The sequence below is a fragment of the Oncorhynchus mykiss genome, chromosome 2, assembly GCF_057628025.1.
Source record: "Oncorhynchus mykiss isolate SJ-2025 chromosome 2, ASM5762802v1, whole genome shotgun sequence".
Lineage (NCBI taxonomy): Eukaryota > Metazoa > Chordata > Actinopteri > Salmoniformes > Salmonidae > Oncorhynchus > Oncorhynchus mykiss.
In genome coordinates, this window is record NC_143023.1 from 99,002,687 (window position 1) to 99,073,353 (window position 70,667).

Here is a 70,667-nt window from a genome sequence, read left to right on the forward strand (position 1 = left end):
GTTTAATTAAGCAAGTCTGCTATATCAGCTATGTGTTTTAAAAAGGCAGTAAATTAGGCTGAATGAACTGTTTCGCTGCCAGACGAGACTCCGCTGATAGCCAGGTGTAGCAGTGTTGAAAAAGAAAGCTCTGCTGTCAGGACATGATTATGTAGGACCTAACCATTTTTGGGCACAGTGTGTCACTGTTATAGTGCAATTAATGTATTGTTTATTGTTGTGTTGTGTATTGGCTTTGCTGGCACACATATTTTCTTGTAAGTAGATGGAGCATTGGTAAGGTCTCAAAGGACATCACATAAGACAGGAGAATTACACCAGATATGACAGCCCCCCGAAACATAGCCTATTGCAGCATATATACTGGAGACTGAGATGGGGGTGGGGGGGGGGGGGAGATCAGGGGACACTGAGGCCATGTCCAAAGTTTCCATCGGACAGGGTCAACCAGGTAGGATATAACCCCACCCACTTTGACAAAGCACAGCCACCACACCACCAAAAGGATATCAACAGATCACTAACTTACTACCCTGAGACAAGGCCAAGTATAGCCCACAAAGATCTTCCCCACCGCACGAGCCCGAGAGGGTGCAAAAACCGGACAGGAAGATCATGTCAGTGACTCAACCTACTCAGGTCAAAGTATAGCGAGAAAAAAAAAACTGACACGACGGGATGCACCCCTTCTAGGAACGGCATGGGAAAGCTCGAGCAAGCCAGTGACTCAAGCCCCCGTAATAGTTATTATTTCTCACCTTTTATTAGCGGCGAAAGTTTCAAGGTGGCGACTTAAATAAAACAAATCTGAGGAAAACCCGCCGTTTTATCAACACGTTGTCACACACCAAAAAACTCTTGACCATTCCTCCCTTCCGGGATGGCTACAAGGCCCTCCCCCACCCTCCCTTTGGCAAATCAGATCACGCCTCCATTCTTCCCCTTCTGAAACTCAAACAGAAAGTACCAGTGGTAAGGACTGTTCAACACCGGTCTGACCAATCAGAATCTATGTTTCAAGATTGTTTTGATCACGCGGACTGCGATATGTTCTAGGTTGCCTCTGAGAATAGCATCGATGTATACACTGACATAGTGACAGAGTTCATCAGGAAGTGTATAAGGGGATGTTGTTCCCACTTTGACAATTAAAACCTACCACAACCAAAACATTTGGATTAAATGGCAGCATTTGTGCAAAACTGAAAGCGAGAACCACCACGTTTAACCACGGCAAGGTGACTGGGAATATGGTTGAATACAAACAGTCCAGTTATGTCCTCCATAAGACAATCAAACAGGCAAAATGATCAGTACAGAGACAAAGTGGAGTCGCAATTCAACGGCTCAGACACGAGACGTTTGTGGCAGGGACTCCAAACAATTACAGATTGAAGAAAAATCCAGCCATGTTGCGGACACCGACGTCTTGATCCCAGACAAGCTAAACACCGTCAAGGAAAACACAGTGCCTCCGACACATGCCACTGCTCCTGAGGACTGGGAGCTGTCGTTCTCCGTGACCAACACGAGTAAGACATTTAACATTTAAGCTTGTTAACCCTCGCAAGGCTTCTCGCCCAGACGGCATCCATAGCCGCGTCCTCAGAGGATGACCCAGCTGGCTTGTGTGTTTACAGATTTATTAAACCAATCCCTATCCCCAGTATGCTGCTTCAAGATGTCCACCATTGTTCCTGTACCCAAGAAAGCGAAGATGATATAACTATGGCCCGTACTATCGGCCCACAGCGCTCACTTCTGTCATCATGAAGTGCTTTGAGAGGCTAGTTAAGGTTCATATCACCTCCACCTTACCCAACACTCTAGACGCACTCTAGTTTGCATACCGCCCCAATAGATCCACAGACGATGCAATCTCCATCGCACTGCACACTGCCCTATCCCATCTGGACAAGAGGAATACCTACGTAAGAATGCTGTAGCTCAGCTGACTGCAGCTCAGCCTTCAACACCATAGTACCCTCTAAGCTCATCATTATGCTGGAGACCCTGGGTCTGAACCCCGCCCTGTGCAACTGGGTCCTGGACTTCCTGACAGGCCGCCCCCCTCCTGTAGTCCCTGTTCACCCATGACTGCATGGCAACGCACGCCTCCAACTCAATCATCAAGTTTGCAGATGACACAACAGTGTTAGGCCTGATAACTAACAATGACTAGACAGCCTACAGGGAGGAGGTGAGAGCCCTGGCAGAGTGGTGTCAGGAAAATAACCTCTCCTTACAACATCAACAAAACGAAGGAGCTGATCATGAACTTCAGGAGAAAGCAGAGGGAGTGCGCCTCCATCCACAACGACGGGGCCACAGTGGAGAAGGTGAAAAGCTTCAAGTTCCTCAGCGTACACATCAATGACAATCTGAAATGGTCCACCCACACAGATAGTGTGTTGAAGAAGGCGCAACACAAATCAAGAGCATCCTGTCAGGCTGTATCACCACCACCTGGTACGTCAACTAAACCGTCCGCAACCGCAGGGCTCTCAAGAGGGTGGTGCGGTCAGCTCAACGCATCACCGGGGGCACACTGTCTGCCCTCCAGGACATCTACAGCACCAGGTGCCAAGAAGATCATCAAGGACCTCAGTCACCCGAGCCACGGCCTGTTCACCCTGCTATCATCCAGAAGGCAAGGTCAGTACAGGTACATCAAAGCTGGGACCGAGAGGCTGAAAAACAACTTCTATCTCAAGGCCATCAGACTGTTAAACAGTCACCACTAGCCGGACAGTACACTGCCCTGAACTTTAGACACTGTCACTAGCTGGCTACCACGCGGTTACTGAACCCTGCACCTTAGAGGCTGCTGCCCTATGTACATAGTCATGGAACACTGGTCACTTTAATGATGGAACACTGGTCACTTTAATAATAAAACACTGGTCACTTTAATAATGGAACACTGGTCACTTTAATAATAAAACACTGGTCACTTTAACAATGGAACACTGGTCCCTTTAATAATAAAACACTGGTCACTTTAATAATGGAACACTGGTCACTTTAATAATAAAACACTGGTCACTTTAATAATGGAACACTGGTCACTTTAATAATGGAACACTGGTCACTTTAATAATGGAACACTGGTCACTTTAATAATAAAACACTGGTCACTTTAATAATGGAACACTGGTCACTTTAATAATAAAACACTGGTCACTTTAATAATGGAACACTGGTCACTTTAATAATAAAACACTGGTCACTTTAATAATAAAACACTGGTCACTTTAATAATAAAACACTGGTCACTTTAATAATGGAACACTGGTCACTTTATTAATGGAACACTGGTCACTTTAATAATGGAACACTGGTCACTTTAATAATGGAACACTGGTCACTTTAATAATGGAACACTGGTCACTTTATTAATGGAACACTGGTCACTTTAATAATGGAACACTGGTCACTTTAATAATGGAACACTGGTCACTTTAATAATGGAACACTGGTCACTTTATTAATGGAACACTGGTCACTTTAATAATGGAACACTGGTCACTTTAATGATGGAACACTGGTCAGTTTAATAATGGAACACTGGTCACTTTAATAATGGAACACTGGTCACTTTAATAATGGAACACTGGTAACTTTAATAATGGAACGCTGGTCACTTTAATGATGGAACACTGGTCACTTTAATAAGGTTTAGATGCTGTTTTACCCACTTTATATGTACATACTGTATTATAGTCAAGGCCAATCCTATTTAACAATTGCTGTACATATACTATTCTATAAATGTATTATTCAGATATACTACATATTCTATCCACAAACTGTCCATCATGTCTATACATACCATCACATACAGTATATACAGTACCAGTCAAAAGTTTGGACACCTACTCATTCAAGTGTTTTTGTTTATTTTGTCAATTTTATACATTGTAAAATAATAGTGAAGACATAAACAAAGCCAATTCCTCCTATGAAATAAATAACACATATATCAAATCATGTAGTGATGAAAAAAAAGTGTTAAACAAATCTAAATATATTTTATTCTTGATTCTTCAAAGCAGCCACCCTTTGCCTTGATGAAAGCTTTGCACACCCATTGGCATTCTCTCAACCAGCTTCACCTGGAATGCTTTTCCAACAGTCTTGAAGGAGTTACCACATACAGCACTTGTTGGTTGCTTTTCCTTCACTCTGCTGTTCAACTCAACCTAAACCATCTCAATTGGGTTGATGTTGGGTGATTGTGGAGGCCAGGTCATCTGATGCAGCAATCCATCACTCTCCTTCTTGGTCATATAGCCCTTACACAGCTTGGAGGTGTGTTGGGTCATTGTCCTGTTGAAAAACAAATGATAGTCCCACTAAGTGCAAACCAAGTGGGATGGCATATTGCTGCAGAATGCTGTGATAGCCATGCTGGTTGTGTGCCTTGAATTCTAAATAAATCACTGACCATGTCACCACCAAAGCACCCCCACACCATCACCAAAAATCTCAAATTTGGACTCATCAGACCAAAGGACAGATTTCCACCGGTCTAATGTCCATTGCTCATGTTTCTTGGCCCAAGCAAGTCTCTTCTTCTTATTGGTGTCCTTTAGTAGTGGTTTCTTTGCAGAAATTCGACCATGAGGCCTGATTCACACAGTCTCCTCTGAACAGTTGATGTTGAGATGTGTCTGTTACTTGAACTCTGTGAAGCTTTTATTTGGGCTACAATTTCTGAAGCTGGTAACTCTAATGAACGTATCCTCTGCAGCAGAGGTAACTCTGGGTCTTGCTTTCCTGTGGCGGTCCTCATGAGAGCCAGTTTCATCACAGCGCTTGATGGTTTTTGCGATGGACTGTCATTTCTCTTTGCTTATTTGAGCTGTTCTTGCCATAATAGGGTATTTTACCAAATAAGGTTATCTTCTGTATACCACCCCTACCTTGTCACAACACAACTGATGGCCTCAAACGCATTAAGAAGGAAAGATATTCCACAAATTAACTTTTAACCAGGCACACCTGTTAATTGAAATGCATTCCAGGTGACTACCTCATGAAGCTGGTTGAGAGAATGCCAAGAGTGTGTAAAGCTGTCATCAAGGCAAAGGGTAGCTACTTTTACGAATCTCAAATATATATTTTGATTTGTTTAACAGTTTTTTTTTGGTTACTACATGATCCCATATGTGTTATTTCATAGTTTTGATGTTTTCACTAATATTCTAATGAGTAAACCCTTTAATTAGTAGGTGTGTCCTAACTTTTGACTGGTACTGTATATATTTATTCTCCTCATCCTATTATTTATATATTTCTTAATTCCATTCTTTTACTTTTTAGATTTGTGTGTATTGTTAGATATATTGTTAGATATTACTGCTCTGTTGGAGCTAGGAACACAAGCATTTCGCTACACCCGCAATAACATCTGATAAATACGTGTATGTGACCAATACAATTTGATTTGAACAATAAGGAGGCGTTCGTCTTGTGACCGTAGTGTACGTGTAGGTATGTACGGGCAGGGCCAAATCGGAGAGATGGGTAGGAGCAAGTCCATGTAACGCTTTGTAGGTTAGCAATAAAACCTTAAAATGAGCCTTGATACCATTTAGTTCTAGTGATGTACCAGGGATATGGGTTAGGGATGGCGTGGGTGTTAGGTATGTGGGATGTGACTGTACTTTATCTTCAGAGGAACCCTGATAACGGCAGCTTGCTGTCCAAACTGTATTGCACTGCGATAGTGTGCAGATACAACTGCGTCCCAAATGGAACCCTATACCCTACATAGTGCACTAGTACTTTAGACCAGAGTCCTATAGAACCCTATACCCTACATAGTGCACTAGTACTTTAGACCAGAGTCCTATAGAACCCTATTCCCTATATAGTGCACTACTTTAGAACAGAGCCCTATAGAACCCTATTCCCTATATAGTGCACTACTTTAGAACAAAGCCTTATAGAACCCTATTCCCTATATAGTGCACTACTTTAGACCAGAGCCCTATATAGTGCACTACTTTAGACCAGGGCCCTATAGAACCCTATTCCCTATATATAGTGCACTACTTTAGACCAGAGCCCTATAGAACCCTATTCCCTATATATAGTGCACTACTTTAGACCAGAGCCCTATAGAACCCTATTCCCTATATATAGTGCACTACTTTAGACCAGAGCCCTATAGAACCCTATTCCCTATATAGTGCACTACTTTAGACCAGAGCCCTATAGAACCCTATTCCCTATATAGTGCACTACTTTTGACCAGAGCCCTATAGAACCCTATTCCCTATATATAGTGCACTACTTTAGACCAGAGCCCTATAGAACCCTATTCCCTATATAGTGCACTACTTTAGACCAGAGCCCTATAGAACCCTATTCCCTATATAGTGCACTACTTTTGGCCAGAGCCCTATAGAACCCTATTCCCTATATAGTGCACTACTTTTGACCAGGGCCCTATAGAACCCTATTCCCTATATAGTGCACTACTTTAGACCAGAGCCCTATAGAACCCCATTCCCTATATAGTGCACTACCTTTTGACCGGGGCCCTATAGAACCCTATTCCCTATATAGTGCACTACTTTAGACCAGAGCCCTATAGAACCCTATTCCCTATATAGTGCACTACTTTTGACCAGGGCTCTATACAGGGAATAGGGTGCCGTTTTGGATGTGTCCTAACTATTTTTCTTCCTTTTTCTTTCTATGTGTTTTATCTCCACCCACACAGAGCTGTCATCCAGCCCCATTCATCCACCCACAGCCCACAGCAACCAATCAGGCTTCAGGAGCTAAACATACCATTTCATCAATAATGTACATTGGCTCAGTGACAGATTTATTATTGACTGTGTCAAGCAATAGTTGCATTCAGAGTTCCCGTGTGTATGTGCGTGTGATAGCTCTTGTTTGTTAGTCCTTCAACATCCATTGTCGAGGCCTTTAAACACGGCATAACACAGTGGCAGGGTTTGGTGGGTAACTGTCTAAATGTAAGCTGTTACAGTCACTAGTTAACCGGTACAAAATTGTGATCCGTAATGTAGCTTTTGGATTACCCAAAATCAGTAACGTAATCTGAATAGTTTCAGTGACTTTTAGATTACTTTTCTCCTTAAGAGACATTAGAAGAAGCCATTAAATTTGTTTTATTTTTTTAAAGATCCATCCAAACACATTTGGTGTGACGTCATAGTTTCCCTCCAGCTTGCGGGGCAGACCGCCTCAGGTGGAACAAACTCAAATGTTTACCTTTTTTTATTTTTTTATTTTTTCCACGTTGAATTGAATGTCATTGAGGAAAACAGGAAGGTGTCATAATGTACGTTTTTAGAAAACATCCTTTCTGAATTTAAAAGTAAGAAGTACTCTTGTTTTGCAACAACAACAACAACAACAACAAAAGTATCTGCAATCTGATTACTTTGTGTTAGCTAGCAATGTAATTGATTACAGTTCATATTTTTTTAAAAGTTAGTCCTAAATATTTCAAAAAAACTAAAAGCATTGTATTTGGGACAAATCATTCACTAAACCCTAAACCTGAACTAAATCTTGTAATGAATAATGTGGAAATTGAGCCAGTTGAGGAGACTAAACCTGCTTGGAGTCATGGTCAAAACATATTGATACAACAGTAGCTACGATGAGGGGAGAAGTCTGTCCATAATAAAGTGATGCTCTACCTTCTTAACAACACTATCAACAAGGCAGGTCCTACAGGCCCTAGTTTCTACCTTCTTAACAACACTATCAACAAGGCAGGTCCTACAGGCCCTAGTTTCTACCTTCTTAACACTATCAACAAGGCAGGTCCTACAGGCCCTAGTTTCTACCTTCTTAACAACACTATCAACAAGGCAGGTCCTACAGGCTCTAGTTTCTACCTTCTTAACAACACTATCAACAAGGCAGGTCCTACAGGCTCTAGTTTCTACCTTCTTAACAGCACTATCAACAAGGCAGGTCCTACAGGCCCTAGTTTCTACCTTCTTAACAGCACTATCAACAAGGCAGGTCCTACAGGCCCTAGTTTCTACCTTCTTAACAGCACTATCAACAAGGCAGGTCCTACAGGCCCTAGTTTCTACCTTCTTAACAACACTATCAACAAGGCAGATCCTACAGGTCCTAATTTCTACCTTCTTAACAGCACTATCAACAAGGCAGGTCCTACAGGCCCTAGTTTCTACCTTCTTAACAGCACTATCAACAAGGCAGGTCCTACAGGCCCTAGTTTCTACCTTCTTAACAGCACTATCAACAAGGCAGGTCCTACAGGCCCTAGTTTCTACCTTCTTAACAGCACTATCAACAAGGCAGGTCCTACAGGCCCTAGTTGTGTCGCACTTTTATTTACAAAGCCATTTTGGGTTTACTACCTATTTAATTGGGCATTTTTATTGTTCAGAAATGTGGTGGGTACTCTCTTCGTTCACAGGACTTTATCCTGCTAACTGTTCCAAATGTCCGAACTGAATTTGGTAAGGGCTTTTATGTACTCTGCGCCATCGTCTTGGAACGCCTTACAAAATACTTTTAAACTGGAAGAACCCGATTAGTATTTTTAAATCACTGATGAATGATCTTGAGACTGATTCCCTGACTTGTCAATGTTTTTAATTTGCTGTTTTTGATTTTGTTATACTCTTGTGAATTCTATGTTTTTTTTTACTAGATTACTATTTCATGTTGTTTGTCTGTCATTTTGTAATGACTTGGTGCTGCACATCTTGGCCAGGACGCTCTTGAAAAATAGATTTTAAATCTCAATGAGCCCTTCCTGGTTAAATAAAGGTTAAATATATATATTTTTTAAATACTAGGTAGAGGGCCAGCACTTAACTAGAATGTGCCCTAGCCAGACTATACCAATTTAACTACAATATGCCCTAGTGTCACGCCCTGACCATAGAGAGACTTTTTTTTCTCTATTTTGGTTAGGCCAGGGTGTGACTAGGGTGAGCATTCTATGTTCACTTTCTATGTTTTGTATTTCTTTGTTGTTTGGCCCTGGTGTGGTCCTCAATCAGAGGTAGCTGTCTATCGTTGTCTCTGATTGAGAACCACACTTAGGCAGCTTTTTCCCACATGGGTTTTGTGGGTTGTTTTCTGTTTTCTGTCTGCACCAGACAGAACTGTTTCGGTTTCATTTATTCTCTTGTTGTTTTTGTTCATCAGTGTTCAGTTTAAATAAATAAGATGAACATGTACCACGCTGCGCTTTGGTCCACTCCTTCCAACAGCCGTTACACCTAGCCAGACTACCAATTTAGCTAGAATATGCCCTAGCCAGACTACCAATTTAGCTAGAATATGCCCTAGCCAGACTACCAATTTAGCTAGAATATGCCCTAGCCAGACCATACCAATTTAGCTAGAATATGCCCTAGCCAGACCATACCAATTTAGCTAGAATATGCCCTAGCCAGACCATACCAATTTAACTACAATATGCCCTAGCCAGACTATACCAATTTAACTGCAATATGCCCTAGCCAGACTATACCAATTTAACTAGAATATGCCCTAGCCAGACTATACCAACAACATCAATTTATTGAAAGACAAAGATATAATTAGGCTACTTTTTCAGAGATGAGTTGTCTTTCCAGAACTGTAGATGAGCACTGAGACTGGCGGTCTTTGAGGGCTCTGAGAATACTCTAAGAGGACAGGTAAGTACACTTCTCCTCCAACAGACACACTCTCCAGTTATTACAAAGCTAATACACAAATAGTCCTGCCGAAACCCGTCCAAGTCAATGTTTCAACACTTCACAGCCACAAGTACTGAGCATTCAGCAGTTCTCACTATGTAACATACCCAGAGGGCAGCTTTCAGCTCGTGAAAAATGAATGATGTTTCACACAATGTCTGATACTGTATCTGATTAGGCTGCTGTGAGTCTCTGTTCTCTGTTGCTCAGGCTGGGGAGGTGAAGCACTAGCCTGGCTAAACCAGACTAAATGGTGTGCCCCTTAATGGTCTGCTAGCAATGGTATGGTTCAATGTGGTCGCAATGGTCTGGAAGCGATGCTCTGATCACAGTACTCTGTTCACAATACTCTGGTCACAATGGTCTGATCACAATACTCTGGTCACAGTGGTCTGGAAGCGATGCTCTGATCACAGTACTCTGTTCACAATACTCTGGTCACAATGGTCTGATCACAGTACTCTGTTCACAATACTCTGGTCACAATGGTCTGATCACAGTACTCTGTTCACAATACTCTGGTCACAATGGTCTGATCACAGTACTCTGTTCACAATACTCTGGTCACAATGGTCTGGTCACAATACTCTGGTCACAGTGGTCTGGAAGCAATACTCTGGTCACAGTACTCTGGTCTCAGTGGTCTGGAAGCAATACTCTGGTCACAGTACTCTGGTCTCAGTGGTCTGGAAGCAATACTCTGGTCACAATACTCTGGTCACAATGGTCTGGTCACAATACTCTGGTCACAGTACTCTGGTCTCAGTGGTCTGGAAGCAATACTCTGGTCACAATACTCTGGTCATAATGGTCAGTCATTAGATCAGCTTGATACAGGCTTCAACAGTAGTGAGATCAGCTTGATACAGACAACAACAGTAGTTAGATCAGCTTGATACAGGCTTCAACAGTAGTTAGATCAGCTTGATACAGACAACAACAGTAGTTAGATCAGCTTGATACAGACAACAACAGTAGTTAGATCAGCTTGATACAGGCTTCAACAGTAGTTAGATCAGCTTGATACAGGCTTCAACAGTAGTTAGATCAGCTTGATATAGGCTTCAACAGTAGTTAGATCAGCTTGATATCTGCTTCAACAGTAGTTAGATCAGCTTGATCAAGTTTGTTTGAGTGCTTCTTAAAGCCTCCCGATGGGCAGCTGCGATCATGAGAAGATCTGGAAGCTCATATCTAGATGGTCAGCGGAGGTGGTGGCCGGAGGTGGTGGCCGGAGCTGGTGGTCGGCGCTGGTGGTCGGCGCTGGTGGTCGGAGGTGGTGGCCGGAGGTGGTGGTCGGCGCTGGTGGTCGGCGCTGGTGGTCGGAGGTGGTGGCCGGAGGTGGTGGTCGGAGGTGGTGGCCGGCGCTGGTGGTCGGCGCTGGTGGTCGGAGGTGGTGGTCGGAGGTGGTGGTCGGCGCTGCTGGTCGGAGGTGGTGGTCAGGTCAGCATGTCCAAGGGCAGGTAGCTCCACGTCATCAGGGTGTCTCCGCCTTCTGCAGCTCCTCTGTATCTCTGTGATGAAGTTTGAGCTCACCACGGAGTACAACCCCCCCCCCACTCCTTTATTTCAGAATTATCCTCCTGAGCAATGAAAAAGCTGTCCCACTGCCACCTCTGCATGCATAGCCTCCACTTGGGTCACCGTCAGTGAAAAACAACCCCTAAATCAGTAGGTATAATTCAAATGAAAACACACAGCGGTTAGCTAGCATTAGCTAGCTTGTTGACAACACTGATTTTCATCAATTTACAGGCAGGAATCCAATTCATGATGTCAAGACTTCATCTGCACTCATTTTGTTTTTGAAAAATAAAAAGTTTGTACAAATATTTACAAAAAACGATTAAATATGTACAGAATTTAAATGAGCTCTCTGACTAGGCTACCACTAGGCTCCATGGCCAGCAATGGTATGTTTCAATCTGGTAGCAATGGCCAGGTAACTGCTGCTATTTAATTATTTGTTACTTTTATTTTAATTTTTTACTTATCTATTTTGTTTACTTAACACTTATTTTTCTTAAAACTACATTGTTGGTTAAGGGCTTGTAAGTAAGCATTTCACTGTAAGGTCCTACACCTGTTGTATTCGGCGCATGTGACAAATAAGATTTGTTTTGATTTGATTTGGAGTGGTCTGTTTCAGTGTGGTTTAACCAGGCCACAGTGAATTGCCTAGCATGGTCCCAGATCGGTTTGTGTTATCATTCCAACTCATTGTCACTCATTGTCATGCCAAACATCATCAAATAATTATGTTTGGAGTGACAATGAGATACCCAGGCTATATGAACCCCCACCGAACATCAATCAAATCTCTGTCTTTCTGTGCTGATAATTCCCTCCCATTTAGAAAATGAATTCATAATAAACGAATAACAAATAACCACAATCTTTTAAATAGACCTCTTTATATTCAGGCGGAGGCTGAGGAGGGAAGGCAGAAAGTAAATGGCATTTTAATTATAGCTGAATGAAAGAAGCTGTTGTCTCCACAAAGGAACTGGGATTAAGAATGAACTGTTTTGCTTTGATCACAGGCAGACGCTAAACATACCGGAGGAAAGTCTTTGGAACCTGCTAGAAACAGACAACCTCCAAATTATTATTTTTTCAAACATCAATGTCAGTGTTTAATTAGTTACCGTGGCTTCACTTTGCAGATAGTGCCTTTTAGAAGTGAAATGTGTTTGCATATATATATATATATATATATATATATATATATATATATATATATATATATATACTTGATTTAGAAATTGCTAGATGTTCTGAGTGCAAACATAGATGATAAGTCATCTAGACTGAGACAGAATTGTTCCCTCCATCCAGGACATGCTGCCGTGCAAATTAAGTGTTATTCTGCATGTGCTATTACAGGGGGGGGGGGGGGGGGAATCAGCCTTTCTGCAAGGGATGGAATCACGGCCAAAGTCTCTTGTTGACTAAACATTCCCAAGTGGCCTAGCTATCCACATATCTGATCGTACACTGATTATAATCATAAGGCTCTCAAAATTGCATTCAGTCTCTGTTGTTCAGTCAGTTATGCTTCTGTCTGGTTGAAATAATCATTATTATTGAACTAATCTCCAATGATTAATAATATTCAGACATTATTCAGGATGAAATGATTCTCTGTCAAAATAATTCATATTGTTAATAACTGTGATCACTACCGAACCGTTGGGTGTTCTTGGGCTCTTGAGGTTTCAGGGGAAATATAATGATTAATCTCCAATGCAGAGATGAGACTACAATGGAAATAATTAACTTTGTCCGTGGCTCTGTACACTGTGTCTGGTCCGATGGGAACACAGTCCAACTGCCTTGGGATTTGAGACACACTATACACTCTGGTAGCCTGGTCCCAGATCTGTGGCGGCCTGGTCCCAGATCTGTGGCGGCCTGGTCCCAAATCTGTGGTGGCTTGGTCCCAGATCTGTGGTGGCCTGGTCCCAGATCTGTGGTGGCCTGGTCCCAGATCTGTGGTGGCCTGGTCCCAAATCTGTGGTGGCCTGGTCCCAGATCTGTGGTGGCTTGGTCCCAGATCTGTGGTGGCCTGGTCCCAGATCTGTGGTGGCCTGGTCCCTGATCTGTGGTGGCCTGATCCCTGATCTGTGGTGGCCTGGTCCCTGATCTGTGGTGGCCTGATCCCTGATCTGTGGTGGCCTGATCCCTGATCTGTGGTAGGCTGATCCCTGATCCGTGGCGGCCTGGTCCCAGATCCGTGGCGGCCTGGTCCCAGATCCGTGGCGGCCTGGTCCCAGATCCGTGGCGGCCTGGTCCCAGATCCGTGGCGGCCTGGTCCCAGATCCGTGGCGGCCTGGTGCCAGATCCGTGGCGGCCTGGTCCCAAATCTGTGGCGGCTTGGTCCCAAATCTGTGGCGGCTTGGTCCCAGATCTGTGGTGGCCTGGTCCCAAATCTGTGGTGGCCTGGTCCCTGATCTGTGGTGGCCTGATCCCTGATCTGTGGTAGGCTGATCCCTGATCCGTGGCGGCCTGGTCCCAGATCCGTGGCGGCCTGGTCCCAGATCCGTGGCGGCCTGGTCCCAGATCCGTGGCGGCCTGGTCCCAGATCCGTGGCGGCCTGGTCCCAGATCCGTGGCGGCCTGGTGCCAGATCCGTGGCGGCCTGGTCCCAAATCTGTGGCGGCTTGGTCCCAAATCTGTGGCGGCTTGGTCCCAGATCTGTGGTGGCCTGGTCCCAAATCTGTGGTGGCCTGGTCCCAGATCTGTGGTGGCCTGATCCCTGATCTGTGGTGGCCTGATCCCTGATCTGTGGCAGGCTGATCCCTGATCCGTGGCGGCCTGGTCCCTGATCCGTGGCGGCCTGGTCCCAGATCCGTGGCGGCCTGGTCCCAGATCCGTGGCGGCCTGGTCCCAGATCCGTGGCGGCCTGCACTCATGTTTGACTATAATAACGTGGTTACAGAGAACACAAATTATTTGAATTGCCTCTAATAAACCACATCCTTACAAATGTCTTACTCATTATTGAACTAATCTCCAATGATTAATAATAATCAGACATTATTCAAGATGAAATGATTCTCTGTCAAAATAATTCATATTGTTAATAACTGTGATCACTACCGAACCGTTGGGTGTTCTTGGGCTCTTGAGGTTTCAGGGGAAATATAAGGATTAATCTCCAATGCAGAGATGAGACTACAATGGAAATAATTAACTTTGTCCGTGGCTCTGTGTCTGGTCCGATGGGAACACAGTCCAACTGCCTTGAGATTTGAGACACACTAGACCCTCTGGTAGCCTGGTCCCAGATCTGTGGTGGCCTGGTCCCAGATCTGTGGTAGCCTGGTCCCAGATCTGTGGTGGCCTGGTCCCAGATCTGTGGTAGCCTGGTCCCAGATCTGTGGTGGCCTGGTCCCAGACTTGATAGATCTGTCCAATAGCTCTGTCTCCAAGACCCAGGTTGCATCCCAAATGGCACCCTATTCCCAATATAGTGTACTACTTCCCACAGGGCCCTGGTTAAAAGTAGTGCACTATATAGGGAATAGGGTTCTATAGGGCTCTGGTCTAAAGTAGTGCACTATATAGGGAATAGGGTTCTATAGGGCTCTGAACTAAAGTAGTACACTATATAGGGAATAGGGTTCTATAGGACTCTGGTCAAAAGTAGTGCCCTACACGGACTTAATCCTAGACACATGGAACGTAGGGTGAATACGGAGAGTACCGGTAACAAAAGACAAACAGCAGTGGAACTAAGGACTCTAGAGATGGGGAAAGGACCAATGAAACAGGGGGAAAGTTTGCAGGACTCCACCTGAAGGGGCAGGTCTCGTGTGGATAGCCATACCCACTGCCCAATGCGATAGCGAGGACCTGGAGTCCGGCGGCGATCCGCTTGTCGACAATACCTGGAGTTAGTCTTGAGAAGCGCTGCCCGGGCTCTTCTCCAGGTACGCCGACAGCAGCGGACGAACATCTGGGCCGAGGGTACGTTGACTTCCTGCTCTTGTTCTGGGAAGAGCGGAGGCTGATACCCCATGGAGCACTCGAAAGGAGAGAGTCCCATGGCCGAAAAGGGAAGAGTGTTTCGGGCATACTCCACCCAAAACAGTTGTCGTCTCCAGGTAGTGGGATTGGTCGAGACCAGGCATCTTAAGATTGTTCTTAAGACAAAATGAGGGAAAAAAATCCAGAAAATCACATTGTAGGATTTTTAATGAATTTATTTGCAAATGATGGTGGAAAATAAGTATTTGGCCCCACTGTATTTCCTCTGAGAGTCCGTGAAGGAAGGGATCGAATAGGGACTCCGGATTCCAGGCGGCCAACATGTCAAAAACCAACGTCTTAGTCTGACACACTTACGTCTTAGTCTTGACTCAAGTAATTTTCTGGCCGCCTCTCTCCCAGATACCGGGGAATCGAGCATCTTCCTCATCTCAGCCATGAGATCTTCTAGATGATGACAAATGGCGGATTGTTGCTCCCAAACTGCCGGAGACTTTAGCGTAATAATATACGCTATCTTCAATACGGTCCGAAGGGAACGAAGACGGCTGTAGCTCAAAAATAAGGACGAACATCTGGGCCGAGGGTACGTTGACTTCCTGCTCTTGTTCTGGGAAGAGCGGAGGCTGATACCCCATGGAGCACTCGAAAGGGGAGAGTCCCATGGCCGAAAAGGGAAGAGTGTTTCGGGCATACTCCACCCAAAACAGTTGTCGTCTCCAGGTAGCGGGATTGGTCGAGACCAGGCATCTTAAGATTGTTCGGAGGAAGGCCAGGTTTCGACAGGAAGCCGGGTGACAGGTAAGCCTGGAGGAATGAGCCCATTTCAGGACCCGGGACCGGACTGAATTAGGGACGAACAACCGGTTAGCCGGGTCCCCTCCAGGGGCAGGCTAGGAACGTTGTGCCTTGTGGACAAGGGTCTCAATACCTCAGCCCACAGCAGCTGCAAGGCATGAGGTAGGGAGGATGGTCTCGGAGTCAGAGGATGTGGCAGCGAGACTGTACAGGCGAGAGAGGGCGTCAGGTTTAACATTCTTGGATCCTGGCCGATAGGACATGGTGAAGTCGAACCTGGTGAATAACAGAGCCCACCGAGGCCTGTCTGGAGTTAAGGCGCTTGGCTGTGCTGAGATATTCAAAATTATTGTGTTCGGTCCAAACCAAAAATTGATGTTCTACTCCCTCCAGCAAGTGTCTCCACTCCTCCAGTGTCCCCACTCCTCCAGTGTCTCCACACCTCCAGTGTCTCCACACCTCCAGTGTCTCCACTCCTCCAGTGTCTCCACTCCTCCAGTGTCTCCACTCCTCCAGTGCCATCTTGACCGCCAGGAGTTATCGGTTGTCGTAGTTTCTTTCCTTTGGAGATGATGAGCAGCAGCGGATGAATGAGTGTGCCCAAGACCAGACCTCCTCTCACACCTGCATTCCCGTAGACGCCCATCAATCCTAAGAGTGGGCGATAAGGGAATCGAGGCCCAGCGGTAACTCCCGAGCTGCTAGCTCGTCTTTTACAGTGGGACAAAAATGTATTTAGTCAGCCACCAATTGGGCAAGTTCTCCCACTTAAAAAAATACGAGAGAGGCCTGTAATTTTCATCATAGGTACACTTTAACTATGACAGACAAAATGAGGGAAAAAAATCCAGAAAATCACATTGTAGGATTTTTAATGAATTTATTTGCAAATTATGGTGGAAAATAAGTATTTGGCCCCACTGTATTTCCTCTGAGAGTCCGTGAAGGAAGGGATCGAATAGGGACTCCGGATTCCAGGCGGCCAACATGTCAAAAACCAACGTCTTAGTCTGACACACTTACGTCTTAGTCTTGACTCAAGTAATTTTCTGGCCGCCTCTCTCCCAGATACCGGGGAATCGAGCACCTTCCTCATCTCAGCCATGAGATCTTCTAGATGATGACAAATGGCGGATTGTTGCTCCCAAACTGCCGGAGACTTTAGCGTAATAATATACGCTATCTTCGATATGGTCCGAAGGGAACGAAGACGGCTGTAGCTCAAAAAATAAGGGAGCATTGAGAACGAAATCCCGGCAGGTTCCAGGATCCCCAGAATATCGCTCTGGAGGATGTAAGCGGGGTTCTCGGGGAGCCGAGGTAGGCTGTACAAACCCACCACTGATAGTAGACAGGTTACTGGGTGGTTGAGAGGTCTCAGAGGTGGCAGGCTGCCTATGAGCCAACTCACTGATTCGCTCCATGATAACCCTTGAACCCTTGGTCGTAGCGTTCCGTCAGGGAACGAAACCCTTCCAAAAGGTCCAGCGTGCCTCCCTGCAGGGAGACAACGTGGCGGAGCTGGTCCCAGTCTGCTGGGTCTGTCATGGCCAGTTCCTACTATAAGGGCACAAGGCGAGACCCAGGTGCATCAATCCTAAGAGTGGGCGATAAGGGAATCGAGACCCAGGTGCAGACATGGGTCTGTCATGGCCAGTTCCTACTATAAGGGCACAAGGCGAGACCCAGGTGCATCAATCCTAAGATAAGGGAATCGAGACCCAGGTGCAGACACGGGTCTGTCATGGCCAGTTCCTACTATAAGGGCACAAGGCGAGACCCAGGTGCATCAATCCTAAGATAAGGGAATCGAGACCCAGGTGCAGACACGGGTCTGTCATGGCCAGTTCCTACTATAAGGGCACAAGGCGAGACCCAGGTGCATCAATCCTAAGATAAGGGAATCGAGACCCAGGTGCAGACATGGGTCTGTCATGGCCAGTTCCTACTATAAGGGCACAAGGCGAGACCCAGGTGCATCAATCCTAAGATAAGGGAATCGAGACCCAGGTGCAGACACGGGTCTGTCATGGCCAGTTCCTACTATAAGGGCACAAGGCGAGACCCAGGTGCAGACACGGGAGGCAGACGGTTTGCGTCTTTGATATTTATTCATAATCCAAAAGGAGTAAGCAAGAGAATGGTCGTGGACAGGCAAAAGGTCAAATCCAGTTCAGAGTCCAGGAGGTGGCAGGCAGACTCGAGGTCAGGGCAGGCAGGTACAGAGTCCAGAAAACAGGCAAGGGTCAAAACCGGGAGGAGGACCGGGAGGATGACAGGGAGGACTAGAAAAAGAGAATAGAAAAGGACAGGTGAAACAAATCAGGGTGTGACACACACACACACACACACACATACACACACACGCATACACACACAACACAAACACACACACACACACACACACGCATACACACACACACACACACACACACGCATACACACACACAGCAGAGAGAGCATGGTCTGTTGATCCCAGCAAGGCTCCTCTCAGTTAGAGGTCAGAATAGTAAAACGTTTAAAGGAAAAGGATCATTAATGCGATTTTCATCTTGCTGGTCTGGGGCTGGTCTGGGGCTGGTTTGGGACTGGTCTGGGGCTGGTCTGGGACTGGTCTGGGGCTGGTCTGGGGCTGGTCTGGGGCTGGTTCATCTGCCAATGCATACAGTACACAGTGGTGACAGATACTGTGGCATCATTTTGGACTAGAAACTCCTACAAAATACAACATACAAACACTAATTGCACAGAGATAATACGCGGTATATAATGGTATCAGCTTGCATGTGTGCCTGTGCCTGTGTGTGGGTGTTCCCTGACAGGAAGTGTATCGTATGTCATCCCAAAATGGATTTCCTCCTCTTCAGCCTGGTAGTGTAAACATGACCTTTCTCCATAGAATCGAACAGCAAGGATGTCTTCAACATGTCATCACCGCCTCCCTAAAGCCCTCTTTCTCCCCCATCTTGCTCTCTCTCTATTGCTCTTTCTTTCTTTCTCTCTCTCTGTATCGCTCTCTCTCTCTCTCTGTATCGCTCTTTCTCTGTCTCTCTCTCTCTTTCTCTGTTTGTCACTCTCTCTCTCTCTCTGTCTCTCTCTTTCTCTATGTTTCTCTCTCTCTCTATCTCTGTTTTGCTCTTTCTCTGTCTCTCTCTCTGTATCGCTCTCTCTCTCTCTCTCTCTCTCTCTCTCTCTCTCTGTCTCCCTGTCTCTGTCTCTCTTTCCCGATCTCTCTCGCTCTTTCTCTGTCTCTCTCTCTCTGTCTCTCTCTCTCTCTCTTTCTCTGTGTTTCTCTCTCTCTGTATCTCTCTCTCTGTCTCTCTCTCTGTGTTTCTCTCTCGCCTGGCCTCTCTCTCTCTGTCTCTCTCTCTCTCTTTCTCTGTGTTTCTCTCTCTCTGTATCTCTCTCTCTGTCTCTCTCTCTCTCTCTTTCTCTGTGTTTCTCTCTCGCCTGGCCTCTCTCTCTCTGTATTAGGATCTGTGTTCTTCTGGGACACACCAGAACTAAGGAGATAATAAAGGCGATGGTTGTCTCTGTAAAGCCCTAAATAGCACTGAATCTCTCTAGATTACCCCCCACTGCATACATCTACAGTTACAGAGCTTCCTAAAAGTATTCACACCCCTTGACGTCTTACACCTTTTGTTATGTTACAAAGTTGAATTAAAATGGATTTCATTGTCCTTTTTTGTTCAATGATCCACACACACAATACTCTGTAATGTCAGAGTAATATTATTATTATTTTTTAATCTGATAAAAAAATGTAAAAACTCAAGAAGTCATAAAAAATAATACACCCCCCTCCTCAAATGTACAAAATAAATTAAATAAATTAAACACCCAAAATGTTTACGACCCTGTGTTTATAAACATCAACGTCTACTTTGCTTTTGTGGCACAGTTGATGCCACGCAGGGCTACGAGCCAGAAGGTCGAGGGTTCGCCGACCGTCACAGAGGAGTTCAATCTACCTTCCTGTTTCGTTACTTCACGATCAGAGACGTCTGCAGATAATCAGCAGCTAGGAGGAAATCAGATTGTCAACATTTTTGATGCGATATTTATAATTATATAGAATGCAACACATTTTCCACCAACAGGTTTCTGTGTTAATGCACCACACAAACAATAAACAAAACATACCGACCTTGTTTACGTTTTCAACACAATAATACATTGACTATGACAATCTTGACAATCAGAAAACACATCCTCCCTACCTTGTAGGCTTACCCAGTATAGAAGGCTTGGCTTGACAATCCAGACAAACACATCCTCCCTACCTTGTAGGCTTACCCAGTATAGAAGGCTTGGCTTGACAATCCAGACAAACACATCCCTCCCTACCTTGTAGGCCTGGCTTGATCATCTCTGAATGTCATTAACCATTTTGGTGTTTTATAACAGATGACTCTTTCCATTCATCAAATTGCCTCTGCACAGTTTGGATTGATTGATCACTTTTTCTCATTTAACCAGGCAAGTCAGTTTGGAACAAATTCTTATTTACAACGACGGCCTACACAGGACAAACCCGGACGATGCTGGGCCAATTGTGTGCCGCCCTATAAGACTCCCAATCCACACTGTTTGTGATACAGCCTGGAATTGAACCAGGGTGTCTGTAGTGACACCTCAAGCACTGAGATGCAGTGCCTAAGACTACTACACCACTCGGGAGCCCATATATACACAAACAATTTTAAAAGTGACAAGGATTGCACAATAAAGTCAAGGATTTATTTCCATTGTGGCTCCTTAATTTGCTGCTGCATATAATTTGCACATCTCCATCTGGCTTTCAGGGTCACCTTGTATTTTTTAACATAGATTAGCTATGAAAAGCCAACTGACATTTACTCCTGAGGTGCTGACTTGCTGCATCCTCGACAACTACTGTGATTATTGTTATTTGACCATGCTGGTCATTTATGAACATTTGACCATCTTGGCCATGTTCTGTTATAATCTCCACCCGGCACAGCCAGAAGAGGACTGGCCACCCCTCACAGCCTGGTTCCTCTCTAGGTTTCTTCCTAGGTTTTGGCCTTTCTAGGGAGTTTTTCCTAGCCACCGTGCTTCTACACCTGCATTGCTTGCTGTTTGGGGTTTTAGGCTGGGTCTTGGGCACTGGTCTTGGGCACTGCATCGCTAGCTGTGCCACCAGAGACTCTGAGGCCGCGCGCAGTGCACGCTACGCTAACCAAGGTAGCACGGTGTTTCCTCTGACACATTGGTGCGGCTGGCTTCTGGGTTAGATGCGCACTGTGTTAAGAAGCAGTGCGGCTTGGTTGGGTTGTGTTTCGGAGGACGCATGGCTTTCGACCTTCATCTCTCCCGAGCCCGTATGGGAGTTGTAGCAATGAGACAAGATAGTAATTACTAACAATTGGATACCATGAAATTGGGGAGAAAACGGGGTAGAATTTATATTTAAAAAAAACTGCCAATAACAAATTACAAAAACACTTTTGCTTGTGTTTCGATGTGTGGCATATGCAAAACTTTACAGCCTCTTTTTTTATTGTTTTTTTAGGCTACTTTCCTAAAACAATATTTGTGGTTCAGCTGTCAGAGATTTGAGCACAAAATGCATCAGGGCATTGTATGCTTTTTATTTCACCTTTATCTAACCAGGTAAGCTAGTTGAGAACAGGTTCTCATTTACAAAAGCAAAGCAGTGCGACACAAACAACAACACAGAGTTACACATGGAATAAACAAACATGCAGTCAATAATACAATAGAAAATGTCTATATACAGTGTGTGCAAATGAGGTAAGATAAGGGAGGTAAGGCAATAAATAGGCCATAGTGGTGAAGTAATTACAATATAGCAATTAAACACTGGAATGATAGATGTGCAGAAGATGAATGTGCAAGTAGAGATACTGGGGTGCAAAGGAGCAAGATAATAAAATAAATAACAGTATGGGGATGAGGTAGTTGGTTGGGCTATTTACAGATGGGCTATGTACAGGTGCAGTGATCTGTGAACATTGACATTCATATCATAGGGCTGCAGTAGCTAAAGCTAATTGCCACACCATACCAAACCTTTCTAAACATTATTAGGGTAATAGAAAAAATAAGTCAAGCCGTTGTTTATGGGTAAAATATGAGCGTAAGAACTAATGTAAACCAGGGTGGAAAAATGCACTACCCCTCCCCAAAGCAACCCAACCCTATTTTGGACCCCACCCCTACCCTGGCATCAATCACTACCCTGGCATCAATCACCACCCTGACATCAATCACCACCCTGGCATCCATCATTACCCTGGGATCCATCATTACCCTGGGATCCATCATTACCCTGGCATCAATCACTACCCTGGCATCAATCATTACCCTGGGATCCATCATTACCCTGGCATTCATCATTACCCTGGGATCCATCATTACCCTGGCATCAATCACTACCCTGGCATCCATCATTACCCTGGCATTCATCATTACCCTGGGATCCATCATTACCCTGGCATCAGTCATTACCCTGGGATCCATCATTACCCTGGCATCAGTCATTACCCTGGCATCAATCATTACCCTGGCATCCATCATTACCCTGGCATCAATCATTACCCTGGCATCAATCACTACCCTGGCATCAATCACTACCCTGGCATCAATCACTACCCTGGCATTAATCATTACCCTGGCATCAATCATTACCCTGGTATCCATCATTACCCTGGCATCAATCACTACCCTGGCATCAATCACTACCCTGGCATTAATCATTACCCTGGTATCCATCATTACCCTGGCATCAATCATTACGCGCACATGCGTATTACCTCCCCTAGATCTGGCACTCCCGTAGGTTCTTTCCCCAGTCCGTATTGTTTCTGTGTTCATGAGAAAACGCCATGTTTGTTGTTTTATTACACGTGCCACCTGCTTCTCGACTCTCAGCGTCTTCGTTACACAGGGTGTGTGTGTGTTAAGCTTTCCTGAATAAGTGGGCCTGCTCGGGAGCATATGGCCACATTATTACAGGACGAATGATGATCTGAATGACGAATGATGATCTGAATGACGAATGATGATCTGTAACAGACAACGCTTTCATCAACAGAAGTGAAAATACAGCCAGACTGGCCTGCTACTGTGACTTCCTAGACCTTATAAACCGTTGCCAGTAGGACCCACAACTGATCCAAATCTAATGGAACATTCAAATCACAGGGCTTCAGCACCGTTATTCAAATCACATTTTCACAGCAGGCTAGAACGTTATAATCACTTGAAAACAATAATGCAATTATTCATTACAATGTGGTGTTGTAGGCTAGCTTAGGGTAGGATTCTAGTATTGTATGTTAGTCTAGGGTAGGATTCTAGTATTGTATGTTAGTCTAGGGTAGGATACTAGTATTGTATGTTAGTCTAGGGTAGGATTCTAGTATTGTATGTTAGTCTAGGGTAGGATTCTAGTATTGTATGTTAGTCTAGGGTAGGATACTAGTATTGTATGTTAGTCTAGGGTAGGATTCTAGTATTGTATGTTAGTCTAGGTCAGGATACTAGTATTGTATGTTAGTCTAGGTCAGGATACTAGTATTGTATGTTAGTCTAGGGTAGGATACTAGTATTGTATGTTAGTCTAGGGTAGGATTCTAGTATTGTATGTTAGTCTAGGTCAGGATACTAGTATTGTATGTTAGTCTAGGTCAGGATACTAGTATTGTATGTTAGTCTAGGGTAGGATTCTAGTATTGTATGTTAGTCTAGGGTAGGATTCTAGTATTGTATGTTAGTCTAGGTCAGGATACTAGTATTGTATGTTAGTCTAGGTCAGGATACTAGTATTGTATGTTAGTCTAGGTCAGGATACTAGTATTGTATGTTAGTCTAGGTAGTTAATTTTATTGTGGTATTGTAGACTAGTCTGGGTATAATAATTGTATTGTGGTGTTGTAGGCTAGTCTGGGTAGGATACCTATATTGGGATGTTGTAGACTAGTCTGGGTAGGGATCATTGTATTGTGGTGTTGTAGGCTAGTCTGGGTAGGATCATTGTATTGTGGTGTTGTAGGCTAGTCTGGGTAGGATCATTGTATTGTGGTGTTGTAGGCTAGTCTGGGTAGGATCATTGTATTGTGGTGTTGTAGGCTAGTCTGGGTAGGATCATTGTATTATCCCGAGTGGTTCAGCGGTCTAACACGCTGCCCAAACCGGACGCGTTGCGAGCATTGCGAAATGTACACCTACATGTTATTCAGTCATTGCACGTCACGCCAGGCGCTAAAATAGAAGTTGCTTCTATTTGTGATGCAGAATGCGATGCAAGTCCTGCCTCTTCCATTTCCTCATTGGCTTTTAGAAGCATATACCCACGTGCCATCTCCTCATTGGTTATAACCACGTGGGTGATTGAAAGCTGTACAGACTAGACAAGACCACTTTTTCTGAGTCAGACGAAATCACGTATCAACGTCATTGTCATGGAAACATCCAAGTAAATGCAAAAGTTTAAAAAAGCTCAAACAAAATAAAGTGCAACTAGTGTCCCTGTCATTCCAGGTTCAACGTTTGACGTGACTGAGTTAGCTGAGCTACCTAGCTAGCAAGTTACAAGATTGTTATCCAGCAACCAAAACAGACATATTGCTATTTTGCATAGCAACTAAATCCAGGCTGGTCTACACACCACCAGAGATGGTAGATTGTGAAGCTGTGGAGACCGGTGTCGTCATACCTGGTCAGTGGCACAGAGAGTCAACACTGGAAACCACCATTCCCAAGAGGCCATTCGACAAGTTCTTTGACTACTTCAGCTCATATGCTGGAGCTGTTAGCCGGCAGCATGGCCATTACCACAGACCGCATGTGAAGAAGGCCACATGTCATGGAACAACATCATAGGCCATTGAACAACATCAAAGGCCATGGAATTTCACTCTGCTATCTAGACTCTAGATGGATAGATCATTAGAACGATGATTATTAGAAAAGAAAACCCAAATATAATACATAACGTTTAATTTATTAATGAATAGATAACTAAATATATTCAGGACAATTTGGTTCATGTTTTTAGAATTTGGTTAAAAGAGAACACAAAGCTTGTTTGTTTCATCTAGATGATCAATTTACTCACCAGTTATATTCTCCAGTAAATGTTTAACCAAGAATGGACTGGATTTCCATCTTTGCCCTTTCTCTAATTGGCAACCCTTGAAAGGTTTTCCCCACATACTGTCCAAATATGGTACTTGTGTCAGTTTTGGGTTCTCTTCAATATGTTTAACACCTGGGAGTTCACCTCCCCTTTTTCCCTGATCGACTGCAGCCGTCTTGGGTGCTCTCCTTGAGGTGCTGGTGGTAGGTGATGTCTCTTCTGGCTCTGTGATGTGTCTGTCCTCATTGACTTTCATGAAGATTAAAATACATTGATGATACCTGATACGTTTGGGAAAGTACACTTCTAATACATTGACTAATAACGGATTAGCTAGTTTAAACAGGATTTATTTTGGTAACTTAACACTATTTTTCCTAACATTACACTGCATCTTTCCCTAGTATATCACAAAGGGCTGACAGAGCAGGTTCCCCGGCACCCCCAAGTGATATGAGCTCAAGACAGTTACAAAGAGTCATAGCTATTTAAAAACAAATACTCATCTGAGTGAGCTAGCTAGCTGACATGCTAAATATGTTTAGATATGAATTGTTAACTAACTAGCTAGCTGACATGCTGAATATGTTTAGATATGATTTGTTAGCTAACTAGCTAGCTGACATGCTAAATATGTTTAGATATTAATTGTTAACTAACTAGCTAGCTGACATGCTAAATATGTTTAGATATGAATTATCAACTAAATAACAAGCTGACATGCTAAATATGTTTAGATATGAATTGTTAGCTAACTAGCTAGCTAACGTAACAATACATCATGATTTGAATGTAGCCATGTACTGTGAAAAGTCAATACCTTGGAAGTAGTCTGTAACTTGGACCTCTTTGGTGTGTGTTGATTTTCTTCGCCATTGTTAAAACTAACTAATACATACATATTGATACGTGTGTATATAGAGCTAGCTAGTTAAACTTAAATGGTGATCATGGTAGATGTTTCATATTTTAATTTTTTTTTGTATACAATCAGTTGCGTGAAATATAATTTAATTTTATGTCGTGCGATGTAATGCAATGTAGTTGCAAGCAAATCTTTTTTGGGGGGGTGGGGGGTGTGACACACGCATCAACTGAGATGTAACTTTGCTGCAAACAACAGAAATTGCATCCAGATTGCGTCGTGTGACAATTTATGTTTGATGTGAAAATGTGGTCGAAGGCGCCGTATGGATGGTGTGACGCAATTGCGGAGCCTCTGGAGGCACGCAGAGACCATATTTTGCAAAACTAGAGATTGTACAATATTTGCCCATTTATTATTTTTAAATCCTTCAAGCTCTGGCAGGTTGGTTGTTGATCATTGCTAGACAGCCATGTTCAGGTCTTGCAATAGATTTTTAAGCAGATTTAAGTCAAAACTGTAACTAGGCCTCTCAAGAACATTCAATGTTGTCTTGGGAAGCAACTCCAGTATATATTTGTCCTTGTGTTTTAGGTTATTGTCCTTCTGAAAGGTGAATGTCTCCCAGTGTCTGTTGGAAAGCATTCCTCTAGGATTATGCTTGTGCTTAGCTCTATTACGTTTCTGCCGATGACAAGCATACCCATAACATGAGACAGTCACCACCATGCTTGAAAATATGGAGAGTGGTACTCAGTGATGTGTTGGATTTGCCCCAAACATAACGCTTTGTATTCAGGACAAAAAGTTAATTTCTTTGCCACATTTCTTTCAGTATTACTTTAGTGCCTTATTAAAAACAGGATGCATGTTTTGGAATAGTTTTATTCTGTATAGGCTTCCTTCTTTTCACTCTGTCATTTTGGTTAGTATTGTGGAGTAACTAACATGTTGTTGATCCATCCTCAGTTTCCTCCTGTCACAGCCATAAAACTCTGTAACTGTAACTGTGAACTCCCTGAGCGGTTTCCTTCCCCCCCCCGGCAACTGAGTTAGGGAGGACGTTTGTATCGTGGTAGTGACTGGGTGTATTGATACACCATCCAAAGTGTAAATAATAAAGTTACTATGCTCAAAGGGATATTCGATGTCAGCTACCAATAATTATGTGCCCTTCTTTGAGATGCATTGGAAAACCTCCCTGGTCGTTGTGGTGGAAAATGTGCTTGAAATTGACTTCTCGACTGAGGGACCTTACAGATAATTGCATGTGTGTGGTACAGACATGAGGTAGTCATTCAAAGAGGATGTTAACCACTATTATTGCACACAGTGCGTCCATGACACTTGTTATGTGACTTGTTAAGCACATTTGTACTCCTGTACTTATGTAGGCTTGCCATAACAAAGGGGTTGAATACTTAATGACCCAAGACATTTCAGCTTTTAATTTTTAATTAATTTGTAACAAAAATATATCTATTTTTTTAATTATGTGATATTGTGTCTAGATCAGTGACACACAATCTCAATTCTATCCATTTTAATCCCACTTTGTAACACAACAATGTGTAGAAAAAGTCAAGGTGTGTGAATACTTTCTGAAGGTACTGTATTCAATATCCAGTGCCTACATGATTTGTATGTGACTACTTCAGGTTTTGAACAAAAAAACGTGTATTTTCTAGTGCCACAATTTGAACAATTTGAACTGAGTTGTCAGTACGAATACCAGTAGTGGCTGGATATATCTTGCTGTAGCTAGTTTATCTGAGGTAATCCACAGAGAAATTAAGGGATGACATATGTAAATATAGGGAAAGATGGATGGATCAGATATGAGAATGGTTGTGAATTGTGAGTTTAGTGTGAAGAGTCCCCTTCCTGTTATCTGTGTTGTCCATACTAATGGAGCCTGGACATACCAGTATATTGCAGTTAGTTAGTTTGTCTGAGGTAATCCACAGAGATATAAATGGAAATGGGGGAACAACAAAAAGAGTGGGTGATCAAATAGATCATATGTAAATGAGGACATCGAATGGATGGATGTGGATCCCAGAGTTTAGTCAGGTGTGAAGAGACTGATGCCTCAGGGACACATTACACTGTCACAGTCATATCTTGCTGGGAAACATGAGCATTTAGTGACTCATTGTTAACAGCTCTGAGGACAAAGAGAGAGAGAGAGAGATGGAGGGAGGGGTTGAGAGAGAGGTAGAGAGGTACAGCAATAGAGGGAGAGGGGTGAAGATAATGAGAGAGAGAGGGAGTGAGAATAAGAGTGTGAATAAAACCCGAAAGAGAGAGGAAGAGACAGAGAGAGAAAGGGGGAGAGAGAGAGAGTGAGAGAAAGGAGGGAGAGAGCATTCACAGTCAGCCCACTGACACCCCTATCAGATCACAGCAAAATCACAGTCTACTTGAACAGAGCAATATTAAATAATGAGGCATCAAAGCCAAAGGAACTGAACAATATTAAGAAATGCTATAGATGGAAGGAAAGTAGTGTGGACACCTATCAAAAAACAATTAGGCAACAACAAATTCAATCCCTTTCAGACAACTTCCTGGACAAAACGTTCCACTGTAAACAGGGACGTCACTAGAGATTCATGAACAGGGGGGCTAAGCCTCTTTTAGGGGGGTCTGGGTCATACTCCCCCAGGATTTGTTTTAAAGCCCCCAAAACGTCATGTATTTTTAGAGTAACAACGAGTGTAAAATCGATCAAAATAAGGTTATTTCTGGTTAAGGTTGGCTAAAAGTATACCTGTCTCATAGTTTGTGTTGGACACGGATCTAATATGACTTACTTAAATTCTATCCAAATAAAGAACTTAAAGTCCACTCTGTCCCCATCCATCCAACACCAACAAAAGGCATACATATGGCTGTACTATCTAGCCAAAGTACCTTTGGGGTGTTATTTTGAGAGAGAGAGAGAAAAATGTAAAAGACATGCAGGTCATATTATACCATTAGAAAATAATATTTATTTAAATGTTACCCTTTTGTTAATTGTTGCTCAAAATTAACCCAATAATTCAGACATATGGAACATCTTAAACAGTCTCATTTGCAATGGGGCAAAACTAAATTTAACTAATGAGCTAAATAAAATAAAACAATTTAAAAAATAATACTAATTAGGAATAAAATCTGATTTTAAAAAAAGTAAGATCCCAAACAAATATTACAACAAATTTACAGAACTTCTCCTCCTGCTTCTCTCTTTTGATGCTTATTTTGTGGTTGGACACATCAAAGTGTACCTCCTATTTTTAAAGGTGGCAAAGCGGTCGATAACACTATTGGGACTTAGTGGCCCAAGCACTTCACCCTCAATGGACATGGCTGCAAGACTTGCAAGACTTTTCTGACCCATTGTCTTACGCAACCAGGAGTGCAGCCGGCGCAGTAAAGGACCTTTCACAGGAGCAGCTGCTCACTGGAAATGTGAGGGCGACCGGAATGATTTCCTTCAGAGAAGGAAACATATCATCAGCCAGGAGGTTATACACAGCAAGGAGGAGTCCTCTTTGGGAGGACGTCCAGCCTCTCTTTTCCGGGCAAGAACGTTTCTGGCCACCAACATCTCTTCTGTTTTCACATCAATACCGTAGTGCTTGGCAAACTCAGTTAAGCATGAAGTATCTAGGAAGTTTTGAGTTGGGGCTGCATGCCTGTATGCCTTCGAGCAGACCTGCATCTACAGTCGAGAATCACTGGTCAAGCTCACAAACCATCCTGTCCAAGCAGGGAAGCAACAACTCTGTTTGCATTGTTTGGGAGTATGACAAAATCTCCCATTTTATTTTGTCTGTGCTTTCTTGCGGCATCAGCCTCCTGGAATATTGTGAATTTCCCAGAGTGCTTTGGTTCTGTCATAAAGTTCTGTGGTAAATGCATCTTTGAGTTTTCCTATCAGTGTGTCACATACAGCTTGTTTGCTGAAACGAGCTTCTGCCAGGTCTACCGTCTCTTTCTGGAGGAACTTGTGTCGTCCCTCAGTTAGAGAAAGAAGGGACAAAATAATACAATTTTATGTTTTTAACAAAAAACTCTACATGGAAAGCAGAAAGCTGTGTTTTTCTGGACAAAGTACTCTATAATACTCTATACTCTACTCTCACTTATTGTATTTCTCAAACCAGCAGTGCTGAAATGCCATTTTCTGTGTACCAGAACTTTTGTGTTGGTAGCTATTCAGCTTCACTTGTCTGGGCCCAGCGTCCTTGGCACCTAAATCGCTCACATTTCTGGAAGGAGATGGCAGTGGCTAGATTACTTTCTCCCTCTGGATCTGTTTGTTGTCTCTCTCTCTCTCTCTGGATCTGTTTGTTGTCCCTCTCTCTCTCTCTGGATCTGTTTGTTGTCCCTCTCTCTCTCTCTTGATCTGTTTGTTGTCTCTCTCTCTCTCTCTGGATCTGTTTGTTGTCCCTCTCTCTCTCTCTCAGGATCTGTTTGTTGTCCCTCTCTCTCTGGATCTGTTTGTTGTCCCTCTCTCTCTGGATCTGGATCTGTTTGTTGTCTCTCTATCTCTGGATCTGTTTGTTGTCCCTCTCTCTCTCTGGATGTGTTTGTTGTCTCTCTCTCTCTGGATCTGTTTGTTGTCCCTCTCTCTCTCTCAGGATCTGTTTGTTGTCTCTCTCTATCTGGATCTGTTTGTTGTCTCTCTCTCTCTGGATCTGTTTGTTGTCCCTCTCTCTCTCTGGATATGTTTGTTGTCCCCCTTTCTCTCTGGATCTGTTTGTTGTCCCCCTCTCTCTCTGGATCTGTTTGTTGTCCCCCTCTCTCTCTGGATATGTTTGTTGTCCCTCTCTCTCTCTGGATCTGTTTGTTGTCCCTCTCTCTCTCTGGATCTGTTTGTTGTCCCTTTCTCTCTCTGGATCTGTTTGTTGTCCCTCTCTCTCTCTGGATCTGTTTGTTGTCCCTCTCTCTCTCTGGATCTGTTTATTGTCCCTCTCTCTCTCTGGATCTGTTTGTTGTCCCTCTCTCTCTGGATCTGTTTGTTGTCTCTCTCTCTAGATCTGTTTGTTGTCTCTCTCTCTGGATCTGTTTGTTATCTCTCTCTCTCTGGATCTGTTTGTTGTCGCTCTCTGGATCTGTTTGTTGTCCCTCCCTCTCTGGACCTATTTGTTGTCTCTCTCTGGATCTGTTTGTTGTCCCTCCCTCTCTGGATCTGTTTGTTGTCCCTCTCTCTCTGGATCGGGATCTGTTTGTTGTCCCTCCCTCTCTGGATCTGTTTGTTGTCTCTCTCTCTCTCTGGATCTGTTTGTTGTCCCTCTCTCTCTGGATCTGTTTGTTGTCCCTCTCTCTCTGGATCGGGATCTGTTTGTTGTCCCTCTCTCTGGATCTGTTTGTTGTCCCTCCCTCTCTGGATCTGTTTGTTGTCTCTCTCTCTCTCTGGATCTGTTTGTTGTCCCTCTCTCTCTGGATCTGTTTGTTGTCCCTCTCTCTCTGGATCTGTATATTGTCCCTCTCTCTCTGGATCGGGATCTGTTTGTTGTCCCTCTCTCTGGATCTGTTTGTTGTCCCTCCCTCTCTGGATCTGTTTGTTGTCTCTCTCTCTCTCTGGATCTGTTTGTTGTCCCTCCCTCTCTGGATCTGTTTGTTGTCCCTCCCCCTCTGGATCTGTTTGTTGTCTCTCGCTCTCTCTGGATCTGTTTGTTGTCCCTCCCTCTCTGGATCTGTTTGTTGTCCCTCTCTATCTGGATCTGTTTGTTCTCCCTCTCTCTCTGGATCTGTTTGTTGTCCCTCTCTCTCTAGATCTGTTTGTTGTCCCTCTCTCTCTGGATCTGTTTGTTGTCCCTCTCTATCTGGATCTGTTTGTTGTCCCTCTCTCTCTGGATCTGTTTGTTGTCCCTCTCCCTGGCTGGATCTGTTTGTTGTCCCTCTCTCTCTGGATCTGTTTGTTGTCCCTCCCTCCCTGGATCTGTTTGTTGTCTCTCTCTCTCTCTCTCTGGATCTGTTTGTTGTCCCTCCCTCCCTGGATCTGTTTGTTCTCCCTCCCTGTCTGGATCTGTTTGTTGTCCCTCCCTGTCTGGATCTGTTTGTTGTCTCTCTCTCTCTGGATCTGTTTGTTGTCCCTCCCTCTCTGGATCTGTTTGTTGTCCCTCTCTCTCTGGATCTGTTTGTTGTCTCTCTCTCTCTGGATCTGTTGGTTGTCCCTAACTGGATCTGTTTGTTGTCCCTCTCTGTCTGGATCGGTTTGTTGTCCCTCTCTGTCTGGATCTGTTGGTTGTTCCTCCCTCTCTGGATCTGTTTGTTGTCCCTCTCTCTCTAGATCTGTTTGTTGTCTCTCTCTCTCTGGATCTGTTTGTTGTCCCCTTCTCTCTCTGGATCTGTTTGTTGTTCCCCTCTCTCTCTAGATCTGTTTGTTGTCTCTCTCTCTCTGGATCTGTTTGTTGTCCCCTTCTCTCTCTGGATCTGTTTGTTGTTCCCCTCTCTCTCTGGATCGGTTTGTTGTCCCTCTCTGTCTGGATCTGTTGGTTGTTCCTCCCTCTCTGGATCTGTTTGTTGTCCCTCTCTCTCTAGATCTGTTTGTTGTCTCTCTCTCTCTGGATCTTTTTGTTGTCCCCTTCTCTCTCTGGATCTGTTTGTTGTTCCCCTCTCTCTCTGGATCTGTTTGTTGTCCCTCTCTCTGGATCTGTTTGTTGTCCCTCTCTCTGGATCTGTTTGTTGTCCCCCTCTCTCTCTGGATCTGTTTGTTGTCCCTCTCTCTGGATCTGTTTGTTGTCTCTCTCTCTCTCTGGATCTGTTTGTTGTTCCTCTCTCTCTGGATCTGTTTGTTGCCCCTCTCTCTCTGGATCTGTTTGTTGTCCCTCTCTCTCTGGATCTGTTTGTTGTCCCTCTCTCTCTGGATCTGTTTGTTGTCCCTCTCTCTCTGGATCTGTTTGTTGTCTCTCTCTCTCTGGATCTGTTTGTTGTTCCCCTCTCTCTCTGGATCTGTTTGTTGTCCCTCTCTCTGGATCTGTTTGTTGTCCCTCTGTCTGGATCTGTTTGTTGTCCCCCTCTCTCTCTGGATCTGTTTGTTGTCCCTCTCTCTGGATCTGTTTGTTGTCTCTCTCTCTCTCTGGATCTGTTTGTTGTTCCTCTCTCTCTGGATCTGTTTGTTGTCCCTCTCTCTCTGGATCTGTTTGTTGTCCCTCTCTCTCTGGATCTGTTTGTTGTCCCTCTCTCTCTGGATCTGTTTGTTGTCCCTCTCTCTCTGGATCTGTTTGTTGTCTCTCTCTCTCTGGATCTGTTTGTTGTCGCTCTCTGGATCTGTTTGTTGTCCCTCCCTCTCTGGACCTGTTTGTTGTCTCTCTCTGGATCTGTTTGTTGTTCCTCTCTCTCTGGATCTGTTTGTTGTTCCTCTCTCTCTGGATCTGTTTGTTGTCCCTCTCTCTCTGGATCTGTTTGTTGTCCCTCTCTCTCTGGATCTGTTTGTTGTCCCTCTCTCTCTGGATCTGTTTGTTGTCCCTCTCTCTCTGGATCTGTTTGTTGTCTCTCTCTCTCTGGATCTGTTTGTTGTCGCTCTCTGGATCTGTTTGTTGTCCCTCCCTCTCTGGATCTGTTTGTTGTCTCTCTCTCTCTGGATCTGTTTGTTGTTCCCCTCTCTCTCTGGATCTGTTTGTTGTCCCTCTCTCTCTGGATCTGTTTGTTGTCCCTCTCTCTCTAGATCTGTTTGTTGTCCCTCTCTCTCTGGATCTGTTTGTTGTCCCTCTCTATCTGGATCTGTTTGTTGTCCCTCTCTCTCTGGATCTGTTTGTTGTCCCTCTCCCTGGCTGGATCTGTTTGTTGTCCCTCTCTCTCTGGATCTGTTTGTTGTCCCTCCCTCCATGGATCTGTTTGTTGTCTCTCTCTCTCTCTGGATCTGTTTGTTGTCCCTCCCTCCCTGGATCTGTTTGTTCTCCCTCCCTGTCTGGATCTGTTTGTTGTCCCTCCCTGTCTGGATCTGTTTGTTGTCTCTCTCTCTCTGGATCTGTTTGTTGTCCCTCCCTCTCTGGATCTGTTTGTTGTCCCTCTCTCTCTGGATCTGTTTGTTGTCTCTCTCTCTCTGGATCTGTTGGTTGTCCCTAACTGGATCTGTTTGTTGTCCCTCTCTGTCTGGATCGGTTTGTTGTCCCTCTCTGTCTGGATCTGTTGGTTGTTCCGCCCTCTCTGGATCTGTTTGTTGTCCCTCTCTCTCTAGATCTGTTTGTTGTCTCTCTCTCTCTGGATCTGTTTGTTGTCCCCTTCTCTCTCTGGATCTGTTTGTTGTTCCCCTCTCTCTCTAGATCTGTTTGTTGTCTCTCTCTCTCTGGATCTGTTTGTTGTCCCCTTCTCTCTCTGGATCTGTTTGTTGTTCCCCTCTCTCTCTGGATCGGTTTGTTGTCCCTCTCTGTCTGGATCTGTTGGTTGTTCCTCCCTCTCTGGATCTGTTTGTTGTCCCTCTCTCTCTAGATCTGTTTGTTGTCTCTCTCTCTCTGGATCTTTTTGTTGTCCCCTTCTCTCTCTGGATCTGTTTGTTGTTCCCCTCTCTCTCTGGATCTGTTTGTTGTCCCTCTCTCTGGATCTGTTTGTTGTCCCTCTCTCTGGATCTGTTTGTTGTCCCCCTCTCTCTCTGGATCTGTTTGTTGTCCCTCTCTCTGGATCTGTTTGTTGTCTCTCTCTCTCTCTGGATCTGTTTGTTGTTCCTCTCTCTCTGGATCTGTTTGTTGTCCCTCTCTCTCTGGATCTGTTTGTTGTCCCTCTCTCTCTGGATCTGTTTGTTGTCCCTCTCTCTCTGGATCTGTTTGTTGTCCCTCTCTCTCTGGATCTGTTTGTTGTCTCTCTCTCTCTGGATCTGTTTGTTGTTCCCCTCTCTCTCTGGATCTGTTTGTTGTCCCTCTCTCTGGATCTGTTTGTTGTCCCTCTGTCTGGATCTGTTTGTTGTCCCCCTCTCTCTCTGGATCTGTTTGTTGTCCCTCTCTCTGGATCTGTTTGTTGTCTCTCTCTCTCTCTGGATCTGTTTGTTGTTCCTCTCTCTCTGGATCTGTTTGTTGTCCCTCTCTCTCTGGATCTGTTTGTTGTCCCTCTCTCTCTGGATCTGTTTGTTGTCCCTCTCTCTCTGGATCTGTTTGTTGTCCCTCTCTCTCTGGATCTGTTTGTTGTCTCTCTCTCTCTGGATCTGTTTGTTGTCGCTCTCTGGATCTGTTTGTTGTCCCTCCCTCTCTGGACCTGTTTGTTGTCTCTCTCTGGATCTGTTTGTTGTCTCTCTCTCTCTCTGGATCTGTTTGTTGTTCCTCTCTCTCTGGATCTGTTTGTTGTCCCTCTCTCTCTGGATCTGTTTGTTGTCCCTCTCTCTCTGGATCTGTTTGTTGTCCCTCTCTCTCTGGATCTGTTTGTTGTCCCTCTCTCTCTGGATCTGTTTGTTGTCTCTCTCTCTCTGGATCTGTTTGTTGTCGCTCTCTGGATCTGTTTGTTGTCCCTCCCTCTCTGGATCTGTTTGTTGTCTCTCTCTCTCTGGATCTGTTTGTTGTTCCCCTCTCTCTCTGGATCTGTTTGTTGTCCCTCTCTCTCTGGATCTGTTTGTTGTCCCTCTCTCTCTAGATCTGTTTGTTGTCCCTCTCTCTCTGGATCTGTTTGTTGTCCCTCTCTATCTGGATCTGTTTGTTGTCCCTCTCTCTCTGGATCTGTTTGTTGTCCCTCTCCCTGGCTGGATCTGTTTGTTGTCTCTCTCTCTCTGGATCTGTTGGTTGTCCCTAACTGGATCTGTTTGTTGTCCCTCTCTGTCTGGATCGGTTTGTTGTCCCTCTCTGTCTGGATCTGTTGGTTGTTCCGCCCTCTCTGGATCTGTTTGTTGTCCCTCTCTCTCTAGATCTGTTTGTTGTCTCTCTCTCTCTGGATCTGTTTGTTGTCCCCTTCTCTCTCTGGATCTGTTTGTTGTTCCCCTCTCTCTCTAGATCTGTTTGTTGTCTCTCTCTCTCTGGATCTGTTTGTTGTCCCCTTCTCTCTCTGGATCTGTTTGTTGTTCCCCTCTCTCTCTGGATCGGTTTGTTGTCCCTCTCTGTCTGGATCTGTTGGTTGTTCCTCCCTCTCTGGATCTGTTTGTTGTCCCTCTCTCTCTAGATCTGTTTGTTGTCTCTCTCTCTCTGGATCTTTTTGTTGTCCCCTTCTCTCTCTGGATCTGTTTGTTGTTCCCCTCTCTCTCTGGATCTGTTTGTTGTCCCTCTCTCTGGATCTGTTTGTTGTCCCTCTCTCTGGATCTGTTTGTTGTCCCCCTCTCTCTCTGGATCTGTTTGTTGTCCCTCTCTCTGGATCTGTTTGTTGTCTCTCTCTCTCTCTGGATCTGTTTGTTGTCCCTCTCTCTCTGGATCTGTTTGTTGTCCCTCTCTCTCTGGATCTGTTTGTTGTCCCTCTCTCTCTGGATCTTTTTTTTGTCCCTCTCTCTCTGGATCTGTTTGTTGTCTCTCTCTCTCTGGATCTGTTTGTTGTTCCCCTCTCTCTCTGGATCTGTTTGTTGTCCCTCTCTCTGGATCTGTTTGTTGTCCCTCTGTCTGGATCTGTTTGTTGTCCCCCTCTCTCTCTGGATCTGTTTGTTGTCCCTCTCTCTGGATCTGTTTGTTGTCTCTCTCTCTCTCTGGATCTGTTTGTTGTTCCTCTCTCTCTGGATCTGTTTGTTGTCCCTCTCTCTCTGGATCTGTTTGTTGTCCCTCTCTCTCTGGATCTGTTTGTTGTCCCTCTCTCTCTGGATCTGTTTGTTGTCCCTCTCTCTCTGGATCTGTTTGTTGTCTCTCTCTCTCTGGATCTGTTTGTTGTCGCTCTCTGGATCTGTTTGTTGTCCCTCCCTCTCTGGATCTGTTTGTTGTCTCTCTCTCTCTGGATCTGTTTGTTGTTCCCCTCTCTCTCTGGATCTGTTTGTTGTCCCTCTCTCTCTGGATCTGTTTGTTGTCCCTCTCTCTCTAGATCTGTTTGTTGTCCCTCTCTCTCTGGATCTGTTTGTTGTCCCTCTCTATCTGGATCTGTTTGTTGTCCCTCTCTCTCTGGATCTGTTTGTTGTCCCTCTCCCTGGCTGGATCTGTTTGTTGTCTCTCTCTCTCTGGATCTGTTGGTTGTCCCTAACTGGATCTGTTTGTTGTCCCTCTCTGTCTGGATCGGTTTGTTGTCCCTCTCTGTCTGGATCTGTTGGTTGTTCCGCCCTCTCTGGATCTGTTTGTTGTCCCTCTCTCTCTAGATCTGTTTGTTGTCTCTCTCTCTCTGGATCTGTTTGTTGTCCCCTTCTCTCTCTAGATCTGTTTGTTGTCTCTCTCTCTCTGGATCTGTTTGTTGTCCCCTTCTCTCTCTGGATCTGTTTGTTGTTCCCCTCTCTCTCTGGATCGGTTTGTTGTCCCTCTCTGTCTTGATCTGTTGGTTGTTCCTCCCTCTCTGGATCTGTTTGTTGTCCCTCTCTCTCTAGATCTGTTTGTTGTCTCTCTCTCTCTGGATCTTTTTGTTGTCCCCTTCTCTCTCTGGATCTGTTTGTTGTTCCCCTCTCTCTCTAGATCTGTTTGTTGTCTCTCTCTCTCTGGATCTGTTTGTTGTCCCCTTCTCTCTCTAGATCTGTTTGTTGTCTCTCTCTCTCTGGATCTGTTTGTTGTCCCCTTCTCTCTCTGGATCTGTTTGTTGTTCCCCTCTCTCTCTGGATCGGTTTGTTGTCCCTCTCTGTCTTGATCTGTTGGTTGTTCCTCCCTCTCTGGATCTGTTTGTTGTCCCTCTCTCTCTAGATCTGTTTGTTGTCTCTCTCTCTCTGGATCTTTTTGTTGTCCCCTTCTCTCTCTGGATCTGTTTGTTGTTCCCCTCTCTCTCTGGATCTGTTTGTTGTCCCTCTCTCTGGATCTGTTTGTTGTCCCTCTCTCTGGATCTGTTTGTTGTCCCCCTCTCTCTCTGGATCTGTTTGTTGTCCCTCTCTCTGGATCTGTTTGTTGTCTCTCTCTCTCTCTGGATCTGTTTGTTGTTCCTCTCTCTCTGGATCTGTTTGTTGTCCCTCTCTCTCTGGATCTGTTTGTTGTCCCTCTCTCTCTGGATCTGTTTGTTGTCCCTCTCTCTCTGGATCTGTTTGTTGTCCCTCTCTCTCTGGATCTGTTTGTTGTCTCTCTCTCTCTGGATCTGTTTGTTGTTCCCCTCTCTCTCTGGATCTGTTTGTTGTCCCTCTCTCTGGATCTGTTTGTTGTCCCTCTGTCTGGATCTGTTTGTTGTCCCCCTCTCTCTCTGGATCTGTTTGTTGTCCCTCTCTCTGGATCTGTTTGTTGTCTCTCTCTCTCTCTGGATCTGTTTGTTGTTCCTCTCTCTCTGGATCTGTTTGTTGTCCCTCTCTCTCTGGATCTGTTTGTTGTCCCTCTCTCTCTGGATCTGTTTGTTGTCCCTCTCTCTCTGGATCTGTTTGTTGTCCCTCTCTCTCTGGATCTGTTTGTTGTCTCTCTCTCTCTGGATCTGTTTGTTGTCGCTCTCTGGATCTGTTTGTTGTCCCTCCCTCTCTGGACCTGTTTGTTGTCTCTCTCTGGATCTGTTTGTTGTCTCTCTCTCTCTCTGGATCTGTTTGTTGTCTCTCTCTCTCTCTGGATCTGTTTGTTGTTCCTCTCTCTCTGGATCTGTTTGTTGTCCCTCTCTCTCTGGATCTGTTTGTTGTCCCTCTCTCTCTGGATCTGTTTGTTGTCCCTCTCTCTCTGGATCTGTTTGTTGTCCCTCTCTCTCTGGATCTGTTTGTTGTCTCTCTCTCTCTGGATCTGTTTGTTGTCGCTCTCTGGATCTGTTTGTTGTCCCTCCCTCTCTGGATCTGTTTGTTGTCTCTCTCTCTCTGGATCTGTTTGTTGTTCCCCTCTCTCTCTGGATCTGTTTGTTGTCCCTCTCTCTCTGGATCTGTTTGTTGTCCCTCTCTCTCTAGATCTGTTTGTTGTCCCTCTCTCTCTGGATCTGTTTGTTGTCCCTCTCTATCTGGATCTGTTTGTTGTCCCTCTCTCTCTGGATCTGTTTGTTGTCCCTCTCCCTGGCTGGATCTGTTTGTTGTCTCTCTCTCTCTGGATCTGTTGGTTGTCCCTAACTGGATCTGTTTGTTGTCCCTCTCTGTCTGGATCGGTTTGTTGTCCCTCTCTGTCTGGATCTGTTGGTTGTTCCGCCCTCTCTGGATCTGTTTGTTGTCCCTCTCTCTCTAGATCTGTTTGTTGTCTCTCTCTCTCTGGATCTGTTTGTTGTCCCCTTCTCTCTCTGGATCTGTTTGTTGTTCCCCTCTCTCTCTAGATCTGTTTGTTGTCTCTCTCTCTCTGGATCTGTTTGTTGTCCCCTTCTCTCTCTGGATCTGTTTGTTGTTCCCCTCTCTCTCTGGATCGGTTTGTTGTCCCTCTCTGTCTGGATCTGTTGGTTGTTCCTCCCTCTCTGGATCTGTTTGTTGTCCCTCTCTCTCTAGATCTGTTTGTTGTCTCTCTCTCTCTGGATCTTTTTGTTGTCCCCTTCTCTCTCTGGATCTGTTTGTTGTTCCCCTCTCTCTCTGGATCTGTTTGTTGTCCCTCTCTCTGGATCTGTTTGTTGTCCCTCTCTCTGGATCTGTTTGTTGTCCCCCTCTCTCTCTGGATCTGTTTGTTGTCCCTCTCTCTGGATCTGTTTGTTGTCTCTCTCTCTCTCTGGATCTGTTTGTTGTTCCTCTCTCTCTGGATCTGTTTGTTGTCCCTCTCTCTCTGGATCTGTTTGTTGTCCCTCTCTCTCTGGATCTGTTTGTTGTCCCTCTCTCTCTGGATCTGTTTGTTGTCCCTCTCTCTCTGGATCTGTTTGTTGTCTCTCTCTCTCTGGATCTGTTTGTTGTTCCCCTCTCTCTCTGGATCTGTTTGTTGTCCCTCTCTCTGGATCTGTTTGTTGTCCCTCTGTCTGGATCTGTTTGTTGTCCCCCTCTCTCTCTGGATCTGTTTGTTGTCCCTCTCTCTGGATCTGTTTGTTGTCTCTCTCTCTCTCTGGATCTGTTTGTTGTTCCTCTCTCTCTGGATCTGTTTGTTGTCCCTCTCTCTCTGGATCTGTTTGTTGTCCCTCTCTCTCTGGATCTGTTTGTTGTCCCTCTCTCTCTGGATCTGTTTGTTGTCCCTCTCTCTCTGGATCTGTTTGTTGTCTCTCTCTCTCTGGATCTGTTTGTTGTCGCTCTCTGGATCTGTTTGTTGTCCCTCCCTCTCTGGACCTGTTTGTTGTCTCTCTCTGGATCTGTTTGTTGTCTCTCTCTCTCTCTGGATCTGTTTGTTGTTCCTCTCTCTCTGGATCTGTTTGTTGTCCCTCTCTCTCTGGATCTGTTTGTTGTCCCTCTCTCTCTGGATCTGTTTGTTGTCCCTCTCTCTCTGGATCTGTTTGTTGTCCCTCTCTCTCTGGATCTGTTTGTTGTCTCTCTCTCTCTGGATCTGTTTGTTGTCGCTCTCTGGATCTGTTTGTTGTCCCTCCCTCTCTGGATCTGTTTGTTGTCTCTCTCTCTCTGGATCTGTTTGTTGTTCCCCTCTCTCTCTGGATCTGTTTGTTGTCCCTCTCTCTCTGGATCTGTTTGTTGTCCCTCTCTCTCTAGATCTGTTTGTTGTCCCTCTCTCTCTGGATCTGTTTGTTGTCCCTCTCTATCTGGATCTGTTTGTTGTCCCTCTCTCTCTGGATCTGTTTGTTGTCCCTCTCCCTGGCTGGATCTGTTTGTTGTCTCTCTCTCTCTGGATCTGTTGGTTGTCCCTAACTGGATCTGTTTGTTGTCCCTCTCTGTCTGGATCGGTTTGTTGTCCCTCTCTGTCTGGATCTGTTGGTTGTTCCGCCCTCTCTGGATCTGTTTGTTGTCCCTCTCTCTCTAGATCTGTTTGTTGTCTCTCTCTCTCTGGATCTGTTTGTTGTCCCCTTCTCTCTCTGGATCTGTTTGTTGTTCCCCTCTCTCTCTAGATCTGTTTGTTGTCTCTCTCTCTCTGGATCTGTTTGTTGTCCCCTTCTCTCTCTGGATCTGTTTGTTGTTCCCCTCTCTCTCTGGATCGGTTTGTTGTCCCTCTCTGTCTGGATCTGTTGGTTGTTCCTCCCTCTCTGGATCTGTTTGTTGTCCCTCTCTCTCTAGATCTGTTTGTTGTCTCTCTCTCTCTGGATCTTTTTGTTGTCCCCTTCTCTCTCTGGATCTGTTTGTTGTTCCCCTCTCTCTCTGGATCTGTTTGTTGTCCCTCTCTCTGGATCTGTTTGTTGTCCCTCTCTCTGGATCTGTTTGTTGTCCCCCTCTCTCTCTGGATCTGTTTGTTGTCCCTCTCTCTGGATCTGTTTGTTGTCTCTCTCTCTCTCTGGATCTGTTTGTTGTTCCTCTCTCTCTGGATCTGTTTGTTGTCCCTCTCTCTCTGGATCTGTTTGTTGTCCCTCTCTCTCTGGATCTGTTTGTTGTCCCTCTCTCTCTGGATCTGTTTGTTGTCCCTCTCTCTCTGGATCTGTTTGTTGTCTCTCTCTCTCTGGATCTGTTTGTTGTTCCCCTCTCTCTCTGGATCTGTTTGTTGTCCCTCTCTCTGGATCTGTTTGTTGTCCCTCTGTCTGGATCTGTTTGTTGTCCCCCTCTCTCTCTGGATCTGTTTGTTGTCCCTCTCTCTGGATCTGTTTGTTGTCTCTCTCTCTCTCTGGATCTGTTTGTTGTTCCTCTCTCTCTGGATCTGTTTGTTGTCCCTCTCTCTCTGGATCTGTTTGTTGTCCCTCTCTCTCTGGATCTGTTTGTTGTCCCTCTCTCTCTGGATCTGTTTGTTGTCCCTCTCTCTCTGGATCTGTTTGTTGTCTCTCTCTCTCTGGATCTGTTTGTTGTCGCTCTCTGGATCTGTTTGTTGTCCCTCCCTCTCTGGACCTGTTTGTTGTCTCTCTCTGGATCTGTTTGTTGTCTCTCTCTCTCTCTGGATCTGTTTGTTGTTCCTCTCTCTCTGGATCTGTTTGTTGTCCCTCTCTCTCTGGATCTGTTTGTTGTCCCTCTCTCTCTGGATCTGTTTGTTGTCCCTCTCTCTCTGGATCTGTTTGTTGTCCCTCTCTCTCTGGATCTGTTTGTTGTCTCTCTCTCTCTGGATCTGTTTGTTGTCGCTCTCTGGATCTGTTTGTTGTCCCTCCCTCTCTGGATCTGTTTGTTGTCCCTCCCTGTCTGGATCTGTTTGTTGTCTCTCTCTCTCTGGATCTGTTTGTTGTCCCTCCCTCTCTGGATCTGTTTGTTGTCCCTCTCTCTCTGGATCTGTTTGTTGTCCCTCTCTCTCTAGATCTGTTTGTTGTCCCTCTCTCTCTGGATCTGTTTGTTGTCCCTCTCTATCTGGATCTGTTTGTTGTCCCTCTCTCTCTGGATCTGTTTGTTGTCCCTCTCCCTGGCTGGATCTGTTTGTTGTCCCTCTCTCTCTGGATCTGTTTGTTGTCCCTCCCTCCATGGATCTGTTTGTTGTCTCTCTCTCTCTGGATCTGTTTGTTGTCCCTCCCTCCCTGGATCTGTTTGTTCTCCCTCCCTGTCTGGATCTGTTTGTTGTCCCTCCCTGTCTGGATCTGTTTGTTGTCTCTCTCTCTCTGGATCTGTTTGTTGTCCCTCCCTCTCTGGATCTGTTTGTTGTCCCTCTCTCTCTGGATCTGTTTGTTGTCTCTCTCTCTCTGGATCTGTTGGTTGTCCCTAACTGGATCTGTTTGTTGTCCCTCTCTGTCTGGATCGGTTTGTTGTCCCTTTCTGTCTGGATCTGTTGGTTGTTCCGCCCTCTCTGGATCTGTTTGTTGTCCCTCTCTCTCTAGATCTGTTTGTTGTCTCTCTCTCTCTGGATCTGTTTGTTGTCCCCTTCTCTCTCTGGATCTGTTTGTTGTTCCCCTCTCTCTCTAGATCTGTTTGTTGTCTCTCTCTCTCTGGATCTGTTTGTTGTCCCCTTCTCTCTCTGGATCTGTTTGTTGTTCCCCTCTCTCTCTGGATCGGTTTGTTGTCCCTCTCTGTCTGGATCTGTTGGTTGTTCCTCCCTCTCTGGATCTGTTTGTTGTCCCTCTCTCTCTAGATCTGTTTGTTGTCTCTCTCTCTCTGGATCTTTTTGTTGTCCCCTTCTCTCTCTGGATCTGTTTGTTGTTCCCCTCTCTCTCTGGATCTGTTTGTTGTCCCTCTCTCTGGATCTGTTTGTTGTCCCTCTCTCTGGATCTGTTTGTTGTCCCCCTCTCTCTCTGGATCTGTTTGTTGTCCCTCTATCTGGATCTGTTTGTTGTCTCCCTCTCTCTCTGGATCTGTTTGTTGTCCCTCTCTCTCTAGATCTGTTTGTTGTCCCTCTCTCTCTGGATCTGTTTGTTGTCCCTGTCTATCTGGATCTGTTTGTTGTCCCTCTCTCTCTGGATCTGTTTGTTGTCCCTCTCCCTGGCTGGATCTGTTTGTTGTCCCTCTCTCTCTGGATCTGTTTGTTGTCCCTCCCTCCATGGATCTGTTTGTTGTCTCTCTCTCTCTCTGGATCTGTTTGTTGTCCCTCCCTCCCTGGATCTGTTTGTTCTCCCTCCCTGTCTGGATCTGTTTGTTGTCCCTCCCTGTCTGGATCTGTTTGTTGTCTCTCTCTCTCTGGATCTGTTTGTTGTCCCTCCCTCTCTGGATCTGTTTGTTGTCCCTCTCTCTCTGGATCTGTTTGTTGTCTCTCTCTCTCTGGATCTGTTGGTTGTCCCTAACTGGATCTGTTTGTTGTCCCTCTCTGTCTGGATCGGTTTGTTGTCCCTCTCTGTCTGGATCTGTTGGTTGTTCCGCCCTCTCTGGATCTGTTTGTTGTCCCTCTCTCTCTAGATCTGTTTGTTGTCTCTCTCTCTCTGGATCTGTTTGTTGTCCCCTTCTCTCTCTGGATCTGTTTGTTGTTCCCCTCTCTCTCTAGATCTGTTTGTTGTCTCTCTCTCTCTGGATCTGTTTGTTGTCCCCTTCTCTCTCTGGATCTGTTTGTTGTTCCCCTCTCTCTCTGGATCGGTTTGTTGTCCCTCTCTGTCTGGATCTGTTGGTTGTTCCTCCCTCTCTGGATCTGTTTGTTGTCCCTCTCTCTCTAGATCTGTTTGTTGTCTCTCTCTCTCTGGATCTTTTTGTTGTCCCCTTCTCTCTCTGGATCTGTTTGTTGTTCCCCTCTCTCTCTGGATCTGTTTGTTGTCCCTCTCTCTGGATCTGTTTGTTGTCCCTCTCTCTGGATCTGTTTGTTGTCCCCCTCTCTCTCTGGATCTGTTTGTTGTCCCTCTCTCTGGATCTGTTTGTTGTCTCTCTCTCTCTCTGGATCTGTTTGTTGTTCCTCTCTCTCTGGATCTGTTTGTTGTCCCTCTCTCTCTGGATCTGTTTGTTGTCCCTCTCTCTCTGGATCTGTTTGTTGTCCCTCTCTCTCTGGATCTGTTTGTTGTCCCTCTCTCTCTGGATCTGTTTGTTGTCTCTCTCTCTCTGGATCTGTTTGTTGTTCCCCTCTCTCTCTGGATCTGTTTGTTGTCCCTCTCTCTGGATCTGTTTGTTGTCCCTCTGTCTGGATCTGTTTGTTGTCCCCCTCTCTCTCTGGATCTGTTTGTTGTCCCTCTCTCTGGATCTGTTTGTTGTCTCTCTCTCTCTCTGGATCTGTTTGTTGTTCCTCTCTCTCTGGATCTGTTTGTTGTCCCTCTCTCTCTGGATCTGTTTGTTGTCCCTCTCTCTCTGGATCTGTTTGTTGTCCCTCTCTCTCTGGATCTGTTTGTTGTCCCTCTCTCTCTGGATCTGTTTGTTGTCTCTCTCTCTCTGGATCTGTTTGTTGTCGCTCTCTGGATCTGTTTGTTGTCCCTCCCTCTCTGGATCTGTTTGTTGTCTCTCTCTCTCTGGATCTGTTTGTTGTTCCCCTCTCTCTCTGGATCTGTTTGTTGTCCCTCTCTCTCTGGATCTGTTTGTTGTCCCTCTCTCTCTAGATCTGTTTGTTGTCCCTCTCTCTCTGGATCTGTTTGTTGTCCCTCTCTATCTGGATCTGTTTGTTGTCCCTCTCTCTCTGGATCTGTTTGTTGTCCCTCTCCCTGGCTGGATCTGTTTGTTGTCCCTCTCTCTCTGGATCTGTTTGTTGTCCCTCCCTCCATGGATCTGTTTGTTGTCTCTCTCTCTCTGGATCTGTTTGTTGTCCCTCCCTCCCTGGATCTGTTTGTTCTCCCTCCCTGTCTGGATCTGTTTGTTGTCCCTCCCTGTCTGGATCTGTTTGTTGTCTCTCTCTCTCTGGATCTGTTTGTTGTCCCTCCCTCTCTGGATCTGTTTGTTGTCCCTCTCTCTCTGGATCTGTTTGTTGTCTCTCTCTCTCTGGATCTGTTGGTTGTCCCTAACTGGATCTGTTTGTTGTCCCTCTCTGTCTGGATCGGTTTGTTGTCCCTTTCTGTCTGGATCTGTTGGTTGTTCCGCCCTCTCTGGATCTGTTTGTTGTCCCTCTCTCTCTAGATCTGTTTGTTGTCTCTCTCTCTCTGGATCTGTTTGTTGTCCCCTTCTCTCTCTGGATCTGTTTGTTGTTCCCCTCTCTCTCTAGATCTGTTTGTTGTCTCTCTCTCTCTGGATCTGTTTGTTGTCCCCTTCTCTCTCTGGATCTGTTTGTTGTTCCCCTCTCTCTCTGGATCGGTTTGTTGTCCCTCTCTGTCTGGATCTGTTGGTTGTTCCTCCCTCTCTGGATCTGTTTGTTGTCCCTCTCTCTCTAGATCTGTTTGTTGTCTCTCTCTCTCTGGATCTTTTTGTTGTCCCCTTCTCTCTCTGGATCTGTTTGTTGTTCCCCTCTCTCTCTGGATCTGTTTGTTGTCCCTCTCTCTGGATCTGTTTGTTGTCCCTCTCTCTGGATCTGTTTGTTGTCCCCCTCTCTCTCTGGATCTGTTTGTTGTCCCTCTATCTGGATCTGTTTGTTGTCTCCCTCTCTCTCTGGATCTGTTTGTTGTCCCTCTCTCTCTAGATCTGTTTGTTGTCCCTCTCTCTCTGGATCTGTTTGTTGTCCCTGTCTATCTGGATCTGTTTGTTGTCCCTCTCTCTCTGGATCTGTTTGTTGTCCCTCTCCCTGGCTGGATCTGTTTGTTGTCCCTCTCTCTCTGGATCTGTTTGTTGTCCCTCCCTCCATGGATCTGTTTGTTGTCTCTCTCTCTCTCTGGATCTGTTTGTTGTCCCTCCCTCCCTGGATCTGTTTGTTCTCCCTCCCTGTCTGGATCTGTTTGTTGTCCCTCCCTGTCTGGATCTGTTTGTTGTCTCTCTCTCTCTGGATCTGTTTGTTGTCCCTCCCTCTCTGGATCTGTTTGTTGTCCCTCTCTCTCTGGATCTGTTTGTTGTCTCTCTCTCTCTGGATCTGTTGGTTGTCCCTAACTGGATCTGTTTGTTGTCCCTCTCTGTCTGGATCGGTTTGTTGTCCCTCTCTGTCTGGATCTGTTGGTTGTTCCGCCCTCTCTGGATCTGTTTGTTGTCCCTCTCTCTCTAGATCTGTTTGTTGTCTCTCTCTCTCTGGATCTGTTTGTTGTCCCCTTCTCTCTCTGGATCTGTTTGTTGTTCCCCTCTCTCTCTAGATCTGTTTGTTGTCTCTCTCTCTCTGGATCTGTTTGTTGTCCCCTTCTCTCTCTGGATCTGTTTGTTGTTCCCCTCTCTCTCTGGATCGGTTTGTTGTCCCTCTCTGTCTGGATCTGTTGGTTGTTCCTCCCTCTCTGGATCTGTTTGTTGTCCCTCTCTCTCTAGATCTGTTTGTTGTCTCTCTCTCTCTGGATCTTTTTGTTGTCCCCTTCTCTCTCTGGATCTGTTTGTTGTTCCCCTCTCTCTCTGGATCTGTTTGTTGTCCCTCTCTCTGGATCTGTTTGTTGTCCCTCTCTCTGGATCTGTTTGTTGTCCCCCTCTCTCTCTGGATCTGTTTGTTGTCCCTCTCTCTGGATCTGTTTGTTGTCTCTCTCTCTCTCTGGATCTGTTTGTTGTTCCTCTCTCTCTGGATCTGTTTGTTGTCCCTCTCTCTCTGGATCTGTTTGTTGTCCCTCTCTCTCTGGATCTGTTTGTTGTCCCTCTCTCTCTGGATCTGTTTGTTGTCCCTCTCTCTCTGGATCTGTTTGTTGTCTCTCTCTCTCTGGATCTGTTTGTTGTTCCCCTCTCTCTCTGGATCTGTTTGTTGTCCCTCTCTCTGGATCTGTTTGTTGTCCCTCTGTCTGGATCTGTTTGTTGTCCCCCTCTCTCTCTGGATCTGTTTGTTGTCCCTCTCTCTGGATCTGTTTGTTGTCTCTCTCTCTCTCTGGATCTGTTTGTTGTTCCTCTCTCTCTGGATCTGTTTGTTGTCCCTCTCTCTCTGGATCTGTTTGTTGTCCCTCTCTCTCTGGATCTGTTTGTTGTCCCTCTCTCTCTGGATCTGTTTGTTGTCCCTCTCTCTCTGGATCTGTTTGTTGTCTCTCTCTCTCTGGATCTGTTTGTTGTCGCTCTCTGGATCTGTTTGTTGTCCCTCCCTCTCTGGACCTGTTTGTTGTCTCTCTCTGGATCTGTTTGTTGTCTCTCTCTCTCTCTGGATCTGTTTGTTGTTCCTCTCTCTCTGGATCTGTTTGTTGTCCCTCTCTCTCTGGATCTGTTTGTTGTCCCTCTCTCTCTGGATCTGTTTGTTGTCCCTCTCTCTCTGGATCTGTTTGTTGTCCCTCTCTCTCTGGATCTGTTTGTTGTCTCTCTCTCTCTGGATCTGTTTGTTGTCGCTCTCTGGATCTGTTTGTTGTCCCTCCCTCTCTGGATCTGTTTGTTGTCTCTCTCTCTCTGGATCTGTTTGTTGTTCCCCTCTCTCTCTGGATCTGTTTGTTGTCCCTCTCTCTCTGGATCTGTTTGTTGTCCCTCTCTCTCTAGATCTGTTTGTTGTCCCTCTCTCTCTGGATCTGTTTGTTGTCCCTCTCTATCTGGATCTGTTTGTTGTCCCTCTCTCTCTGGATCTGTTTGTTGTCCCTCTCCCTGGCTGGATCTGTTTGTTGTCCCTCTCTCTCTGGATCTGTTTGTTGTCCCTCCCTCCATGGATCTGTTTGTTGTCTCTCTCTCTCTCTGGATCTGTTTGTTGTCCCTCCCTCCCTGGATCTGTTTGTTCTCCCTCCCTGTCTGGATCTGTTTGTTGTCCCTCCCTGTCTGGATCTGTTTGTTGTCTCTCTCTCTCTGGATCTGTTTGTTGTCCCTCCCTCTCTGGATCTGTTTGTTGTCCCTCTCTCTCTGGATCTGTTTGTTGTCTCTCTCTCTCTGGATCTGTTGGTTGTCCCTAACTGGATCTGTTTGTTGTCCCTCTCTGTCTGGATCGGTTTGTTGTCCCTCTCTGTCTGGATCTGTTGGTTGTTCCGCCCTCTCTGGATCTGTTTGTTGTCCCTCTCTCTCTAGATCTGTTTGTTGTCTCTCTCTCTCTGGATCTGTTTGTTGTCCCCTTCTCTCTCTGGATCTGTTTGTTGTTCCCCTCTCTCTCTAGATCTGTTTGTTGTCTCTCTCTCTCTGGATCTGTTTGTTGTCCCCTTCTCTCTCTGGATCTGTTTGTTGTTCCCCTCTCTCTCTGGATCGGTTTGTTGTCCCTCTCTGTCTGGATCTGTTGGTTGTTCCTCCCTCTCTGGATCTGTTTGTTGTCCCTCTCTCTCTAGATCTGTTTGTTGTCTCTCTCTCTCTGGATCTTTTTGTTGTCCCCTTCTCTCTCTGGATCTGTTTGTTGTTCCCCTCTCTCTCTGGATCTGTTTGTTGTCCCTCTCTCTGGATCTGTTTGTTGTCCCTCTCTCTGGATCTGTTTGTTGTCCCCCTCTCTCTCTGGATCTGTTTGTTGTCCCTCTCTCTGGATCTGTTTGTTGTCTCTCTCTCTCTCTGGATCTGTTTGTTGTTCCTCTCTCTCTGGATCTGTTTGTTGTCCCTCTCTCTCTGGATCTGTTTGTTGTCCCTCTCTCTCTGGATCTGTTTGTTGTCCCTCTCTCTCTGGATCTGTTTGTTGTCCCTCTCTCTCTGGATCTGTTTGTTGTCTCTCTCTCTCTGGATCTGTTTGTTGTTCCCCTCTCTCTCTGGATCTGTTTGTTGTCCCTCTCTCTGGATCTGTTTGTTGTCCCTCTGTCTGGATCTGTTTGTTGTCCCCCTCTCTCTCTGGATCTGTTTGTTGTCCCTCTCTCTGGATCTGTTTGTTGTCTCTCTCTCTCTCTGGATCTGTTTGTTGTTCCTCTCTCTCTGGATCTGTTTGTTGTCCCTCTCTCTCTGGATCTGTTTGTTGTCCCTCTCTCTCTGGATCTGTTTGTTGTCCCTCTCTCTCTGGATCTGTTTGTTGTCCCTCTCTCTCTGGATCTGTTTGTTGTCTCTCTCTCTCTGGATCTGTTTGTTGTCGCTCTCTGGATCTGTTTGTTGTCCCTCCCTCTCTGGACCTGTTTGTTGTCTCTCTCTGGATCTGTTTGTTGTCTCTCTCTCTCTCTGGATCTGTTTGTTGTTCCTCTCTCTCTGGATCTGTTTGTTGTCCCTCTCTCTCTGGATCTGTTTGTTGTCCCTCTCTCTCTGGATCTGTTTGTTGTCCCTCTCTCTCTGGATCTGTTTGTTGTCCCTCTCTCTCTGGATCTGTTTGTTGTCTCTCTCTCTCTGGATCTGTTTGTTGTCGCTCTCTGGATCTGTTTGTTGTCCCTCCCTCTCTGGATCTGTTTGTTGTCTCTCTCTCTCTGGATCTGTTTGTTGTTCCCCTCTCTCTCTGGATCTGTTTGTTGTCCCTCTCTCTCTGGATCTGTTTGTTGTCCCTCTCTCTCTAGATCTGTTTGTTGTCCCTCTCTCTCTGGATCTGTTTGTTGTCCCTCTCTATCTGGATCTGTTTGTTGTCCCTCTCTCTCTGGATCTGTTTGTTGTCCCTCTCCCTGGCTGGATCTGTTTGTTGTCCCTCTCTCTCTGGATCTGTTTGTTGTCCCTCCCTCCATGGATCTGTTTGTTGTCTCTCTCTCTCTCTGGATCTGTTTGTTGTCCCTCCCTCCCTGGATCTGTTTGTTCTCCCTCCCTGTCTGGATCTGTTTGTTGTCCCTCCCTGTCTGGATCTGTTTGTTGTCTCTCTCTCTCTGGATCTGTTTGTTGTCCCTCCCTCTCTGGATCTGTTTGTTGTCCCTCTCTCTCTGGATCTGTTTGTTGTCTCTCTCTCTCTGGATCTGTTGGTTGTCCCTAACTGGATCTGTTTGTTGTCCCTCTCTGTCTGGATCGGTTTGTTGTCCCTCTCTGTCTGGATCTGTTGGTTGTTCCGCCCTCTCTGGATCTGTTTGTTGTCCCTCTCTCTCTAGATCTGTTTGTTGTCTCTCTCTCTCTGGATCTGTTTGTTGTCCCCTTCTCTCTCTGGATCTGTTTGTTGTTCCCCTCTCTCTCTAGATCTGTTTGTTGTCTCTCTCTCTCTGGATCTGTTTGTTGTCCCCTTCTCTCTCTGGATCTGTTTGTTGTTCCCCTCTCTCTCTGGATCGGTTTGTTGTCCCTCTCTGTCTGGATCTGTTGGTTGTTCCTCCCTCTCTGGATCTGTTTGTTGTCCCTCTCTCTCTAGATCTGTTTGTTGTCTCTCTCTCTCTGGATCTTTTTGTTGTCCCCTTCTCTCTCTGGATCTGTTTGTTGTTCCCCTCTCTCTCTGGATCTGTTTGTTGTCCCTCTCTCTGGATCTGTTTGTTGTCCCTCTCTCTGGATCTGTTTGTTGTCCCCCTCTCTCTCTGGATCTGTTTGTTGTCCCTCTATCTGGATCTGTTTGTTGTCTCTCTCTCTCTCTGGATCTGTTTGTTGTTCCTCTCTCTCTGGATCTGTTTGTTGTCCCTCTCTCTCTGGATCTGTTTGTTGTCCCTCTCTCTCTGGATCTGTTTGTTGTCCCTCTCTCTCTGGATCTGTTTGTTGTCCCTCTCTCTCTGGATCTGTTTGTTGTCTCTCTCTCTCTGGATCTGTTTGTTGTTCCCCTCTCTCTCTGGATCTGTTTGTTGTCCCTCTCTCTGGATCTGTTTGCTGTCCCTCTGTCTGGTTCTGTTTGTTGTCCCCCTCTCTCTCTGGATCTGTTTGTTGTCCCTCTCTCTGGATCTGTTTGTTGTCTCTCTCTCTCTCTGGATCTGTTTGTTGTTCCTCTCTCTCTGGATCTGTTTGTTGTCCCTCTCTCTCTGGATCTGTTTGTTGTCCCTCTCTCTCTGGATCTGTTTGTTGTCCCTCTCTCTCTGGATCTGTTTGTTGTCCCTCTCTCTCTGGATCTGTTTGTTGTCTCTCTCTCTCTGGATCTGTTTGTTGTCGCTCTCTGGATCTGTTTGTTGTCCCTCCCTCTCTGGACCTGTTTGTTGTCTCTCTCTGGATCTGTTTGTTGTCCCTCCCTCTCTGGATCTGTTTGTTGTCCCTCTCTCTCTGGATCGGGATCTGTTTGTTGTCCCTCCCTCTCTGGATCTGTTTGTTGTCTCTCTCTCTCTCTGGATCTGTTTGTTGTCCCTCTCTCTCTCTGGATCTGTTTGTTGTCCCTCTCTCTCTGGATCTGTTTGTTGTTCCTCTCTCTCTGGATCTGTTTGTTGTCCCTCTCTCTCTGGATCTGTTTTTTGTCCCTCTCTCTCTGGATCTGTTTGTTGTCCCTCTCTCTCTGGATCTGTTTGTTGTCCCTCTCTCTCTGGATCTGTTTGTTGTCCCTCTCTCTCTGGATCTGTTTGTTGTCTCTCTCTCTCTGGATCTGTTTGTTGTCACTCTCTGGATCTGTTTGTTGTCCCTCCCTCTCTGGACCTGTTTGTTGTCTCTCTCTGGATCTGTTTGTTGTCCCTCCCTCTCTGGATCTGTTTGTTGTCCCTCTCTCTCTGGATCGGGATCTGTTTGTTGTCCCTCCCTCACTGGATCTGTTTGTTGTCTCTCTCTCTCTCTGGATCTGTTTGTTGTCCCTCTCTCTCTGGATCTGTTTGTTGTCCCTCGCTCTCTGGATCGGGATCTGTTTGTTGTCCCTCTCTCTGGATCTGTTTGTTGTCCCTCTCTCTCTGGATCTGTTTGTTGTCCCTCTCTCTCTCTCTCTCTCTGGATCTGTTTGTTGTCCCTCTCTCTCTCTGGATCTGTTTGTTGTCTCTCTCTCTCTGGATCTGTTTGTTGTCCCTCTCTCTCTCTCAGGATCTGTTTGTTGTCTCTCTCTCTCTGGATCTGTTTGTTGTCTCTCTCTCTCTGGATCTGTTTGTTGTCTCTCTCTCTCTCTGGATCTGTTTGTTGTCCCCCTTTCTCTCTGGATCTGTTTGTTGTCCCCCTCTCTCTCTGGATCTGTTTGTTGTCCCCCTCTGTCTCTGGATCTGTTTGTTGTCCCTCTCTCTCTCTGGATCTGTTTGTTGTCCCTCTCTCTCTCTGGATCTGTTTGTTGTCCCTTTCTCTCTCTGGATCTGTTTGTTGTCCCTCTCTCTCTCTGGATCTGTTTGTTGTCCCTCTCTCTCTCTGGATCTGTTTATTGTCCCTCTCTCTCTCTGGATCTGTTTGTTGTCCCTCTCTCTATGGATCTGTTTGTTGTCTCTCTCTCTGGATCTGTTTGTTGTCTCTCTCTCTGGATCTGTTTGTTATCTCTCTCTCTCTGGATCTGTTTGTTGTCGCTCTCTGGATCTGTTTGTTGTCCCTCCCTCTCTGGACCTGTTTGTTGTCTCTCTCTGGATCTGTTTGTTGTCCTTCCCTCTCTGGATCTGTTTGTTGTCCCTCTCTCTCTGGATCGGGATCTGTTTGTTGTCTCTCTCTCTCTGGATCTTTTTGTTGTCCCCTTCTCTCTCTGGATCTTTTTGTTGTCCCCTTCTCTCTCTGGATCTGTTTGTTGTTCCCCTCTCTCTCTGGATCTGTTTGTTGTCCCTCTCTCTGGATCTGTTTGTTGTCCCTCTCTCTGGATCTGTTTGTTGTCCCCCTCTCTCTCTGGATCTGTTTGTTGTCCCTCTATCTGGATCTGTTTGTTGTCTCTCTCTCTCTCTGGATCTGTTTGTTGTTCCTCTCTCTCTGGATCTGTTTGTTGTCCCTCTCTCTCTGGATCTGTTTGTTGTCCCTCTCTCTCTGGATCTGTTTGTTGTCCCTCTCTCTCTGGATCTGTTTGTTGTCCCTCTCTCTCTGGATCTGTTTGTTGTCTCTCTCTCTCTGGATCTGTTTGTTGTTCCCCTCTCTCTCTGGATCTGTTTGTTGTCCCTCTCTCTGGATCTGTTTGCTGTCCCTCTGTCTGGATCTGTTTGTTGTCCCCCTCTCTCTCTGGATCTGTTTGTTGTCCCTCTCTCTGGATCTGTTTGTTGTCTCTCTCTCTCTCTGGATCTGTTTGTTGTTCCTCTCTCTCTGGATCTGTTTGTTGTCCCTCTCTCTCTGGATTTGTTTGTTGTCCCTCTCTCTCTGGATCTGTTTGTTGTCCCTCTCTCTCTGGATCTGTTTGTTGTCCCTCTCTCTCTGGATCTGTTTGTTGTCTCTCTCTCTCTGGATCTGTTTGTTGTCGCTCTCTGGATCTGTTTGTTGTCCCTCCCTCTCTGGACCTGTTTGTTGTCTCTCTCTGGATCTGTTTGTTGTCCCTCCCTCTCTGGATCTGTTTGTTGTCCCTCTCTCTCTGGATCGGGATCTGTTTGTTGTCCCTCCCTCTCTGGATCTGTTTGTTGTCTCTCTCTCTCTCTGGATCTGTTTGTTGTCCCTCTCTCTCTGGATCTGTTTGTTGTCCCTCTCTCTCTGGATCTGTTTGTTGTCCCTCGCTCTCTGGATCGGGATCTGTTTGTTGTCCCTCTCTCTGGATCTGTTTGTTGTCCCTCTCTCTCTGGATCTGTTTGTTGTCCCTCTCTCTCTCTCTCTCTCAGGATCTGTTTGTTGTCCCTCTCTCTCTGGATCTGTTTGTTGTCCCTCTCTCTCTGGATCTGGATCTGTTTGTTGTCTCTCTATCTCTGGATCTGTTTGTTGTCCCTCTCTCTCTCTGGATCTGTTTGTTGTCCCTCTCTCTGGATCTGTTTGTTGTCCCTCTCTCTCTGGATCTGTTTGTTGTCCCTCTCTCTCTCTCTCTCTCAGGATCTGTTTGTTGTCCCTCTCTCTCTGGATCTGTTTGTTGTCCCTCTCTCTCTGGATCTGGATCTGTTTGTTGTCTCTCTATCTCTGGATCTGTTTGTTGTCCCTCTCTCTCTCTGGATCTGTTTGTTGTCTCTCTCTCTCTGGATCTGTTTGTTGTCCCTCTCTCTCTCTCAGGATCTGTTTGTTGTCTCTCTCTCTCTGGATCTGTTTGTTGTCTCTCTCTCTCTGGATCTGTTTGTTGTCTCTCTCTCTCTCTGGATCTGTTTGTTGTCCCCCTTTCTCTCTGGATCTGTTTGTTGTCCCCCTCTGTCTCTGGATCTGTTTGTTGTCCCCCTCTCTCTCTGGATCTGTTTGTTGTCCCTCTCTCTCTCTGGATCTGTTTGTTGTCCCTCTCTCTCTCTGGATCTGTTTGTTGTCCCTTTCTCTCTCTGGATCTGTTTGTTGTCCCTCTCTCTTTCTGGATCTGTTTGTTGTCCCTCTCTCTCTCTGGATCTGTTTATTGTCCCTCTCTCTCTCTGGATCTGTTTGTTGTCCCTCTCTCTATGGATCTGTTTGTTGTCTCTCTCTCTGGATCTGTTTGTTGTCTCTCTCTCTGGATCTGTTTGTTATCTCTCTCTCTCTGGATCTGTTTGTTGTCGCTCTATGGATCTGTTTGTTGTCCCTCCCTCTCTGGACCTGTTTGTTGTCTCTCTCTGGATCTGTTTGTTGTCCTTCCCTCTCTGGATCTGTTTGTTGTCCCTCTCTCTCTGGATCGGGATCTGTTTGTTGTCCCTCCCTCTCTGGATCTGTTTCTTGTCTCTCTCTCTCTCTGGATCTGTTTGTTGTCCCTCTCTCACTGGATCTGTCTGTTGTCCCTCTCTCTCTGGATCTGTTTGTTGTCCCTCGCTCTCTGGATCGGGATCTGTTTGTTGTCCCTCTCTCTGGATCTGTTTGTTGTCCCTCCCTCTCTGGATCTGTTTGTTGTCTCTCTCTCTCTCTGGATCTGTTTGTTGTCCCTCTCTCTCTGGATCTATTTATTGTCCCTCTCTCTCTGGATCGGGATCTGTTTGTTGTCCCTCTCTCTGGATCTGTTTGTTGTCCCTCCCTCTCTGGATCTGTTTGTTGTCTCTCTCTCTCTCTGGATCTGTTTGTTGTCCCTCCCTCTCTGGATCTGTTTGTTGTCCCTCCCTCTCTGGATCTGTTTGTTGTCTCTCGCTCTCTCTGGATCTGTTTGTTGTCCCTCCCTCTCTGGATCTGTTTGTTGTCCCTCTCTATCTGGATCTGTTTGTTCTCCCTCTCTCTCTGGATCTGTTTGTTGTCCCTCTCTCTCTAGATCTGTTTGTTGTCCCTCTCTCTCTGGATCTGTTTGTTGTCCCTCTCTATCTGGATCTGTTTGTTGTCCCTCTCTCTCTGGATCTGTTTGTTGTCCCTCTCCCTGGCTGGATCTGTTTGTTGTCCCTCTCTCTCTGGATCTGTTTGTTGTCCCTCCCTCCCTGGATCTGTTTGTTGTCTCTCTCTCTCTCTCTGGATCTGTTTGTTGTCCCTCCCTCCCTGGATCTGTTTGTTCTCCCTCCCTGTCTGGATCTGTTTGTTGTCCCTCCCTGTCTGGATCTGTTTGTTGTCTCTCTCTCTCTGGATCTGTTTGTTGTCCCTCCCTCTCTGGATCTGTTTGTTGTCCCTCTCTCTCTGGATCTGTTTGTTGCCTCTCTCTCTCTGGATCTGTTGGTTGTCCCTAACTGGATCTGTTTGTTGTCCCTCTCTCTCTGGATCAGTTTGTTGTCCCTCTCTGTCTGGATCTGTTGGTTGTTCCTCCCTCTCTGGATCTGTTTGTTGTCCCTCTCTCTCTAGATATGTTTGTTGTCTCTCTCTCTCTGGATCTGTTTGTTGTCCCCTTCTCTCTCTGGATCTGTTTGTTGTTCCCCTCTCTCTCTAGATCTGTTTGTTGTCTCTCTCTCTCTCTGGATCTGTTTGTTGTCCCCTTCTCTCTCTGGATCTGTTTGTTGTTCCCCTCTCTCTCTGGATCGGTTTGTTGTCCCTCTCTGTCTGGATCTGTTGGTTGTTCCTCCCTCTCTGGATCTGTTTGTTGTCCCTCTCTCTCTAGATCTGTTTGTTGTTTCTCTCTCTCTGGATCTTTTTGTTGTCCCCTTCTCTCTCTGGATCTGTTTGTTGTTCCCCTCTCTCTCTGGATCTGTTTGTTGTCCCTCTCTCTGGATCTGTTTGTTGTCCCTCTCTCTGGATCTGTTTGTTGTCCCCCTCTCTCTCTGGATCTGTTTGTTGTCCCTCTCTCTCTGGATCTGTTTGTTGTCCCTCTCTCTCTGGATCTGTTTGTTGTCCCTCTCTCTCTGGATCTGTTTGTTGTCTCTCTCTCTCTGGATCTGTTTGTTGTCGCTCTCTGGATCTGTTTGTTGTCCCTCCCTCTCTGGACCCGTTTGTTGTCTCTCTCTGGATCTGTTTGTTGTCCCTCTCTCTCTGGATCGGGATATGTTTGTTGTCCCTCCCTCTCTGGATCTGTCTGTTGTCTCTCTCTCTCTCTGGATCTGTTTGTTGTCCCTCTCTCTCTGGATCTGTTTGTTGTCCCTCTCTCTCTGGTCTGTTTGTTGTCCCTCGCTCTCTGGATCGGGATCTGTTTGTTGTCCCTCTCTCTGGATCTGTTTGTTGTCCCTCCCTCTCTGGATCTGTTTGTTGTCTCTCTCTCTCTCTGGATCTGTTTGTTGTCCCTCTCTCTCTGGATCTGTTTGTTGTCCCTCTCTCTCTGGATCTGTTTATTGTCCCTCTCTCTCTGGATCGGGATCTGTTTGTTGTCCCTCTCTCTGGATCTGTTTGTTGTCCCTCCCTCTCTGGATCTGTTTGTTGTCTCTCTCTCTCTCTGGATCTGTTTGTTGTCCCTCCCTCTCTGGATCTGTTTGTTGTCCCTCTCTATCTGGATCTGTTTGTTGTCCCTCTCTATCTGGATCTGTTTGTTCTCCCTCTCTCTCTGGATCTGTTTGTTGTCCCTCTCTCTCTGGATCTGTTTGTTCTCCCTCTCTCTCTGGATCTGTTTGTTGCCCCTCTCTCTCTAGATCTGTTTGTTGTCCCTCTCTCTCTGGATCTGTTTGTTGTCCCTCTCTCTCTGGATCGGTTTGTTGTCCCTCTCTGTCTGGATCTCTTGGTTGTTCCTCCCTCTCTGGATCTGTTTGTTGTCCCTCTCTCTCTAGATCTGTTTGTTGTCTCTCTCTCTCTGGATATTTTTGTTGTCCCCTTCTCACTCTGGATCTGTTTGTTGTTCCCCTCTCTCTCTGGATCTGTTTGTTGTCCCTCTCTCTGGATCTGTTTGTTGTCCCTCTCTCTGGATCTGTTTGTTGTCCCCCTCTCTCTCTGGATCTGTTTGTTGTCCCTCTCTCTCTGGATCTGTTTATTGTCCCTCTCTCTCTGGATCGGGATCTGTTTGTTGTCCCTCTCTCTGGATCTGTTTGTTGTCCCTCCCTCTCTGGATCTGTTTGTTGTCTCTCTCTCTCTCTGGATCTGTTTGTTGTCCCTCCCTCTCTGGATCTGTTTGTTGTCCCTCTCTATCTGGATCTGTTTGTTGTCCCTCTCTATCTGGATCTGTTTGTTCTCCCTCTTTCTCTGGATCGGTTTGTTGTCCCTCTCTATCTGGATCTGTTTGTTCTCCCTCTCTCTCTGGATCTGTTTGTTGCCCCTCTCTCTCTAGATCTGTTTGTTGTCCCTCTCTCTCTGGATCTGTTTGTTGTCCCTCTCTATCTGGATCTGTTTGTTGTCCCTCTCTCTCTGGATCTGTTTGTTGTCCCTCTCCCTGGATCTGTTTGTTGTCCCTCTCTCTGGATCTGTTTGTTGTCCCTCCCTCCCTGGATCTGTTTGTTGTCTCTCTCTCTCTCTGGATCTGTTTGTTGTCCCTCCCTCCCTGGATCTGTTTGTTCTCCCTCCCTGTCTGGATCTGTTTGTTGTCCCTCCCTGTCTGGATCTGTTTGTTGTCTCTGGATCTGTTTGTTGTCCCTCCCTCTCTGGATCTGTTTGTTGTCCCTCTCTCTCTGGATCTGTTTGTTGTCTCTCTGTCTCTGGATCTGTTGGTTGTCCCTAACTGGATCTGTTTGTTGTCCCTCTCTCTCTGGATCGGTTTGTTGTCCCTCTCTGTCTGGATCTGTTGGTTGTTCCTCCCTCTCTGGATCTGTTTGTTGTCCCTCTCTCTCTAGATCTGTTTGTTGTCCCCTTCTCTCTCTGGATCTGTTTGTTGTTCCCCTCTCCCTCTGGATCTGTTTGTTGTCCCTCTCTCTGGATCTGTTTGTTGTCTCTCTCTCTCTGGATCTGTTTGTTGTCCCTCTCTCTGGATCTGTTTGTTGTCTCTCTCTCTTTCTGGATCTGTTTGTTGTCTCTCTCTCTCTCTGGATCTGTTTGTTGTTCCTCTCTCTCTGGATCTGTTTGTTGTCACTCTCTGTCTGGATCTGTTTGTTGTCCCTCTCTCTCTGGATCTGTTTGTTGTCCCTCTCTCTCTGGATCTGTTTGTTGTCTCTCTCTCTCTGGATCTGTTTGTTGTCCCTCTCTCTGGATCTGTTTGTTGTCCCTCTCTGGATCTGTTTTTTCCTCTCTCTCTGGATCTGTTTGTTGTCCCTCTCTCTGGATCTGTTTGTTGTCCCTCTCTGGATCTGTTTGTTCCTCTCTCTCTGGATCTGTTTGTTGTCCCTCTCTGGATCTGTTTGTTGTCCCTCTCTCTCTGGATCTGTTTGTTGTCCCTCTCTCTCTGGATCTGTTTGTTGTCCCTCTCTCTCTGGATCTGTTTGTTGTCCCTCTCTCTCTGGATCTGTTTGTTGTCTCTCTCTCTCTGGATCTTTTTGTTGTCTCTCTCTCTCTGGATCTTTTTGTTGTCTCTCTCTCTCTGGATCTGTTTGTTGTCCCTCTCTGGATCTGTTTGTTGTCCCTCTCTCTGGATCTGTTTGTTGTCCCTCTCTCTCTGGATCTATTTATTGTCCCTCTCTCTCTGGATCGGGATCTGTTTGTTGTCCCTCTCTCTGGATCTGTTTGTTGTCCCTCCCTCTCTGGATCTGTTTGTTGTCTCTCTCTCTCTCTGGATCTGTTTGTTGTCCCTCCCTCTCTGGATCTGTTTGTTGTCCCTCCCTCTCTGGATCTGTTTGTTGTCTCTCGCTCTCTCTGGATCTGTTTGTTGTCCCTCCCTCTCTGGATCTGTTTGTTGTCCCTCTCTATCTGGATCTGTTTGTTCTCCCTCTCTCTCTGGATCTGTTTGTTGTCCCTCTCTCTCTAGATCTGTTTGTTGTCCCTCTCTCTCTGGATCTGTTTGTTGTCCCTCTCTATCTGGATCTGTTTGTTGTCCCTCTCTCTCTGGATCTGTTTGTTGTCCCTCTCCCTGGCTGGATCTGTTTGTTGTCCCTCTCTCTCTGGATCTGTTTGTTGTCCCTCCCTCCCTGGATCTGTTTGTTGTCTCTCTCTCTCTCTCTGGATCTGTTTGTTGTCCCTCCCTCCCTGGATCTGTTTGTTCTCCCTCCCTGTCTGGATCTGTTTGTTGTCCCTCCCTGTCTGGATCTGTTTGTTGTCTCTCTCTCTCTGGATCTGTTTGTTGTCCCTCCCTCTCTGGATCTGTTTGTTGTCCCTCTCTCTCTGGATCTGTTTGTTGCCTCTCTCTCTCTGGATCTGTTGGTTGTCCCTAACTGGATCTGTTTGTTGTCCCTCTCTCTCTGGATCAGTTTGTTGTCCCTCTCTGTCTGGATCTGTTGGTTGTTCCTCCCTCTCTGGATCTGTTTGTTGTCCCTCTCTCTCTAGATATGTTTGTTGTCTCTCTCTCTCTGGATCTGTTTGTTGTCCCCTTCTCTCTCTGGATCTGTTTGTTGTTCCCCTCTCTCTCTAGATCTGTTTGTTGTCTCTCTCTCTCTCTGGATCTGTTTGTTGTCCCCTTCTCTCTCTGGATCTGTTTGTTGTTCCCCTCTCTCTCTGGATCGGTTTGTTGTCCCTCTCTGTCTGGATCTGTTGGTTGTTCCTCCCTCTCTGGATCTGTTTGTTGTCCCTCTCTCTCTAGATCTGTTTGTTGTTTCTCTCTCTCTGGATCTTTTTGTTGTCCCCTTCTCTCTCTGGATCTGTTTGTTGTTCCCCTCTCTCTCTGGATCTGTTTGTTGTCCCTCTCTCTGGATCTGTTTGTTGTCCCTCTCTCTGGATCTGTTTGTTGTCCCCCTCTCTCTCTGGATCTGTTTGTTGTCCCTCTCTCTCTGGATCTGTTTGTTGTCCCTCTCTCTCTGGATCTGTTTGTTGTCCCTCTCTCTCTGGATCTGTTTGTTGTCTCTCTCTCTCTGGATCTGTTTGTTGTCGCTCTCTGGATCTGTTTGTTGTCCCTCCCTCTCTGGACCCGTTTGTTGTCTCTCTCTGGATCTGTTTGTTGTCCCTCTCTCTCTGGATCGGGATATGTTTGTTGTCCCTCCCTCTCTGGATCTGTCTGTTGTCTCTCTCTCTCTCTGGATCTGTTTGTTGTCCCTCTCTCTCTGGATCTGTTTGTTGTCCCTCTCTCTCTGGTCTGTTTGTTGTCCCTCGCTCTCTGGATCGGGATCTGTTTGTTGTCCCTCTCTCTGGATCTGTTTGTTGTCCCTCCCTCTCTGGATCTGTTTGTTGTCTCTCTCTCTCTCTGGATCTGTTTGTTGTCCCTCTCTCTCTGGATCTGTTTGTTGTCCCTCTCTCTCTGGATCTGTTTATTGTCCCTCTCTCTCTGGATCGGGATCTGTTTGTTGTCCCTCTCTCTGGATCTGTTTGTTGTCCCTCCCTCTCTGGATCTGTTTGTTGTCTCTCTCTCTCTCTGGATCTGTTTGTTGTCCCTCCCTCTCTGGATCTGTTTGTTGTCCCTCTCTATCTGGATCTGTTTGTTGTCCCTCTCTATCTGGATCTGTTTGTTCTCCCTCTCTCTCTGGATCTGTTTGTTGTCCCTCTCTCTCTGGATCTGTTTGTTCTCCCTCTCTCTCTGGATCTGTTTGTTGCCCCTCTCTCTCTAGATCTGTTTGTTGTCCCTCTCTCTCTGGATCTGTTTGTTGTCCCTCTCTCTCTGGATCGGTTTGTTGTCCCTCTCTGTCTGGATCTCTTGGTTGTTCCTCCCTCTCTGGATCTGTTTGTTGTCCCTCTCTCTCTAGATCTGTTTGTTGTCTCTCTCTCTCTGGATATTTTTGTTGTCCCCTTCTCACTCTGGATCTGTTTGTTGTTCCCCTCTCTCTCTGGATCTGTTTGTTGTCCCTCTCTCTGGATCTGTTTGTTGTCCCTCTCTCTGGATCTGTTTGTTGTCCCCCTCTCTCTCTGGATCTGTTTGTTGTCCCTCTCTCTGGATCTGTTTGTTGTCTCTCTCTCTCTCTGGATCTGTTTGTTGTTCCTCTCTCTCTGGATCTGTTTGTTGTCCCTCTCTCTCTGGATCTGTTTGTTGTCCCTCTCTCTCTGGATCTGTTTGTTGTCCCTCTCTCTCTGGATCTGTTTGTTGTCCCTCTCTCTCTGGATCTGTTTGTTGTCTCTCTCTCTCTGGATCTGTTTGTTGTCCCTCTCTCTCTGGATCTGTTTATTGTCCCTCTCTCTCTGGATCGGGATCTGTTTGTTGTCCCTCTCTCTGGATCTGTTTGTTGTCCCTCCCTCTCTGGATCTGTTTGTTGTCTCTCTCTCTCTCTGGATCTGTTTGTTGTCCCTCCCTCTCTGGATCTGTTTGTTGTCCCTCTCTATCTGGATCTGTTTGTTGTCCCTCTCTATCTGGATCTGTTTGTTCTCCCTCTTTCTCTGGATCGGTTTGTTGTCCCTCTCTATCTGGATCTGTTTGTTCTCCCTCTCTCTCTGGATCTGTTTGTTGCCCCTCTCTCTCTAGATCTGTTTGTTGTCCCTCTCTCTCTGGATCTGTTTGTTGTCCCTCTCTATCTGGATCTGTTTGTTGTCCCTCTCTCTCTGGATCTGTTTGTTGTCCCTCTCCCTGGATCTGTTTGTTGTCCCTCTCTCTGGATCTGTTTGTTGTCCCTCCCTCCCTGGATCTGTTTGTTGTCTCTCTCTCTCTCTGGATCTGTTTGTTGTCCCTCCCTCCCTGGATCTGTTTGTTCTCCCTCCCTGTCTGGATCTGTTTGTTGTCCCTCCCTGTCTGGATCTGTTTGTTGTCTCTGGATCTGTTTGTTGTCCCTCCCTCTCTGGATCTGTTTGTTGTCCCTCTCTCTCTGGATCTGTTTGTTGTCTCTCTGTCTCTGGATCTGTTGGTTGTCCCTAACTGGATCTGTTTGTTGTCCCTCTCTCTCTGGATCGGTTTGTTGTCCCTCTCTGTCTGGATCTGTTGGTTGTTCCTCCCTCTCTGGATCTGTTTGTTGTCCCTCTCTCTCTAGATCTGTTTGTTGTCCCCTTCTCTCTCTGGATCTGTTTGTTGTTCCCCTCTCCCTCTGGATCTGTTTGTTGTCCCTCTCTCTGGATCTGTTTGTTGTCTCTCTCTCTCTGGATCTGTTTGTTGTCCCTCTCTCTGGATCTGTTTGTTGTCTCTCTCTCTTTCTGGATCTGTTTGTTGTCTCTCTCTCTCTCTGGATCTGTTTGTTGTTCCTCTCTCTCTGGATCTGTTTGTTGTCACTCTCTGTCTGGATCTGTTTGTTGTCCCTCTCTCTCTGGATCTGTTTGTTGTCCCTCTCTCTCTGGATCTGTTTGTTGTCTCTCTCTCTCTGGATCTGTTTGTTGTCCCTCTCTCTGGATCTGTTTGTTGTCCCTCTCTGGATCTGTTTTTTCCTCTCTCTCTGGATCTGTTTGTTGTCCCTCTCTCTGGATCTGTTTGTTGTCCCTCTCTGGATCTGTTTGTTCCTCTCTCTCTGGATCTGTTTGTTGTCCCTCTCTGGATCTGTTTGTTGTCCCTCTCTCTCTGGATCTGTTTGTTGTCCCTCTCTCTCTGGATCTGTTTGTTGTCCCTCTCTCTCTGGATCTGTTTGTTGTCCCTCTCTCTCTGGATCTGTTTGTTGTCTCTCTCTCTCTGGATCTTTTTGTTGTCTCTCTCTCTCTGGATCTTTTTGTTGTCTCTCTCTCTCTGGATCTGTTTGTTGTCCCTCTCTGGATCTGTTTTTTGTCCCTCTCTCTGGATCTGTTTGTTGTCCCTCTCTCTGGATCTGTTTGTTGTCCCTCTCTCTGGATCTGTTTGTTGTCTCTCTCTGGATCTGTTTGTTCCTCTCTCTCTGGATCTGTTTGTTGTCCCTCTCTCTCTGGATCTGTTTGTTGTCCCTCTCTCTGAATCTGTTTGTTGTCCCTCTCTCTCTGGATCTGTTTGTTGTCTCTCTCTCTCTGGATCTGTTTGTTGTCTCTCTCTCTCTGGATCTGTTTGTTGTCCCTCCCTCTCTCTCTGGATCTGTTTGTTGTCCCTCTCTCTGGATATGTTTGTTGTCCCTCTCTCTGGATCTGTTTGTTGTCTCTCTCTCTCTGGATCTGTTTTTTGTCCCTCCCTCTCTCTCTGGATCTGTTTGTTTTCTCTCTCTCTCTCTGGATCTGTTTGTTGTCCCTCTCTGGATCTGTTTGTTGTCCCTCGCTCTCTGGATCTGTTTGTTGTCCCTCTCTGGATCTTTTTGTTGTCCCTCTCTCTGGATCTGTTTGTTGTCCCTCTCTCTGGATCTGTTTGTTGTCCCTCTCTCTGGATCTGTTTGTTGTCCCTCTCTCTGGATCTGTTTGTTGTCCCTCTCTCTGAATCTGTTTGTTGTCTCTCTCTCTGGATCTGTTTGTTGTCAATTCAATTCAATTCAATTCAATTCAAGGGCTTTATTGGCATGGGAAACATCTGTTAACATTGCCAAAGCAAGTGAGGTAGACAACATACAAAGTGAATATATAAAGTGAAAAACAACAAAAATTAACAGTAGACATTACACATACAGAGGTTTCAAAACAGTAAAGACATTACAAATGTCATATTATATATATATATATACAGTGTTTTAACAATATACAAATGGTTAAAGGACACAAGATAAAATAAATACGCATAAATATGGGTTGTATTTACAATGGTGTGTGTTCTTCACTGGTTGCCCTTTTCTCGTGGCAACAGGTCACAAATCTTGCTGCTGTGATGGCACACTGTGGAATTTCACCCAGTAGATATGGGAGTTTTTCAAATTTGGATTTGTTTTCGAATTCTTTGTGGATCTGTGTAATCTGAGGGAAATATGTATCTCTAATATGGTCATACATTGGGCAGGAGGTTAGGAAGTGCAGCTCAGTTTCCACCTCATTTTGTGGGCAGTGAGCACATAGCCTGTCTTCTCTTGAGAGCCATGTCTGCCTACGGCGGCCTTTCTCAATAGCAAGGCTATGCTCACTGAGTCTGTACATAGTCAAAGCTTTCCTTAATTTTGGGTCAGTCACAGTGGTCAGGTATTCTGCCGCTGTGTACTCTCTGTTTAGGGCCAAATAGCATTCTAGTTTGCTCTGTTTTTTTGTTAATTCTTTCCAATGTGTCAAGTAATTATCTTTTTGTTTTCTCATGATTTGGTTGGGTCTAATTGTGCTGTTGTCCTGGGGCTCTGTAGGGTGTGTTTGTGTTTGTGAACAGAGCCCCAGGACCAGCTTGCTTAGGGGACTCTTCTCCAGGTTCATCTCTCTGTAGGTGATGGCTTTGTTATGGAAGGTTTGTGAATCACTTCCTTTTAGGTGGTTGTAGAATTTGACGGCTCTTTTCTGGATTTTGATAATTAGTGGGTATCGGCCTAATTCTGCTCTGCATGCATTATTTGGTGTTCTACGTTGTACACGGAGGATATTTTTGCAGAATTCTGCGTGCAGAGTCTCAATTTGGTGTTTGTCCCATTTTGTGAAGTCTTGGTTGGTGAGCGGACCCCAGACCTCACAACCATAAAGGGCAATGGGCTCTATGACTGATTCAAGTATTTTTAGCCAAATCCTAATTGGTATGTTGAAATTTATGTTTCTTTTGATGGCATAGAATGCCCTTCTTGCCTTGTCTCTCAGATCGTTCACAGCTTTGTGGAAGTTACCTGTGGCGCTGATGTTTAGGCCAAGGTATGTATAGTTTTTTGTGTGCTCTAGGGCAACAGTGTCTAGATGGAATTTGTATTTGTGGTCCTGGTGACTGGACCTTTTTTGGAACACCATTATTTTGGTCTTACTGAGATTTACTGTCAGGGCCCAGGTCTGACAGAATCTGTGCATAAGATCTAGGTGCTGCTGTAGGCCCTCCTTGGTTGGTGACAGAAGCACCAGATCATCGGCAAACAGCAGACATTTGACTTCGGATTCTAGCAGGGGGAGGCCGGGTGCTGCAGACTTTTCTAGTGCCCGCGCCAATTCGTTGATATATATGTTGAAGAGGGTGGGGCTTAAGCTGCATCCCTGTCTAACCCCACGACCCTGTGTGAAGAAATGTGTGTGTTTTTTGCCAATTTTAACCGCACACTTGTTGTTTGTGTACATGGATTTTATAATGTCGTATGTTTTACCCCCAACACCACTTTCCATCAGTTTGTATAGCAGACCCTCATGCCAGATTGAGTCGAAGGCTTTTTTGAAATCAACAAAGCATGAGAAGACTTTGCCTTTGTTTTGGTTTGTTTGGTTGTCAATTAGGGTGTGCAGGGTGAATACATGGTCTGTTGTACGGTAATTTGGTAAAAAGCCAATTTGACATTTGCTCAGTACATTGTTTTCATTGAGGAAATGTACGAGTCTGCTGTTAATAATAATGCAGAGGATTTTCCCAAGGTTACTGTTGACACATATTCCACGGTAGTTGTTGGGGTCAAATTTGTCTCCACTTTTGTGGATTGGGGTGATCAGTCCTTGGTTCCAAATATTGGGGAAGATGCCAGAGCTAAGTATGATGTTAAAGAGTTTTAGTATAGCCAATTGGAATTTGTTGTCTGTATATTTGATCATTTCATTGAGGATACCATCAACACCACAGGCCTTTTTGGGTTGGAGGGTTTTTATTTTGTCCTGTAACTCATTCAATGTAATTGGAGAATCCAGTGGGTTCTGGTAGTCTTTAATAGTTGATTCTAAGATCTGTATTTGATCATGTATATGTTTTTGCTCTTTATTCTTTGTTATAGAGCCAAAAAGATTGGAGAAGTGGTTTACCCATACATCTCCATTTTGGATAGATAATTCTTCTTGTTGTTGTTTGTTTAGTGTTTTCCAATTTTCCCAGAAGTGGTTAGAGTCTATGGATTCTTCAATTGCATTGAGCTGATTTCTGACATGCTGTTCCTTCTTTTTCCGTAGTGTATTTCTGTATTGTTTTAGTGATTCACCATAGTGAAGGCGTAGACTCAGGTTTTCCGGGTCTCTATGTTTTTGGTTGGACAGGTTTCTCAATTTCTTTCTTAGATTTTTGCATTCTTCATCAAACCATTTGTCATTATTGTTAATTTTTTTCGGTTTTCTATTTGAGATTTTTAGATTTGATAGGGAAGCTGAGAGGTCAAATATACTGTTAAGATTTTCTACTGCCAAGTTTACACCTTCACTATTACAGCGGAACGTTTTACCCAGGAAATTGTCTAAAAGGGATTGAATTTGTTGTTGCCTAATTGTTTTTTGGTAGGTTTCCAAACTGCATTCCTTCCATCTATAGCATTTCTTAATGTTGCTCAGTTCCTTTGGCTTTGATGCCTCATGAATGATTATTGCTCTGTTTAAGTAGACTGTGATTTTGCTGTGGTCTGATAGGGGTGTCAGTGGGCTGACTGTGAACGCTCTGAGAGACTCTGGGTTGAGGTCAGTGATAAAGTAGTCTACAGTACTACTGCCAAGAGATGAGCTATAGGTGTACCTACCATAGGAGTCCCCTCGAAGCCTACCGTTGACTATGTACATATCCAGCGTGCGACAGAGCTGCAGGATTTGTGACCCGTTTTTGTTGGTTATGTTGTCATAGTTGTGCCTAGGGGGGCATATGTGGGAGGGAATGCTGTCACCTCCAGGCAGGTGTTTGTCCCCCTGTGTGCTGAGGGTGTCAGGTTCTTGTCCGGTTCTGGCATTTAGGTCGCCACAGACTAGTACATGTCCCTGGGCCTGGAAATGATTAATTTCCCCCTCCAGGATGGAGAAGCTGTCTTCATTAAAATATGGGGATTCTAGTGGGGGGATATAGGTAGCACACAGGAGGACATTTTTCTCTGTTAGGATAATTTCCTTTTGAATTTCTAGCCAAATGTAAAATGTTCCTGTTTTGATTAATTTAATGGAGTGAGTTAGGTCTGCTCTATACCAAATTAGCATACCCCCTGAGTCCCTTCCCTGTTTCACACCTGGTAGTTTGGTGGATGGGACTACCAGCTCTCTGTAACCTAGAGGGCAACCAGTGGGTCCATCTCCTCTATACCAGGTTTCTTGCAGGATGACAATGTCTGTATTACCGATTTCTTTGGTGAAGTCCGGGTTTCTGCTCTTTAGGCCAAAGGCAGATGACCTCAGGCCTTGGATATTCCAGGATAATATAGTGAAGGCTTTTTGTTCCATAGAGTGTCCAATGTTGTTGGTCGTGGTTTGGCCTCAGGCCAGTAAGTGTGAGCAGAGCCTGCTGAGCATCTGGTACATGCCATTGGCTTGGGCGAGTGTGAGAGTGGGGGTTGGGACTGTTTGCCCGCTCACTACCTGGGCGTATGTGTGGCTTCCATGTTGAGGCCCTCTTTGCGGGGGTGGGGTCTCTCTCTCTCTCTCTCTCTCTGGATCTGTTTGTTCCTCTCTCTCTGGATCTGTTTGTTGTCCCTCTCTCTCTGGATCTGTTTGTTGTCCCTCTCTCTGGATCTGTTTGTTGTCTCTCTCTCTCTGGATCTGTTTGTTGTCTCTCTCTCTCTCTGGATCTGTTTGTTGTCCCTCCCTCTCTCTCTGGATCTGTTTGTTGTCCCTCTCTCTGGATCTGTTTGTTGTCCCTCTCTCTGGATCTGTTTGTTATCTCTCTCTCTCTGGATCTGTTTGTTGTCCCTCCCTCTCTCTCTGGATCTGTTTGTTGTCTCTCTCTCTCTCTGGATCTGTTTGTTGTCCCTCTCTGGATCTGTTTGTTGTCCCTCGCTCTCTGGATCTGTTTGTTGTCCCTCTCTGGATCTGTTTGTTGTCCCTCTCTCTGGATCTGTTTGTTGTCCCTCTCTCTGGATCTGTTTGTTGTCCCTCTCTCTGGATCTGTTTGTTGTCTCTCTCTCTCTCTCTGGATCTGTTTGTTCCTCTCTCTCTGGATCTGTTTGTTGTCCCTCTCTCTCTGGATCTGTTTGTTGTCCCTCTCTCTGGATCTGTTTGTTGTCCCTCTCTCTCTGGATCTGTTTGTTGTCCCTCTCTCTCTGGATCTGTTTGTTGTCCCTCTCTCTGGATCTGTTTGTTGTCCCTCTCTCTCTGGATCTGTTTGTTGTCTCTCTCTCTCTGGATCTGTTTGTTGTCTCTCTCTCTCTGGATCTGTTTGTTGTCCCTCCCTCTCTCTCTGGATCTGTTTGTTGTCCCTCTCTCTGGATCTGTTTGTTGTCCCTCTCTCTCTGGATCTGTTTGTTGTCCCTCTCTCTGGATCTGTTTGTTGTCTCTCTCTCTCTCTGGATCTGTTTGTTCCTCTCTCTCTGGATCTGTTTGTTGTGCCTCTCTCTCTGGATCTGTTTGTTGTCCCTCTCTCTGGATCTGTTTGTTGTCTCTCTCTCTCTGGATCTGTTTGTTGTCTCTCTCTCTCTGGATCTGTTTGTTGTCTCTCTCTCTCTCTGGATCTGTTTGTTGTCCCTCCCTCTCTCTCTGGATCTGTTTGTTGTCCCTCTCTCTGGATCTGTTTGTTGTCCCTCTCTCTGGATCTGTTTGTTGTCTCTCTCTCTCTGGATCTGTTTGTTGTCCCTCCCTCTCTCTCTGGATCTGTTTGTTGTCTCTCTCTCTCTCTCTCTGGATCTGTTTGTTGTCCCTCTCTGGATCTGTTTGTTGTCCCTCGCTCTCTGGATCTGTTTGTTGTCCCTCTCTGGATCTGTTTGTTGTCCCTCTCTCTGGATCTGTTTGTTGTCCCTCTCTCTGGATCTGTTTGTTGTCCCTCTCTCTGGATCTGTTTGTTGTCTCTCTCTCTCTCTCTGGATCTGTTTGTTCCTCTCTCTCTGGATCTGTTTGTTGTCCCTCTCTCTCTGGATCTGTTTGTTGTCCCTCTCTCTGGATCTGTTTGTTGTCCCTCTCTCTCTGGATCTGTTTGTTGTCTCTCTCTCTCTGGATCTGTTTGTTGTCTCTCTCTCTCTGGATCTGTTTGTTGTCCCTCCCTCTCTCTCTGGATCTGTTTGTTGTCCCTCTCTCTGGATCTGTTTGTTGTCCCTCTCTCTGGATCTGTTTGTTGTCTCTCTCTCTCTGGATCTGTTTGTTGTCCCTCCCTCTCTCTCTGGATCTGTTTGTTGTCTCTCTCTCTCTCTGGATCTGTTTGTTGTCCCTCTCTGGATCTGTTTGTTGTCCCTCACTCTCTGGATCTGTTTGTTGTCCCTCTCTGGATCTGTTTGTTGTCCCTCTCTCTGGATCTGTTTGTTGTCCCTCTCTGGATCTGTTTGTTGTCCCTCTCTCTGGATCTGTTTGTTGTCCCTCTCTCTGGATCTGTTTGTTGTCTCTCTCTCTCTCTGGATCTGTTTGTTCCTCTCTCTCTGGATCTGTTTGTTGTCCCTCTCTCTCTGGATCTGTTTGTTGTCCCTCTCTCTGGATCTGTTTGTTGTCCCTCTCTCTCTGGATCTGTTTGTTGTCTCTCTCTCTCTGGATCTGTTTGTTGTCTCTCTCTCTCTGTATCTGTTTGTTGTCCCTCCCTCTCTCTCTGGATCTGTTTGTTGTCCCTCTCTCTCTGGATCTGTTTGTTGTCTCTCTCTCTCTGGATCTGTTTGTTGTCTCTCTCTCTCTGTATCTGTTTGTTGTCCCTCCCTCTCTCTCTGGATCTGTTTGTTGTCCCTCTCTCTGGATCTGTTTGTTGTCCCTCTCTCTGGATCTGTTTGTTGTCTCTCTCTCTCTGGATCTGTTTGTTGTCCCTCCCTCTCTCTCTGGATCTGTTTGTTGTCTCTCTCTCTCTCTGGATCTGTTTGTTGTCCCTCTCTGGATCTGTTTGTTGTCCCTCGCTCTCTGGATCTGTTTGTTGTCCCTCTCTGGATCTGTTTGTTGTCCCCCTCTCTATCATTAAATGTGAAGACTGTATCTTATCAAATCAATTCTCTATGTGTAATTTTATTATGCGATTAAACTAAGTATGTAACTTTAAATAACTAGGAAGTCGAGGAACCACGGGAATATGTTGTTTATAGAATTTCACTTCCCGGAAATCAAACTTTTCAGATATTTTCATATCTTATCGAGTACAGTCTTGTATTCGACATATTATTATTACCTTATCAGTTATATTCTGAATGTCGCAAAAACCCCTAGCATAAATTATGAATCAGCGATCTACAAATTGGCTTAATTATTTAGTTTCTAACTAACTAATCAAATCCCAGAAATACATTAAATACACACACAATAAGTTCATACATTGAGTATCACATGATACAAAGAAAAAGTCCCTAAAGGACAAAAAAAATATATGATGGCTTGGTAGACAAAGGAAAGGGGTTGGGGACCGATCAGCGGGAGACTCATAGCTGATAACTACACTCATAGATATTGCTAATATTTTAAACATGAACAACCGCTCATTCGAAAATAAATAGCAATTGACATATTTACGAGTGCATGTCTTGTTGTCTCGCTCTGTGGTCGGCCGGTCCATCTGCTGGAGAGAGTCAACAGAAAAGCCTCTGGTTGCGTTCCTAATGGATACACCAGGTTGTCGCATAGAATAGATGTTTCGGCGATCGGCGGTGTTCTTCGTCCTGGGCTATGTACATTTCCAGCTGCAGACTGAAAAGGCCTCGTCTAACATTGGCTCCTTCTGTGGCAATGTTTTTAGAGTTTAATCATTTCT